Source organism: Ailuropoda melanoleuca, chromosome X (genome assembly GCF_002007445.2).
Source record: "Ailuropoda melanoleuca isolate Jingjing chromosome X, ASM200744v2, whole genome shotgun sequence".
NCBI lineage: Eukaryota > Metazoa > Chordata > Mammalia > Carnivora > Ursidae > Ailuropoda > Ailuropoda melanoleuca.
Window position 1 is genome coordinate 56184420 of NC_048238.1, and position 72089 is coordinate 56256508.

Genomic DNA, 72089 nt, shown 5'->3' on the forward strand with positions numbered 1-72089 from the left:
CCAACCACAGTTTGACAACTAGGGAGTCCCCCATTAGTAATGAGCCTTAATATAATAGTAATTTTAAAAAAACAGCAAACTAGGTCTGTGCCATTTACGTTCACCTTCACTGCATTTCTACCAACCCCATTCTCTTGCGAGGAAACCAAGGTTATAACACAACTGCCATATCTGAAGAATTGGAAAAAAAATATCTGGGGTCAGAAATTACCAGTTGGCCATAAATTAGAAACAAGCTGGAGTTACAAGTTGCAGCCTGTGGTGAAAGCCTCAAAATCAGGGCAAAACGAAAGCAGTTGTCTATATCCAATGGTCGTTTTCCAGAACTGATCCTGACTGAAAATCTTCCAGAACAGATTTTGAGCAATTTCTTTGAGGAGTCAGTCTTCCAAAGATTTCCCAAAAGGCTATCGCTAAGTGTAAGACAGTGAACTCAGTTCTCTCTCTGTCCAGCTGTAATTCCTTGACTGGATATCATCTTGATATCAGGAAAAAAATGAACTTGACTCTTACAGCCTGTTCTTTTGATTCTTTATGGTTCTGAGTTCATGCAACATAAAATCTTGCCTAGTTATGTTTTTAAAACAAAAAGGAATAATATCACAGCTTTGGGCATCTATTATGGGATCTTATCTAATGAGTGAGGGAATTTTTCCAACTACTATGTATATACTGTGTTAGGAAGAAAAGAATGAGCCAAGAAAGAATGAAGTATTTTTATCAATGATTTCATACATTAACTTGACCAAGGAGTGAGAAGGTAGCTGAGATGAAAAGGAGACAAGAGCACACCTAAGATCTGAGCTGCTATCATGGGGTTCATTGTCAGTGGAAATGCTAGACACTAAATAACAATAACAACAACAACAACAAAAATGAAAGCAATATTTTTACTGAGCTTTTACTATGTATCTGCACTGTTTCAATGGATTCATGAAAATATATATAAAAGACAGTTACGTGTCCTCAAGGAGCTCTTAAAATCTAACAGGGTAGACTCTCTCCAGACACTCCAGTTTGTGCTTCCCTATCACTGTGTCCATAGAATAATTAAAATTCTTTTGTCATCTTTATGTTCATAATGAATGTCTCCCCTGCTGGGCTGTGAGGTCCTTGAGTTCTTTTCAGTTTTATATCCAGCAAAGATAGTGGACAGCCATTGAAAAACATTTGAATGAATCAAGAAATTAACAAATAAGACAGGTATGAACCACACAATACGAAACTAGGTACAGGTCAAGGTTGAAAGCTTCTAACCTCATCTTTCTCCAATATAATCTCTATACTTCTATCAGTGTGAAGTTTCCCATAAATTTGGTCAGATTACCTCCATAGCTGAATGGGTCTGCATTGCCTTGGGGATAAAACCTGAACCCTCTAAGTGCCATGTACAAGTCCATCAAAGATGTGCCCTCTGCCTGTCACCTCTCACCATAGCGTGGGTCACACTATTGTATCCATGGCTGACTCTCCAACTAGACTGTACGTTCCTTGAGGATAAGAATCTTGTCTCATTTATCTGTATAGTACCACTGCCTAAAGCAGTGTGTCTTAATACCTACTAAACATTCACTATGTACCAGATCCTTCCAGTGGCACTGGGATGTACCACATATTCATTTATCTTCACTTTCTCTTTCATTTAATTGTGCCTCATAGCCCCTTATAAAATTTGCTAAATCAACAATAATTCCATATGCCTCTTTATGAATCAGCTAACTCAGCTTCTACTCCCGGCTGCCTGCTATTTAGTTCTGCCTGTTTCCTCACTCTAATAAGAAATATAATACCACCTGTACTTTTTACCTTACTTGATATTCTAAGCTGACGTACTTTCTGGAATATGACAGAATATAAATTAATACCCACATACACAAATGTAATAAGCAAATATGTAATTATACTGATATAAACTAGTAGAGTTATAACAATTTATATGGACTGACTGAGTCTGGAGTCAGATTGCCTGGATTCAAACCTTGACTCAGCCACCTGTGATCAAGGGTTCTCTGTTTATCACTTTCTTTATCTGTAAAGTAGAGATAATTGTACCTACTCTTAGGTTGTGTTAAAGATTAAATGAGTAGGGGCGCCTGGGTGGCACAGCGGTTAAGCGTCTGCCTTTGGCTCAGGGCGTGATCCCGGCGTTACGGGATCGAGCCCCACATCAGGCTCCTCTGCTATGAGCCTGCTTCTTCCTCTCCCACTCCCCCTGCTTGTGTTCCCTCTCTCGCTGGCTGTCTCTATCTCTGTCGAATAAATAAAAAGATTAAATGAGTGAATTTATGTAAAATGCTTAGAACATTACCTACCATGGAGTAGATACTCAACAAGTCTCAGCCATTTTTTCCAGTTATCTATGACTTGACTGTGGCAATGACTGTCAAGTTATCCGTCCAGTAAAGACATCAACTGTACACATCTGATGGCTGCCCAAGCCCTAAAAGATAAACTTCAGCATGCTCAGAGATAGACTCACCTCTAAATTCTACCCAAAGTGTAATACATATGGTTAGCTCTTTAGAACTTTCCAAACACTTAAGGTATACCATCTTGTCCTCAAAATTGAGCATATTTTGGTTTACTCAGAAACTTTGAGAATTTGCCCCAATAACCAGAGACATTATATTTCCAATGTAAGAACATTGGAAATACATTATATTTCCAATGTAAGAACCAACTCCCTGAAAGTAGGTGTGATATGAGGGGTTCTCCCAACCTGTTTTCCAATAACCTACAAACTTCTCTGTCCCACCTCCCTCAGCCCTGATAAGAAAGTCAATTGTCAGAACCCCCTTGAGTCCACAAGAACTCCAAAGAATGAAAGATTGGAGAAAGCTTTTTATGTTTATCACCTCTAAGAGTTGCAAATAGAGTAACTGAACTCCCTTGAGCCAGTTTAGCTAGGATTATATCTTATGACAGTTTCCCAAATCTGTTCAAAGGATAGCATAGAGAATTTGATTTGGAAGGGAAATCAGGAAGAAGGATTGCACATAGAAAGTAAATGTGCTTGATTTTAGATATTTGAATTCTCAGTGTAGGTAGAACAAGCAGTCCTTATTGATCTTAAAGCCACAGACTCCAAGGGATGGAAGATTTTTTTTACTGTCTCTCAAAACAAAACAGAATTTGAAAAATGCAATTTGACAATGGAGGATAGAAACTAGGGGTAATTTTGAAAAGACAAAGAGATTTGAGTCCTATAGTGCAATATTAGTTTCAGGTGTAGAATGGACCTGGAAAGGAAGAGGAAAAGAGTTCATCAAATGTCTTCCTCTAGAAAAACTGATCTAAAGATGAAATACAAAGGTAGGAAGTCATTATGTTGGCCTAACTCTGATTGCCTCATCTCTATCCTAGCCACTCATCTACCAGAAGATAGGGTAGTATTACTTTTGTTTCCACAATTCTGTTAAAGTTGAATTTATGATGCTTGCAATGAATTGTGTATTTTTAATATGTGTGTTTTTCTCTACCCTCTTCCAGTGTACTTATTTCTGATGTTACTTTTGAAATGACCTATTTCAGTTGCTTCTGCAGATCACACACAATTCCCAATAACTCATTTTAACTTTCATCTGATTCCAAGAATAAGCCAATGCCTAGCAGAGAGCTGGTGTTGTTCTTGGAAAACTGCACTCTCCCAAAAGACAAGTGCAGCACGAGCCTCCAATTCATTAGCTCAATGACCGTCTCCGGGTAGTTAATAGGCCTAAATCCTAAATAGAAGACACATGATGTCTAGCCCAAAAATTCTCAATCAGAGTCTCAGAGTTATTCCTTTTGAACTCCGACACTCCAAGGAGACAAAAATGTCCAACTCTGTAACTCATTTCTAACTTTGCTTATAATCAACATGGTGCTATCAAATTAATCATTTTGTCTTAAGAGATTATTAGTTAGTTGTCTCTAACAAGGAAAGAGTTGATTCAGTCATAAGAATAGTCAAATCCATTTTTCAAGTCAATCTTTAAAAAAAATTGTTAATTTGGTCAAGAAAACATTCTGCCAGTCAATTCAATTAAGCGATTACTTCAGCCAAATAGATAACTCAGTCTAACAATAAGTCAGTTCTGCCTCACAACTAATTAATTCAGCATAAACATTTATCAGCTCTGTCAATTTATTCAGCATATCAAACAACCAGATTTAACTGATTCTATTCACCCCACTTGATAAGCTGAAGAGAATAGACAGAAATGCTAGGCGTAAGGTGTTGGAGAGAGGGGACACAGAGTTCCTGAAAGATTCCCACATCCAAAGTAAGAGGATGCTCTTTCCTGCTATGTATTGAATGTGCTTAGCCGCAGCAAACGTAGAAAACCTGAACTGAGGGATAATTTGTGGGAAAATAAAATTATAAGTAATAGCTTATTATTAATATTATGTATTCAAAATAGAGTGGAAGAAATATTTTTAGATGTATTATTTACACCTTAAAATATTGGTTCAGAGTTTTCAGTCACTGTGAGAAATAACATTATCAGTTTTATCCTTAATAGACCATTCCATAATTGTGAAAACATTTTAGATGGATTATTCACACCTTGACATATTGATTCAGAGTTTTCAGCTTCACCGTGAGAAAGCCCTCAAAAGAAGTAGCACTTCAGCTGAGCCTCAATTCAGATTTTTATTCAGCCATTTTGACACCAGGAACTTTTTGACCCAGCTAATTTAACCCAGCCATTTTGGTGTGGCCTAAAACAACACACCATTACACTTCCATCTGTTTCATAAATTACCAGGTAGTGTGTAAAACAAATTACCTTACCCCATTCTGACACTCACCCTAATGCCAGCCTCTACCCCTGGAAAGAGTGAGGTTCAAAATGGAGTGGGAATTTGGTGTATTTATGTTTTTCATATACCAAGAATGGCGTGTTGACCACCTGTGGTCATCTCATAAAGGGCCAAAATTATACTCAATAATCTTCGTACTTTTCAAGAATTTAATTATATCTTGATAAGACACTTCATATAACCTGATTTTTCCCTAAAAGTCAAAGACATTGGAGAGAGAATTTATTTTAGCCACATTATGATCTCTCATTCTGAGATCCAGGCTATACAGAAAATCTTTAGTTGAATCTTTAACAGTAATCTCAGACATCTCAGTAATATACATGTATTTAATATCATAATGTTCCTTTAATTAAGGATTTCAAAAAAACACGATTGACACCTCCTTAGAAATTAACCTGGCTAGCTCTAACAGTTATATATACCTTTAATTCCTTTTTTAAAACTATAAAGGTAATATACTCATCAAAATTTTTAAAATAAAAAAATTAATAAAGGAGAAAGTGAGAGATCCAGATAACTAGGATTGGAGTTAGGTAGAGATGTGTGCTCTAAATATCAACTGATAAGTTTAAAACAGTAATAACCATTCATAGTTGAAACAGTTTCATCAAAATGACCAGATCAAAATGTTCTGCTTTGGATTTTTGACAGTAGAGATGGTAGCTGATTTGGAAAAGATGAGGAACAAGAATAAAAGTGACTACTTAGTTAATGATAACTAAGAACATTCACCAGAGTAAGGAAAACTGTCACCAAATGAGACCCTACTAATTCAAACATCATACAGAGATGCATAGTGACTATAAAATGAAGAAGTAGGGGTGTTTCAATACTCCATGGAAGTAAGAAATAGTTAAAGCAATGAAGGTAGGATGAAATTAAATAATGACACAAAAATAGATAAGAAAGTTTTTAATTTGTATATGTGTGTTTGTATTTCTGAAAACCTTATTCTACATTATGAATTATGGCATATCTAAGGAAAAATAAAGATTAATATTTATGCTTTTGTTCTGTCCAAAGAATAATATGCTAAGTGATTTCCACATCCAACTATTCTGAACTAGAGCATGTGTAGCTAGTGGGTCTGCGTGGTGAACACATAAGATTCCACCATTCCCCTGCCACCCAATATCTAAATAACAGGAAAAGTAACTACAGGCCAGGTCTATGAATCTGAATCTATGTAGCAGTAGCTATTAACTTCTGGAGGATTTCAGATCCTGAGAGAATCTGTCCAAAAGTAAAGACTCCAGAAAAATGCACATATACATATAAACATGAATTTTTTTGCATACGATTTCTGTAGTTTCATAGACTTGAGGTTAAAGCCATCTCTCTTGTTTTCTTTTGGCCCTCAGCACAGTGCTTCCTTTCCTGGCAAAAGATATATCATTTTTACCTGGATGCTAGTGAGGTCACTTTCCAGTGACATGCTCCTTTCTTCCTCTGTGCCTCAGGTACTATGATGAAGTGTGAAGAGTGACACAGCTCAGTTTCACTTGGGGTCCTCAGGAAATGCATGTTGCCAATACTGGTAACCCCGTCTATAAGCTAAAGCGCCAGTTCATGTATAACAATAACATAGTAAAAATAAAAGAACAGGAACTCCTCAAAACATTTTTTTAGCCAGTACATTGACAGACATGCAAAACCTGACTGGAGGTATATATTTTTTTTGCCTTCTTTCTACATTAATTTTCTTTCTAATTTCAATTAGCCAAACTTGAATGGAGACTTTACAGACAGTTCAACCCCACCTCAGAACTCCGCAGACAGCTCTTGCTGCCAAGCTGTCTATCACCAAGACAACTAGGCCAATGTGCTTTGCTCTGAGTAAATACTTCATCAGGGCCAGTTGCAGAAGGAGTCTTTTTGCAATGACTTCCCATCAGATCAAAATCCTTACTCCTAGCAATTGGAAATATTTTTTTTAATTACATAGGGTATAAATAATCATTAACATTTAAAAATAATTCTTTATGCTGATTAACAGGAAGCTATTTCCAGAAATAGTCTCACATGAAGGCAAGTTCGTTCAAGAGATCTAAAAAAGCCCTCTCCTCCCCAGTAAGTATGAAGTTCTTCTATTTGTAAGACATTATTTTTTTCCTTTGCATTAATTATAGCTTTCTTCTAACACCTTCTTCTAAGCCACAAATTCCCCCGAAGTGGTCATCAGTAATTTATTAATCTTCAGTCTTAGTCTGTTCTCTTTAAAACACTTCGAATAAGAAGAGATGATAAAAGGTGAGATGGTTGGCATTCTTACCTCAAATGAAAAATAAAGGAGATAGGTTAACTCTTTGGACCCAGTGTCATTTGACAAATTGATGTTTTTAATAAGTTTAGTACATACAAATGAGTTAAAAACAGAAAAACTCTACTTCCAGCAGATTCAAAGAAAGGTTTTTTTTTAATCTCAGGGAAAAAAGCTGGGTTTGGGGTCTTCAGGGACCCAGAAGAGGTGCCAAATCATTGTGCTCCTCACACCCAGGCTCCACTACTGCTGATCCACCCTCAGGGGTTTCCTGAGCAGCCCTTCACAGCTTTATTGTTTGCTGGTCTCCCAGGAGGCAGGTGTCTTTTAATCAAAGGCTTAAGAAGGTGTGGGGTTTAGGAGTCAGCTCTGACTGGAAGGAAAACTTTCCATTTAGCCTTGGGCAACAATATTGGAGCTTTTTTGAATGTTGTAATCAACTCTGTGCCAAGTGGGGCCCAATCTCCCCCTACACAGCCCCAGGAATCCAAAGAAAGAAGTGTTTTCAATTCTCTTCAGAATGTCTGATCTCCCACACTGCAGACCAAATAAAAACAGTCTGGGCCAATTGTGCCTCCTCCTACCCCCATTTACTGTGGAATCCGCCTGGGAGAAACAGGAAAGTTGGCCTCCGGCCAGCACTGGCCTTCTGTAGAGGCAGAAAACTTGCCTTCCCTTCCTTCCACAGACTGTCAGAAACCAAAAGAGAACCTACACCTCAGATATTTCATGGAGAGGGGTCGCTGTGGAGGTCAGGGCAGGACCTAAGATGATAGCTGGGACATCAAGGCCTAAAAAGTTCTAACACTTGATTTGGTATTTTCTGTGTACTTACTATTTTGTTACTATTATTTTCTCTTATTAAGTAAACTGGGAGGAAAACTGGAAAGAGTTGCTTGGGAGTTGAAATGGCTACGGACTGAATCTCAACATCAATACCTTACTAACTGTAACATTAGACGACTTATTTTACAGACCAAGGCTCTCATCTCACTTCTCCCACTGACTAGCTCTATGATGTTGGCCAAATCTCTACACCAACCCTGGTCACCTCATACTACAAATGAGGAGGCTGCCCTAAAAGATCTCTAAGGGCCTCTTCAATCCTAATAGTTAGTTACTTCTGGGATCCCGAATTTGGAAAACATCCAAGTAGGATTAGACACTTGGAAGTTATTGTCTACCCCATCCACAACCTCCACTAACTTCAATGGGTTTTGGCCATAGTTCTTCAAGCCATTTTTCTTGGGGGGCCTACTGGGCCTAAGAATGGGGAGCAAGAGTTGGCAAACTCCACAGCAGAAGTCCAGCTGGCCATGCTCAAAGTAAGAGTAGCTCAAAACTGCAGGTTTCCAGGCCAGAAATACCAGTTTATGAGCTGATAATAAGGTAATAGCAACTTTTCCCTAAGAATTTTACCAAGCAAAGCTTGTCAGGTGACTGAGGGGTACCTTGGAGAATATGGCTCAAAAGTGCCATAGCCAAGGCTCACATGGAGGCTGCAGCTAATACATCCCAATAATGTTAAAGGAAGAGCAAGTGGTCCAGTGAGGGGGAATCAGAGAACATGAGGCTGGGAAAGTTTTGGAAGGCAGAACTATAGAAGGGAATACCTCTAAGAGTCCAACAGAAGGACACAAAGACAGAAAGCCCTTTCATGCTGCAGCGGTTATCAACTATGTGCCAGAGGAGATAATGCCAAAGGCCTGGATAAGCCACAGACAAATACTGAAATGAGGACTCTTGGAAAATAAAACTTCTTTAAGGACCTAAATGAACAAAAATTTAAAGCTAATAATCAAATCTCAGATATTGTCATAGTTTGTTAGGGAAAACATTTCGGAGTGTGGAATGGGATAGTGATGTTGTAAAGAATCCCATAGAACCCCTTTTTTGTTTTTAAGATAGAACTGTCACAACTGAAAGCTGTTGGGGGTAGGAATGTGAGGGAGAATATAGTGGAATTCTAAACAATATGAAGCTTATAGTAGAAAAACAGGCTATTCCATACTCAAAATATTTAAGTCCGAATTTATTAAAATAAAACTAAATAAACAAATCTAAAATAAAACTAAGTTAAAAAAAGAACAAGGCTAAATTCAAACTTATGTTTCTGTGTTCATGACACTAAATAAACAGATTTTAGTGAATTCTCCCTTTTTAACTAGTTGGTTGGTATTGTGTAGATGCAGCCAGCATTTAATATGCTTTCAATTGTATCCTCAGCCCTCAAGACCCTGGGGGTCTGAAATCTCAGCCAACTTTGCAATTTAATCCAAAACCCAAAGCAGTTCAGATTCCAAGTAACCTGTTACCCTCTGTTAGCAAAACATCACTTGTGGTTTGAAAAATACCATTTTTAATAACCCCTTTTCAGTTTCCTGGCAGGCCCCCAGCTTCACTTCAAAGTTGATTTTCCCCAGTGAGAGTACAGCTGGAAGAATCCAGAAGTGCACAGTGCCACAATCCCACTACCCCAGGCTGTGAAGCCCCAGCTCTAGGGCAAAGAAGGCTGGGGTGGGAATGCAGGTGGGGGGGTGGGGCGGGAGTGATGCAGGTTGTGGATCACAGAGAAATGGCCTTCCTCTCAGGCCTTGCCAGAAACAAAACAATGCATCACTCTCAGTAGTGAGCAACTAAAGAAATTGAATCCAAATTGAATTTTGGATTATATTATTTGGGCTTATTTTTAAATAAATTTGATAAAAAGAAACCACTGTGATTTGGGCTGCCTCTTAAATGCCATGTTTTTTTTTTCTTTTTTCAGTGACTCCCCCTTCAGATGTTACACAAATAAATGCCAAGAAAACATACTATGAAGAGAGGCACTGGAGGCAGGAGGGGGGGGCAAAAAAACAGAATTTCATCTTTGGAGACCTAGGATCTTTTAAGACAAGTGCAGACTGAACTCTCCTTAAACTCCAAGACAGTAGTAGCCTTGAAGTCCTGAGTTTGCGCTTGTATTTCTTGCCCAGGACTAGTGAAGTTGAGGTTGCCAATAAAATGACCACTTTGCTCAAAATGTTGCATTTAAAATCCAAGTATTCTTAAAACAGCAGAGTAGGATTTGGGCCAGAAAGTGCTTTCTAGTACAAACACTAGTACAATTTTACAAGGCAGGTAGAGCTCAAAATTATGTTGCTAATTAATTTTATAGTTCCTCTAGCTACCTAGAACCAACTGTAGCCCAACATTCTTCAATTGGGATTTGGCCAAGAATTCAGATAATGCCATTTATGGACCAAGCCAACAGCTGAGGCCACACTTTCTGTCTTAAGAGGAAAAAAGAAAGAAAAAAATAAATATGGAAGGATTCATGGAAAGTACATATTAGGGGATAGGAGCAGAAGGTAGAAAAAAGAGATAAGAGGCAAAAACTCTTTATATATCAACCAACGCCAAACAGAAATGTGTGCCAGAGGAGGGCCCAAAGGCTTAGAGTTTCTATTATTTTTAGGAAAAGGTGGAGCAAAACAGGATAATGCAGTGATTATAGGAAATGTTAGAGAAGCAACAGTTTGATAACAAAGAAAGAAACTTTACCACCCCCCCAAATAAAAAAAAATAAGAAAAGAAAAAGGCCTGATGTCTTGCATCATAGCTGGTACAGATGTTTTGTTACGTGCATGCCAGGAATGTGAATTGCTTATTACTTGGTTTGGGGTTCTGTAATTACAAGTCTTCTTTTTATTTTCAGCACAAACTCAAATTCCAAGGACTAGAAAGAACCTCTACAAATTACAGTATACTGAACATTAGAGCTAGAAAGGAACTTGGATCTCATCTACTCTATCTCCATTCTAGGAATGAAGAAACTGAGGAAAATGGAGAAAAAACTTGGCCAAACATCACACAATAAATTAGTCAAAACTAGAGCCAAGTTCTAGTGGGTTAGTTCCTAAATATCAGTTGATAATAAACATCACTGGTCCAAGGGAAATATGAGAAATACAAGAATTATGTAGTGGTTGTTTTATAAAGTTAAAATTTTTAAACTATTTTTGATTTTGAGATTATATCTGTTGTTTTTTGATGTTAAAATATCCCATCTTTTATGAAATGATGATAAACACAGAGAATACTTGTTATTTTATAACGTCTTTAATTGGCAAAAATAATAAATCGTCAGCCTCATGTGAAGCCTCAACATTTTTTGGAAAACATTTGGTGTGTGAAAACTCTAAGTCTTTTACCACTAGCCTAGTCAAATCCCCTGGTGTCAGGCAAGATATCATCACTTAATTCAAGATCTCTTCTGACCACAAAAGGTTTTGTACCCACTGAATATGCCACTGAAGTGTCATATACTGAACAAGTGTCAGAAAGAGACTGGTTTGACTGGGATGTGGGGTGGAAGACAAACGAGAAAAAAAAATGTACATGGCAGAACATGGAGAAACAAACTGGTTTGCAATCAATGCATCATCCTGCATTTGTTATGGTAACTTCAAGTTACCATACTACCCTGATTTAATAGGTAATAGCTTTTCCACTATATATTTATAATTTTCATTTGTGATTCAATTCAAATTTTCATCATGAGAAAAAAAGACACAGATGCTCAATTTGTATGAGGTAGGCATATTGTATAGAAGAAGCTAAGAAAGGTTAAGTGACTTGCCCAAGACAACTTGGTTCACATGGGATTGAGCCAAGACTAAAGCCTAGAACTTCATTCTACATCTCATAATCCTTCCTCTTATCCACGTTTCTATCCATTGTACATCTTAACTCAGTTTCTAGGTATGACCCTTTAGCTGGCCAATGACACTGTGGTATGTATGATCTGTCCCCAAAGTGCCCAACATCACCACTCTAGGTGGCAGGCCCAAGTAACACCAGACTCCAGGACCCAGAAAGATTACAGTTATTGGGAATATAAAGGCCTATGGTTCCTGGTTACTCACTGGTATGATTTGTGAGAGATAGGTGGCCCAACAGTCCTATCATTGTAGCCACCTGTTGCTACCACTTCTAGCCAGATAAAGGCCAGAGGAGAGAACTGGGGTATAAAAATGCACACACAAGCATCATCATCATTATCATTATCATTATTATCAAATTTTCAATGATTCTCATTGAAATAACTTGACTTATGAATTATCTAAATTCAATGTTTCATCCTAGCTATTACCTGATACCACTCAATCAAGACCCAATCTGATAATCCAAACAGATTTTAACACCACCTTAAGCCACACAGAATTTTAAAGGTAGAGCAGGTAATACTAACCAAAACTACCACGTTATACACTCCAAAGCCAAACCCAAGGTCACTTTTGGGATTGTGGCTATTTAGGATTCCAGCTCTTTAGGACAATCCCTATCTATGTACCCATTTACATGGGCTGGAATCACACGTTTGTTTGTCTTTTTTTTAAACAAGTCTGCCTTCTGGCTCCTGGTTAGGTTAGTAGTTAGCAACTTTCAGGGCCCTGACTCAGCAGAGTATCAGGAGGAACTACATAGTACTCACTTAGCTGTGGCCCAGCCAGCAACTGCCTTCAGTCATAATAAATAACTCTTGAAAGAGAGGCCAATATTTCTATCTGGACAGGCACACTCCCAATACAGATCTCACACCTGGCCCATCAATAAATGTTTATCTCTCAGAACCTGGTAAAATAAAACAGGGCTTAGGAGCTTTGGGTAAAATAGTCAGGTTCCCAGACTCACTTGGGAAAAAAGTTAATATGGTGGTAATGAGCCACTTAAATGCCTGTCTGCGTGTGTTACAATAACATGCCCTTTTCATTCCTTCCAATGGCTCCCCAAGGGTGCTGCGGACAGCTACATTTTGTGGGTACTTCTTCCACTCTGCACACCTACCCACAGAAAGCAAATCACTTCTATCTCTCCCAAACTTGATTTTATAGTTATTGGGGCTTCCCCTTTCCTTTAAGTTTTTTCTTTTTGTTTTCTTTTTCTTTCTTTCATGCTTTTGTCCTTTGGGATTTTTAATCTTTATCCTTTTTAGTGCTTGGGTATTTTATTTCCCTTCGTTGCTTTTGTTGCTGCTGTTGCTGACGATGCTCTCTGTCCTTTCCTTTTCTTTTTCATTTTTTTTTTTCATTGTGATTTGGGGAATATCTTTCTTTGCTTGGGGGATTTATTTTACTTTTATGTGTTTTCAGATTTTTGTTTTTTGGGGTTTTTGTTTCATTTTGTTTGTTTTGTTGTTTTACAGGGTTTCTTTTCCTCTGGTTTATTTGCTTCTTTTTTGTTTGGAGTTTTTTTAATGGAAATTTATACATTTGCTATACTTATTTCTTTTTCTTTTTTTTAATAATTTTTATTTTGTTAATATTAGTCACCATACAGTACATCCCCCGTTTTCGATGCAATATTCCATGTTTCATTATTTGCATATAACACTCAGTGCACCATGCAATACGTGCCCTCCATAATACCCATCACCGGCCAATCCCAATCCCCCACCCTCCTCACCTCTGAAGCCCTCAGTTTGTTTCACAGAGTCCACAGTCTCTCATGGTTCATTCCCCCTTCTGTTTAACCCCCCTTCATTCTTCCCTTCCTTGGAGTTTTAACTTTTTTCCCTGGGTGTTTTGCATTTTTTGTTGTTGTTTGCTTGGGATTTTTTTCTTTTCTGTATTTTACTTTTCTATGCTTTGTCCCCTTTCTTTGGGTTTTGGGTTTTGTTATGTTTTTCTTCATATTTTGGGGCTTATAAAATTTCTTTTTAGAATTTAGGATTTCTCTTTTTCTATTAAAGTTTTCCCTTTTTTTCTGTCTCTTTAACTTAAAAAATTTTATCTCCTTTCTTATTTAAGTGTGTGTTTTTTTGTTTTGTTTTTTTTGGATTTGGGGTTTTTTTTACTTTTTGTCTCGATTTTTTTAAACTTTTAGTAATATTTTTAGTTTGGAATCATTTTATATTTACAGAAAACCTGCAAAGATAATACAAAGAGTTCCTATATATGCACCCAGTTTTCCCTATATTAACATCTTTCCTTAGTATAGTACATTTGCTACAATTAATGAACCAATTCTAAAATGTTATTGTTAACTCAAGTCCATACTTTATTCAGATTTCCTTAGTTTTTACCTAATGTCCTTTTCCTATTTCACCATTCCATCCAGGGTACCATATTACACTTAGTTGTCATATCTTCTTAGGCTCCTCTTGATTAGACAGTTTCTTAGATATTCCTTGTTTTAGATGATCTTGATGGTTCTGAGGTACTGGTCAGGTATTTCATAGACTGCTCCTCAACTGGGATTTCCCCAATGATTCTTTCATAATTAGACTTGGGTAATGTGTTGGAGAGGAAGACCACAGAGGTGAAGTGCTTTTCTCATTCATCAAACAAGGGTACACACTATCAACATGATTTATCACTGTTTTTTGTCAGTAATAGCTTTGATTTTTTTCATATTTTTATTTTTACTTTTTAAATTTTTTTAATTTCACATTTTTATTTAAATTTCAATTAGTTAACATACAGTGTAATATTAGTTTCAAGTGTAGAATTTAGTGATTCATTGCAACTTACAACACCTAGTGCTCATAACAAGTGCCCTCCTTAATACCTATCACCTATTTAACCCATCCCCTCCCCACCTTCCCTCCAACAACCCTCAGTTTGTTCTCTATAGTTAAGAGTCTGTTTTATGGCTTGCCTGTGTCTTTTTTTCTGCATTTTGTTCATTTGTTTTGTTTCTTAAATTCCACATATGAGTGAAATCATGTGGTATTTGTCTTTTTCTGACTGAGTTATTTTGCTTAGCATAATACTTTCTAGCACCATCCATGTGATTGCAAATGACAAGATTTCATTCTTTTTGATGGCTGCATAATATTCCATTATATATGTGATATATATTATAATATATATGTGATATATATATATATAATATATATATTATATATATATAATATATATATTATATATATATATATTATAATATATACACATACACCATTTCTTTATTCATCAGTCAATGGACATTTGGGCTCTTTCCATAACTTGGCTATTATTGACAATGCTGCTATAAATATTGGGGTCCATGTGTGTCTTTAAATCAGTATTTCCATATCCTTTGGGTAAATACCTACCAGTGCAATTGCTGGATCATAGGATAGTTCTATTTTTCACTTTTTGAGGACCCTCCATACTGTTTTCCAGAGTGGTTGCACCAGTTTGCATTCCCACCAAGAGTGTAAATGGGCACCCCTTTCTCAGCATCCTTGCCAACATCTACTGTTTCTTGTTTTGTTAACTTTAACCATTCTAACAGGTGTGAAGTGTTATCTCATTGTAGTTATGACTTGTATTACTCTGATGGTGAGTGATATTGAGTATCTTTTCACATGTCTGTTAGCCATCTGGATGTCTTCTTTGGGAAAATGTCTACTCATGTCTTCTGCCCATTTCTTAACTGGATTCTTTGGGGGGTGAGTTTTATGAGTTCTTTATATATTTGGATACTAACCCTTTATCAGATATGCTATTTGCAAATATCTTCTCCAATTCCATAGTTTGCTTATTAGTTTTATTAACTGTTCCCTTCATGTGCAGAAGGTTTTTATCTTGATAAAGTCCCAGTAGTTCATTTTTACTTTTGTTTCCTTTTCCTCAGGAAATATCTAGTAAGAAGTTGCTACAGCTGATATCAAAGAGGTTACTATCTATGTTCTCCTCTAGGATTTTGATGGTTTCCTGATCACATTTAAGTCCTCTATTCATTTTGAATTTATTTTTGTATATGGTGGAAGAAAGTGGTCTAGTTTCATTCTTCTTCATGTGGCTGTCCAGTTTTCCCAAGACCATTTGTTGAAGAGACTGTCTTTTTTTCCCATTGGATGTTCTTTCATGGCTTGTAGAAGATCAATGGACCATATAGTTGTGGGTCCATTTCTCGGTTTTCTATTCTCATCCATTGATCTATGTGTCAGTTTTAATGCCAGTACCATACTGTCTTGATGACTACAGCTTTGTCATATAGCTTGAAGCCTGGAATTGTGATGCTTCCAGGTTTGCTTTTCTTTTTCAATATTGCTTTGGCTATTTGGGGTCTTTTGTGGTTCCATATAAATTTTAGGTTTGTTTTTTCTAGCTCTATGAAAAATGCTGGTGGTATTTTCATAGGGATTGCATTAAATGTGTAGATTGCATTGGGTAATATAGACATTTTAAAAATATTTTTTCTTCCAATCCTTGAGCGTGGAATGTTTTTCCATTTCTTTGTGTCATCTTCAATTTCTTTCTTCAGTGTTTTAAAGTTTTCAGAGTATGGGTTTTTTCTTTGGTTAGGTTTATTCCTAGGTATCTTATGGGTTTTGGTGCAATTATAAATGGGATCAATTCCTTGATTTCTCTTTCTGCTGCTTCATTTTTGGTGTATAGAAATGCCACAGATTTGTGTATCTTGATTTTGTATCCTGTGACTTTCCAGAATTCGTGTATCAGTTCTAGAATTTTTTTTGGTGGAGTCTTTCAGATTTTCTACATAGAGTATCATATCATCTGTGAATAGTGAAAACTTGACTTCTTCCTTGCCAATTTAGATGCCTTTTATTTTTGTTGTTGTTGTTGTCTGATTGCTGATGTCAGGACTTAATGTACTATGTTAAATAACAGTGGTGAGACTGGACATCCCTGTCTTATTCCTGACCATAGAGGAAAAGCTCTCATTTTTTTCCCCATTGAGGCTAAATTAGTTGTTGGGTGTTTTTTTTTTTTATATATATATGGCCTTTATGATGTTGAGGTATGTTCCCTCTATCCCTACTTTGTTGAATGTTTTTTTATCAAGAACGGATGCTGCACTTTGTCAAATGTTATTTCTGAATCTATTAAGAGGATCATATGGTTATTATCCTTTCTTTTATTAATGTGCTGTATCATGTTGATTGTTTTGGGACTATTAAACCACCCTTGCAACCCAAGAATAAAGCTCACATGATCATGGTGAATGATTCTTTTAATGTACTATTGGATTTGATTTGCTGGCATTTTGTTGAGAATTTTTGCACCTGTGTCCATCAGAGATTTGGCCTATAGTTCTCTGTTTTAGTAGGGTCTTTGTCTGGTTTTGGAATCAAGGTAATGTTAGCTTCATAGAATGAGTTTGGGAGCTTTCCTTCCGTTTCTATTTTTTGGACAGTTTGAGAATAATAGGTATTAACTCCACTTTAAATGTGTGGTAGAATTCCCTTGCAAGCCATCTGGCTCTGGACTTTTGCTTGTTAGGAGATTTTTGATTACTGATTCAATTTCTTTGCTGGATATGGGTCTGTTAAAATTTTCTATTTCTCCCTATTTCAGTTTTGGTAGTTTGTATGTTTCTAGGAATTTAACCATTTCTTGTAGTTTGTCCAACTTATGGGCATATAATTTTTCATCATATTCTCTTATGTTTGTTTTATTTTTTGGTTTTTGTTGTAATCTATCCTCTTTTATATGTGATTTTATTTATTTGGGTCCTTTCTGTTTTCTTTTTGATAAGTCTGGCTTGATGTTTATCAATTTCATTAATTCTTTCAATGAACTAGCCCCTGGTTTCCTTGGTCAGCCTTACTGGGGTTTTTGTTTGTTGGTTTGTTTCTATATCACTTATTTCTGCTCTCCTCTTCATTATTTCCCTTCTTCTGCTGGCTTTAGGCTTCATTTGCTCTTCTTTTTCTGACAGCTTTAGGTGTAAGGTTAGTTTGTATCTTTGAGATTTTTCTTGCAGAAGGTTTATTTGAGAAAATTAGAGCTGAAAACTTCCCTAATCTGGAGAAAGAAACACACATCCAAATCTAGGAGGCAGAGAGAACTCTGATCAAAATCAACAAAAGCAGGCCAACATGATGTCATATCATAGTTAACTTTGCAAAATATAAGGGCGCCTGGGTGGCTTAGTCAGTTAAATGGCTGTCTTTGGCTCAGGTCATGATCCCAGGATCCTGGGATCGAGCCCCACATCTGGCTCTCTGCTCAGCAAAATATAGAGCTAAAGAAAAAAATCCTAAAAGCAGCAAGACAAAAGAAGCCTTTAAATTACAAGGGAAGACAAATAAGGTTAGCAGCAGATCCCTTCACAGAAACTTGATACACAAGAAGAAAGTGGCATGATATATTCAATCTCCTGCTTGGAAAAAATATGCACCCAAGGATACTCTATCCAGCAAGTCTATCATTCAAAATAGAAAGAGAGAGAGTTTCCCACACAAACAGAAAGTATGACCACTAAACTAGTCCTGCAAGAAATATTAAAGGGAACTCTTTGAGTGGGAAAGAAAGACCAAGAGTGACAAAGACTAGAAAGGAACACCAAAAATATCCAGAAACAACAACAAAACAATTAATAAAATGGCACTAAATTCATATCTATCAATAACTACTCTGATCGTAAATGGACTAAATGTTCCAATCAAAAGACATAGGGTGTCAGGATGGATTAAAACAACAACAACAACAACAAAGACCCAACTACATCTATATGCTGCTTACAAGAGACTCATTTGGGACATAAGACACCTGCAGGTTGGGTCGCCTGGGTGGCTAAGTCATTAAGCACCTGCCTTCGGCTAAGGGCATGATCCCAGAGTCCTGGGATCAAGCCCCACATCAGGCTCCTCTGCTGGGAGCCTGCTTCTTCCTCTCCCACTCCCCCTGCCTGTGTTCCCTCTCTCACTGGCTGTCTCTCTCTCTGTCAAATAAATAGATAAAGTCTTAAAAAAAATTAAAACACCTTCAGGTTGAAAGTGAGGGAATGGAGCAATATTTACCATATAAATGGATATCAAAAGAAAGCTGGAGTACGCAAATAATGAATCATCAAACTTTACATCAAAAACCAGGGATGTACTGTATAGTGACTAACATAATATAACAAAAAATATTATTATAAAAAAACAAAAAAACAAAACAAAACAAAAAGTTGGAGGAGCCATACTTATATCACACAAACAAGGTTCTAAACCAAATACTGTAACAAGAGATGAAGAAGGATCCTATATCATAATAAAAGGGTCTATCCAACAAGAAGATCTAACAATTGTAAATGTTTATGCTCCCAACTTGGGAGCACCCAAATTTAAAAACCAATTAATAACAAACATAAAGGAAGTCATTGATAATAATACAATAATAGTAGAGGATTTTAACACCCCATCATTTAAGCAGAAAATCAACAAGGAAACAATGTCTTTGAATGACACACTGGAGCAGATGGACTTAACAGATATATTCAGAGCATTTCATATTAAAGCAGCAAAATACTCCTCCTCCTCCTCCTCCTCCTCCTCCTCCTTCTTCTTCTTCTACTTCTTCTTCAATTATGTTCAATCAGTCAACATATACTTTTTGAGTGAACATGTGACATTCTCTGGAGCATATCACATACTTGGTCAGAAATCAGGCCTCAACAAGTTCAAAAAGATTGAGATCATACCAGGCACAGTTTCCAATCACAATGCTATGAGACTTGAAGTCAATCACAAGAAAAAAAGACAAAATTCAGAAAGACCACGAATACATAGAAGCTAAAGTACGTCCTACTAAAGAATGAATGGATCAACCAGGAAATTAAAGAAGAAATAAAAAATACATGGAAACAAATAATGAAAAAAGGACAGTTCAAAACTTTTGGGATGCAGCAAATGCTGTCATGAGAGGGAAGTATATAGCAGTACAGGACTTATCACTATTGATGCTAATCTTGATTACCTGGCCAAAGTATGTTTGCCAAGTTTCTGCTCTATAAAATTAGGTTCCCCCCCCTTCCATACTGTACTTTTTGAAATCAAGTCAAAATATACTCTCATTTCCACCCTCTCAGCCTCACTGCTAATATCCTTGGTCATCTACTAGAGATTACAACACCCCTGTAAAGCTCTCTGCTCCCTCACAGGAATGACCAGAAGACCCTGTGTGGTAATTCCAGGTTTGCTAGTTTCCTTGAAAATTTTATTCCTCCAAAAGTCATTTTCAGGGGCGCCTGGGTGGCTCAGTTGTTAAGCGACTGCCTTTGGCTCAGGGCGTGATCCCAGGGTCCTGGGATTGAGCCCCAAATTGGGCTTCCTGCTCTGCTGGGAGCCTGCTTCTTCTTCTCCCACTTCCCCTCCCTGTGTTCCCTCTCTCACTGTTTGTCTCTCTTTCTGTCAAATAAATAAATAAAATCTTTTTTTAAAAAGTCATTTTCATTAAACTGAAGATTAGTTGAAATACTAAAGCAGTGATAAGACATTTAATGTCTTTCTTATATAGAAACATCGACATTGAAATTACTTTGGCTGGCTATGACTAGAGAAGTGTTCTATAAAGTCCTTATCTAGGACCTTCTAGTTCCTAGCATCAGGAGAGTGTGTATATGTACATGTATGTATTCCCATGCTCTCTGCCCCCAAACTCAGGGAGTTATTGGGAACCAGGGATAAGAAGTGAGTGGAAGCCTAGGGAGCTTAGGGAGAAAGGCCTTTTAGAGAGGAGATATTTATGTAGATAGAAGGTACCAGGAAGACACTGAAAGCTACACAACTCAGGACCAAGAACAGAAGTGGCCTACTTAAAGGCCCCATTCTGTCTTCATGCTCTCATCTTAACTGTTTCCTCTCTGTTTAGATTCTAAGCCTAAACCCATGTGCAGCCAAATTGGCAGGTAAAGCTGGGTCCCCAAATTCCTTTGCTTTTTTGCACTCCAGTTTCTCTGGGTTGAAAGGGAAATAACAATCCACCTTTCCTGACAAAGTCCTGACAAGCAGTTAAGAGCTTATTTCAGGTATAATCCTGTATGGGAGCTAAGGGTGAGGGAGAGAAGAATGAGGTGAATTAGGTGACCTTTAGAACCTCCTTCTAATGATGTAACTCAGTCATCTGAGGGCCTTTGTAGTTGCCATCAATTGAGGTTGACACTAGAGGTCAAGCAACCTCTGAGAACTAGGCTAAAGCTGGATCACTTTGGGGCTAGGGAGAGGAGAGAACGTCATTATAGATCTTACCAGAGCCTTCTACTGTTCCATATGCCATCTATTCAGAAGAGAAGCCAGAAACAATTTCATTAAAAATCATGTCACATTCTTTCGAGCAAGGGATTCCTTCCAACCCAGCCTGATTTGGAATGGTGTTCCCGGTCTAGGGCCCTAACCTGGAGCAGTTTGCTGACTAGTATACATCCATTCTACAGTGCCGGAGAGCTGGTCTTCTTGTCTTCTACATTCACTATATACAGCCAAAGTCTGATATTGGCTTTTGGACTTGAGACTATGTGACTTTATCTTCTTTAAATATGGTACTAATTTTCCCCAGGGTGGGGAAAAAAGAAAATGGCTAATAAAAATCAGGCACTTAAGGTAAAAAAGACAGTTTTGCCTTAGGGCAAAGCATAAGGGTTTGATTTTCCCAGAATTCTCAACCTGATTCTGAGTCAGCAGCAACTAGTTTGGGGGCAATACAAGTACATGAGGTGAAGCCTTTAAGCTGGAACCTGGAGCCAGAAGGATCCACTAGTTCAAGAACACAGGGGCTTTAAGTGATATGCATGTTGGAGGCCTTTTCAACAATGTGGCTGTAATCTATATAGTGACCAGATTGAGCAAACCAGCTCTGGCTGGTAACCTCAAGAAGGCAAAAGTAATGTTGGTGTTTGGGGTTGTTCAAGGGTATCAAGGGAAGCTCCTGAAGAATGATGGACTTTCTGTTTTGTTGGTCCTTTCCTTGCCTACAGCTGATACAGAATCACTGTTTACAAGGGCAAAGGGGAACAATAGAAAGGCTTCCACTCAAACATCAGCCTCTTTAGGACCGGATATTTCACTATTAATGTTAACAATTTATTCCTTTTGTTTAAACAATGTGAGTTCCCTGAGATGCCTCTGGAAAATAAAAAAGTACATTCAATCTCTGATACCATAAATCCTAAGAAAGGTGGAAAAGGGGGGGCCAAGAGGGAAGATTGTCCTTTGGAATACTTGCTTTAAGTGAACCAAAGACTTAGAGTGGATGTGACCTTAAAGATCATTTAATTCACCTTGAAACTTAACTATAATAAATAGTTCCTTCAGGCTAACAATTAAAGTGAGGTTGAGGGTCTGGACTGGAAATAGAGAGAGGCTCTATGTCGTATGGGAGATTAAACCAGAAAAATATTTTCATTTTTAGGGGTTTTGGAATACAAACTTGAAGGGAAGAGACAAGATAGCACCAAGAAAAATGAAGAGGTACAGGCCAAACTAGGCCAGTGTATATGGGGCAACAGTGTGTTGACGTCTAATATTTAAAAAGAATTTTTAATGAATTTCAAGGGTGCAGAGAACTCTTTTGAATGGCCAGACAGCTACATGAAGGTTTTCTTTAGTTTAGGTCTCTCAGGCTAATTGAAATCGAATGTTTCTATTAAAGGAAACACCCAGTAGACCTCAGACCTAGCTATACCCCCATTCAAATAAAGGTATAGGTGGAAATGGTAGCAAATATCTACATTTTTCTCTAGTTGGAATATAAAATATAGAATGTATACATTTGAGGTTTGTTATGGAACTATTTTGACTGTTATAAGATACGATAAGCCCTCTCAGGAAAAAATGGCAAAAATTGCAGCAGCAAGCTCTACTCCTGTTAAATTACTTCTCCTACCCTAAGTCTTATTATGCAGTTTTAGAACATTATTTAGGAGAAAATGGAAAGGGGGAAATGGAATTTTCCAGAGGAGTATTTGAGAAGTTATTCCCTTTTACAATCTGCACTTTTTTGTTTTAGTTTTAGTTTTAAAAGGATAATCTATGCACATGGTAAACATGTACACCGCAATACATGCACACAGTTAACCTCACTAGAGGGAAACACTGTTAAAAGTTCCTGTGTTGCTTTCCAGAAATAGTCCATATATTTTTAAGCATATATATGCATATTATTATAATTATAACTTCAGATGTTATGAAAACTTCTGTGAAGGCTTCTATCTGTCAGGTTTGCTTCAGAGCAACACCTAATTTCCACAGCATGGTCTAAACTATAAAGCCAAAACTGTTTCCAAAGATTCAGCCAAGCAACAGTCTCTACTCTAATGTACATACCCAGGACCCACAGTAAAGCAGTAGAGTGAGAATAAATCCTGGGAAAACATGTGTACTTCTTTTAGGAAAATGGGGATATTAATACCTCACAGGATTGTTATAATTCTTAAAAAAAAATTTACACAAAGTGCTTAAAGTATTGCCTGGTATAGAGTAAGTGCTATGTGTTAGCTGTTGTCATCATTTGTATTACTGTTTGCCATTGTTACCTGGAGAGGATAGCTTGGGGCTTCTTGAAGCTATTCCCTATTTTCTCTGAGTTTTCCTCTCAGGTACCTCCAAAGTTTGGGTCCTCTATATTGTTACTATTCTTCCTCTGGGAAACCTCTCCCACCAGGATCTAAACTCTGGAGCCAATTCTTAAACAAAACTATACCTCAAACGCTGTCCTGGACACAAGGAAAACTTAGTCTCACTACCTGATGTTCCCTTCATGGCATCAAGGAGATAAACTTTTATGTGTTCAGTTCACTACTGTTCTTATAAAGACCATGGACAGACGGCAGCTCACCACACTTTCTGAGGAATTACTCAGCCTAGAACATATTGTTTCTGTCTCCTTTATGTGATTCAGTTCCTCCTCATCCCTATACTGCTTCTGAGGAGTTGCATGCTACTGGCTAGCCACAAACACTACAATGGTTTACCCTGCAGACTAGACCTTTTCGAAGCTGGTGCTGCTTGGACTCCACAGTCACAGGACAAACATCTGAGTCTACCATCTCATTCCCTTAGAAGCCCTTTGAGGAGGGGAAACCAAGCTCATAATTCTTAGCACATCTTCTCTCACATATCTCCTTATCTGGAAGTGTAGGTAAATGACAAGTGAAGCACTAGCTTTCTCCTACTAGTTAGCCTCCTCACTGGCATCTGCTTACATTCTGGTTTCTTCCAAACATAAATTGAATGTTTGGCTCCTGATGCAAGTCTTTGTATCATTATGGAGGAAATTTAACATCCATGAAGATAAACCATAGAGTACCACTTTCTCAGCTCAATTCTAGTGACCTTTCCTTGCATTTCAGTTATCCACAACCATGGCCACATCCAGGATCTTTTTACCATTCAGAACTGCCCCACCTTTAAAACCTTAAATTTATATATTCTTCTCTGTAGGTACATTTTTCCCATTAAGGACTTTTTACTTCCTTATTCCTACTACTTCTATTCTTTGGTCTCCTCTTTCCTCTCAATTTACCGGTCCCCTGCCACCTATTTTTCTTCCTTAACTAGCATGGGCCCCAAAGCCATTATATTATCCACTATATTTTCCACACTCTTAACTTACCATATTTTGACCTAATACCACCCAAAAATTCTCCTCCTTCAGAAAAATTCTCAGTGCCACACAATGATTTTTCCAAAAATATCTGGTCAGCTTTCTCTCCCATAACTTCTATACCCTAAGTAACCTCTTTTTATCAATGACTTCCCTTATTTTGTAATCATTGGAAAAGTGTTTGTTCATATCTTCTGCCCATTTTTTAAATTTCATTATTTGTTTCACGTGTATTGAGTTTGAGAAGTTCTTTGTAGATTATGGATACCAGTCTTTTATCTGTAGTGTCATTTGCAAATATCTTCTCCCATTCTGTGGGCTCTCTCTTTGTTTTTTTGATGGTTTCCTTGGCTACGCAGAAGTTTTTACCTTGATGAAGTCCCACAAGTTCATTTTTTCTTTTGTTTCTCTTGCCTTTGGAGATGTGCCATGAAAAAAGTTGCTGTGGCTGATGTCAAAGAGGTTGCAGCCTATATTCTCCTCTAGGATTTTGATGGATTCCTGTTTCACATCAAGGTATTTCATCCATTTGGAGTTTATCTTTGTGTATGGTGTGAGAGAGTGGTCAAGTTTCTTTCTTTTGCATGTAACTGTTCAATTTTCCCAGCACCATGTATTGAAGAGACTGTCTTTTTTCCACTGGATGTGTTTTCCTGCTATGTCAAAGAATAGCTGCCCAAAGAGCCAAGGGTCCATTTCTGGGTTCTCTATTCTGTTCCATTGGTCTATGTGTCTGTTTTTGTGCCAGTACCAAGCTGGCTTTGTGATCACAGCTTTGTAGTATAGCTTGAAATCCAGCAATGTGATGCCTCCAGCTTTGTTTTTCCTTTTCAACAATTCCTTGGTGATTCGGGGCCTTTTCTGGTTCCATACGAATTTAAAGGCTGTTTGTGCCAGTTCTTTGAAAACTGTCATTGGTATTTTGATTGGAGTGGCATTGAAAGTGTAGATTGCTCTGGGTAGCATAGACATTTGAACTGTTAATTCTTCCGATCCATGAGCATGGAATATTTTTCCATCTTTTTGTCTTCCTCACTGTCTTTCAAGAGTGATTGTTAGTCTCTAGAATATAGATCCTTTATGTTTCTGGTTAGGGTAATAAAGCTGGGGTAACAATTCTCATATCAGACAGATTATATCTTAAACTAAAGACTGTAGTTAGAAATACAGAAGGACACTATATTATTCTTAAAGGATGTATCCAACAAGTGGATATGACAATTATAAATATCTATGCCCCCAACAGGGGAGCAGCTAAATACACAAGGTAACTCTTAACCAGAATAAAGAGACATATAGATAAAAATACGTTATTAGTAGGGGACCTCATCACTCCACTCTCAGCAATAGACAGATCACCTAAGCAGAAAATCAGCAAAGAAACAAGAGCTTTGAATGACATACTAGACCAGATGGACCTCATAGATATATACAGAGAACTACACCCCAGAACAACAGAATACTCGTTCTTTTCAAATGTACATGGAACTTTCTCCAGAATAGACCATATACTGGGTCACAAAACAGGTCTCAATCAACACCAAAAGACTGAAATTATTCCCTGCATTTTCTCAGACCACAGTGCTTTGAAATTGGAACTCAATCACAAGGAAAAATTTGGAAAGAACTCAAACACTTGTAAACTAAGTACCATCCTGCTCAAGAATGATTTGGTAAACCAGGAAATTAAAAATCAATTCAAACAATTTATGGAGACCAACAAAAATGAAAACACAATGTTTCAAACCCTATGGGACACTGCAAAGTCTGTCCGAAGGGGAAAATACATAGCCATCCAAGCCTCACTCAAAAGAATAGAAAAATCTAAAATGGAGTTTTTATATTCTCACCTCAAGAAGCTGGAGTTGGAACAGAAAAACAAGCCTAACCCATGCACGAGAAAGCAGGTGATCAAGATTAGAGCAGAGATCAATGAATTAGAAACCAGGAGCACAGTAGAGCAAACCAACAGAACTAGAAGCTGGTTCTTTGAAAGAATAAATAAGATCGATAAGCCACTGGCAAGACTTATTCAAAAGAATAGAGAAAGGACCCAATTAATAAAATTATGAATGAAAAGGGAGAGTTCACAACCAACACCAATGAAATAGGAAGGATCATTAGAAACTTTTATCAACAGCTTTATGCCAATCAATTAAACAACCTGGAGGAAATGGAAGCCTTCCTGGAAACCTATAAACTACCAAGACTGAAACAGGAAGAAATTGATTTTTTAAACAGACCAATTAATCATGAAGAGACTGAAATAGTGATCAAAAACCTCCCAAAAAGCAAGAGTCCAGGGCCTGACGGATTCCCCAGGGAATCCTGCCAAACATTCAAAGAAGAAATAACCTATTTTCCTGAAGCTGTTTCAAAACATAGAAACAGAAGGAAAACTACCAAACTCATTCTATGAGGCCAGTATTACCTTGATCCCTAAGCCAGGCAAAGACCCCATCAAAAAGGAAATTTACAGACCAATTTCCCTGATGAATATGGACGCCAAAATTCTCAACAAGACCCTAGCTAATAGGATCCAACAGTACATTAAAAGGATTATCCATCATGACCAAGCGGGATTCATCCCTGGGATGCAAGGGTGCTTCAGCATTCACAAATCAATCAGTATGATATATCATATCAACAAGAAAAGAGTCAAGAACCATATGATCCTCTCAATTGATGCAGAAAAAGCATGTGACAAAATACAACATCCTTTCCTGATTAAAACCCTTCAGAGTGTAGGGATAGAGGGTACATTCCTCAATTTCATAAAAACTGTCTATGAAAAGCCTACAGTGAATATCATTCTCAATGGGGAAAAGCTGAAAGCCTTTCCCTTAAGGTCAGGAACACGACAAAGATGCCCACTCTCGCCGTTATTATTCAACATAGTACTAGAAGTCCTTGCAACAGCAATCAGAAAACAAAAAGGGATAAAAGGTATCCAAATTGGTAAAGAAGAAGTCAAACTGTCTCTCTTCACAGATGACATGATACTCTATATGGAAAACCCAAAGGAATCCACTCCCAAACTATTAGAAGTTATAGAGCAATTCAGTAATGTGGCGGGATACAAAATCACTGCTCAGAAATCAGTTGCATTTCTATACATGAATAATGAGACTGAAGAAAGAGAAATTAGGGAATCCATTCCATTTACAATAGCACCAAAAATCATACATTATCTCCTTTTCTTCTTAACCAAGTTTCTCAAAAGAACAGTCTACATTCAGTGTCTTCACTTCTTCTGTCCATATTCGCTCTTCAACACACTGTAATCTGGATGTTTCTGTAGTAGGTCACCTCCTACCCTTGTTTGTACCTCTGTCATAAAACTCATCACTTTATTGCAACCACCACTAAACCTAAGCACCTGAAAAAGCAAGGCCTAGTCTAACTTATCTATGTGGTCCCAGAGCCTAGCACAGTGCTTGATTGATAGGAGGTGCTCAATAAACGAATTATGTCACAAACACTTACTGAACACCTACTAGGAACCAAGCACTGTAGCGGTTCTGTTAGAATCCACAGCATTTGGACTCTCATAATCCAGCATCAGAATTATATTCAAGCATCCTTATTCTTACAGAAACTTTCTTCCCTTAGTGAATATCAAGTCAGTACATTTAATTAAGCCACACAACCCTTGCTGAATGCTGTGCCTTACTCATAGTAATCATTTAACATTTGTTGAAGGAATTCCTGATAGATCTCAGCAGACCCAAGAGCTGCTATTGTAAATGGCCACAGAGGGGCCTGTCTGGGATCTGGTTCCTTACAGAGAGCTTTTTGTTTTTTTAAGAGCCATTTCTAAACAGTTCCCTAGAAACACATTCATTTGCAACTCTACTTCAATATTGCTGATATTTTGAGTAAGCTAATAGCCTGTTTACAAACCCTTCCTTTCCTTTATCTTCAACTTTTCTCCCTTCTCTCCAAGCTTCTTCCACTCCACCTATAAACAGGTACAAAAGTCACTCCTAGCCACAAATAAATATCTAAACTAGAAACCTTCTCTTAACCCCAAAGTCCCACTTTACCTAATACCTTTCTTTTCTCCACTAATCTTTTACAAAAGTAGTCAATACTTGCTAACTCAAATTTCCTTTTTCCCACTGGCTTCCACATCAAGTGGGCAGAAAGGATACGATATAGGTTTGTCAGAGAAAAGCTTCATGGACAGGTAAGACCATAGGACACAGGGGAAACTCTGAGGTTAATGTACAGGAGATGTAAATGTATTGGGGCAGTATGACATTTTTTCTGTTTTATCTTTAATCTGTTTTATAATTTTCCTTTTTAAAGCAGATAACACATGCATATGGTATACAGTTCAAAAGGTACAAAGGATACAGAGTGAAAAGTGTTTTTCCCACTCCTGCCCAGGTCCCCTCTTTGCAGGCAATCACTGTCAAAAGTTTCTTGTGTACCATTCCAGAGATAATCTATGCATTTACAGATATTTACATAGATGGAGTCTCTATACACTGATAAAAAAACAATAGGAATTGCCATGAGACAGGTGAATTGGCAAGTACAGGAGATGTTGAAGAATTAGGGAATATCATCTTCCCTCCAAAATACTCGTCCTCTTCAGTCCCCACCTCCATTAATAGCCTTTGCATCCTGCCAAGTTGCCAAAGCTCAAAGCTGAGCATCTCCCATGGTACAACGGTCTGCAGTAAACAGAGCATTGTCACAACCCTTATTTCATCCAACTTTTTGGCACAACCCTGTGAACTAAGCAGAGCCCTGATAGTTATCTGCACATTACAGTTAAGCTGATTAATAAGTCTTTTACCCTTGCGACTGCTACATTCAATTTTATTTCCAAAATGTAAATCGCATACATCCATTTCTCACCACCTCCACTATCTTACCCTCCTTTAGGCCTTCATTCTTGTCATTTGTAAAATTGGAATAATTGCCTACTTCATGGGCTTGTTAAGTACACTCATGAACATTAAACAAAAATGGTAATACTACAACAAATCATTGTTCTCAACAAGTATCTGTTCTTTACTCCTTTTCTCCCCAATATCTCCCCATACTTAATCCATTCTCCATACTACATACCTGATTCATCAAAATGATGTAGAATTCTTGATTTTTTTCTCTGTCCATCCTCTATTGATCCCAACATCAGGGCATCAGAATATGACAACTCACCTGAAATCTGAGGAAAAGCACTAGAAAATTCTGGGTGCAGTCATACCAAAGGAAAATCATTCTCAGTGATTCTCAAAGGCATTGCTTTTACAGTCTATGGTAGCATCATTGACATTTAGAAGCTAAGAAGGTCAAGATCTGCTCTGCATTTTCTACCTAGAAAAATCCTGCAAATCCTTTATTACTCAGTTCAAATGTCACCTTCTTGAAGCCTTCCAAGATCATGTTCACATTACCTCTTTACCCAAATCTGAATTAATCTTTCTTTTCTCTGCATTACCTAAAGTGGAGGGAGGGAAAGAAGGTGTGAAAGAGTGAAAGAGGGAGAAAGAAAGAGAAGAGGGAGAGGGGGAAGGGAAGGAGAAGAGAGGGAGATAGGGGAAGAGGGAGAGAGGGTGCCCAACTTCTGTCCTTCCCTGGTCTGGTCCAGCCCAGTGGTTCCCAGTTCCCTTTTTAACAAAAAAACATTGTCCCACCTCCTAAAATGTGCCCAACTAAATAAGGTTCAAATGCTAATTACCAGGCAGCAGGTAAGGTGATTCCCTCCACCCCTAGTTTGTAGTTAAAAATTAAAGACACATACAATAAAATCTGTTTTACTCTTAAATAAACTTAATTATTTCCAGGTTGATTTGGCTTTTGTATATATAATTTCAGCATAATTTGATTTTATCATATATTTCATAATATGCTTATATCAATTAAGCCATGAACATTTTCCCATTTCATTAACTTTTCTTTAAAAATATTTTTAATAGTTTTGTAAGTTTTCTATCCTGTTTCCATCCACAATATAACCATTCCCCTATTCTTGGACATTTCGATTCTCATTCCCATTCTCATTTTCACAAATGTTATAGTGAAGGTACATAAATCTTTATCTGAATTTCTATTGCCTCAGGAAAACTCTTCAAAGTTTAATTTCTGAGTTGTAAGATATTAAGAATTTTAGATCTGTTGAAATGTATCATCAAACTACTTCCACAAATGACATACCAATTTAATCCCTGGCAATATACAAGAATGACTATATCACTGCATTCTCACCAGCATAGAGTATTATCTTTCCTATTTTTTCTAGTTTGATAGGCAACAAAAAAAATGACATGCCATCATTGCTTCAATTTGATTTCCTTGGTTACTACCAGTAAAATGAAGAATTTTTTCAATAATGTTAATATACATGGTTTATTTTTCCTGCTCTGCAAATTACTTACATATTTTTCCTTTGCCTATTTTTTGGACTGATATCTTGCTCTTTTTTAATCAATTTACATTCATTTTGATATACTTAGCATGCTGTATAGTAATCATAATTATGTACAGTCATTTCTCATTATTCACAGTAGTTATGTTTTATAAAAGTCACTACAAACACTAAATTAGTAAATCATGAACCATTGTTCCTGGGGAAATACAGAATTAGGTTCCTGTGAGACTCGGTCACAACATTTTTGTCAATAAATCAATACATACATTGTTGATATGTGTTTCTGTTTAGAGACACTTTATTTAACACACATTGTTGATTCACTAGCATTGAACTCACAGCCAATAGCACTGTAACTCATGCCTGAACTAAGTTAATCTAACATATGTATTTTCTCTATAAGGCACATCACAGCCTTCTTGTGCTCAAGAACACTATAAAGCACTTCAGCATCACACTTGGGGGACATTTTAAACAGCAAAATCACCAAGAAAAGGGGAGCCTGGGTGGTTCAGTCGGTTAAGCATTTGCCTTCAGCTCAGGTCATGATTCCGGGGTCCTGGGATGGAGCCCCATGTCTGGCTTCCTGCTTGGCGAGGAGTCTGCTTCTCCCTCCCCCCACCCCCACGCTCTCTCTTGCTCTCTCTCTCTCTCTTAAATAAATAAATAAATAAATAAATAAATAAATAAATAAATAAATTCTTTGAAAAAGAATCACCAAGAAAAAGCACAAAAATGTGAAAAACATGGCACCAAATAGAATGAAAATTACACTTATTTACAGTATGAGAGCTAAAACAAAAAAACAGAGAAACACCTTGTTGGACCTCAGCTGGGAATGTGCACATCAGGCAATTCAAATGTTGCCACTGGGCATATTCACAAATGACCACAAAACCACTGCAGGTATTGACTTCAGGGTTACAAATAAATTTTAGTGAGTAGATCAATTGAATCCACAAATGAGTATCAACTGCAATTTTCATATTTGTTGCAGTTTTCCAGTTTATCATTTGTATTTCAAGGTTTTCATGTTTTAGATTTACATGTTTAATTTATTCACCTACATTTTATTCTATTTTTTAAGTCTTTAGTATTTTGCATAAAACTGTTTAATATACCTGAAATTCAGTTTGGTCGATTGTGTATTAAATTTGGAGGGGGGAGGTAAGAAGCCACTAATCACCAACCAATGAACCTTACCTTTTGAGTCCTCTGTCATTGTGGCTCCCATTGAAGTGCACTTCTAAATACAAGTAAGCAAGTTCCAGAGTGCCTAAGAAGCTTCAAAAAAAAATAAAAAAGCAAGGGAAAAAAGTTTTACCTTTTCCACTAAAACCAAGTGTTGGATATCAAGAAATGAGAGGAGGCTAGTGATATCCCACAATCACTTCATGCCTGCATTCTGCAGTGAAGCAAGACCAGGCAGGGAGCTAGAAGCAAGTCAATGCCAAGGACTAAAATGGTCAAATGCACTACTCTCTATGCCATACAACAGTATTTCTCAGGGTACTGTCAAGGACAACCTGCATCAGAGTCACCAAAAATGTATAGCATATAAAATGAAGAAGTTAAGGGTCTTGTTCTTACTCCACACCATACCAGGAGTAATATGTTTAGTTTTAGAATACTACACCTCAAGACTGATAAAACCAAAATATGATTTGGCTGATGAAGAGGCTGGAATTCAAAACATTCAGAAATATCTTTGATCTAGGGATGTCATGCCTAGAAAATTGAATAATTGGGATTACATGATCATCAACTTCAAATAGCTAAAGAGCCATCATGTGGAAGAAATCCCTCTGCTAGGCAATGCCATCCATGCATGTGGCTTTATGTAGCTTCCCTTTGGCTGTTGATTCTCGGATCTGTATCATTAGATCCAGTCATTCTCCTGAGCTTCAGCCTTTCCTTAATTTCTCCACATGGATTTTTCACAAGCACCTCAGACTCCACATGGTTAAACATCGAACTATTATTGTTCCCATTTTCATAGATAATGAATCTAAGTCTCAAACTAAAGAATTTCCCATGGGTTCCAAAAAAGGAATTAAATCTAACCTGATTCTAAAGCTTGTGCTCTTTTAACTTCTATGATGTTGATTTCTATAATCCGGGGGGGGGGGTTGTAGAAACCAGAACATTACATATCTACATTGTAGCTCTAAAACAGAGTAGCACATTTCACAGGGGAGTTGGTCCTTTCTGAAAAACAAATCTGCTTTAAGAAGCACTAATCCTAATTTTGCTAAACTACATTTTTTAATAATAATTTTTATTATGTTATGTTAGTCACCATACAGTACATCCCAAGTTTTTGGGTTTTTTTCATAATAATATTTTTATTATATTGTTATTCACCATACAGTACATCCCAAGTTTTTTATGTAAAGTTCGATGATTCATTGCTTGCGTATAACACCCAGTGCACCATGCAATACGTGCCCTCCTTAATACCCATCACCAGCCTATCCTATTCCCCCACCCCCCTCCCCTCTGAAGCCCTCAGTTTGTTTCTCAGAGTCCATAGTCTTTCATGGTTCATTCCCCCTTTTGTTCACCCCCCCAAAACTACATTTTTAAAAATAAGTTCCTTGGCAATATCAGGAGAAAAATCATTAAGTGGAACAGGTTTGAAAAGTCCTTCCCCTCTCAGGACCACAGTTCTCTGTTCTTCAAAATAGATAGGCTTGTCTGGACTTTGAAGATCTTTATGTCCTTTGACAGCTGTGCCATTCTGTTCCATATAAGGTACAGACATTATGAATAAACAGTCATGCCATTTAGCCTGTGTAATAGCTCAATTGCATTCCAACACCATCCTCCAGGAACTGCTGGACTAGAGGCTGATCATATATCTTTATGATATTCTCATCTACTCCAGGCATCCAGCCCAGCATGACGCACTTGTCCTCACAGTTCTGACTTGCCTCTGGCAATACCAAGTTTTTATTCAACTGGAGAAGTGATCAGGTAACAAGTAGAAATTCTGTCACATCTTTCCCTGCACAGGAATGCTCTGATATGCTCCCCCAAAGTCACTTACTAGCTGCATGAACTTGGGCAAGTCACTTAACCTTTCTGAGCCTCCTTTCTCTCCTCTGTAAAAGAAATGCTAATTATATGTAATTCATCCGATTGTTATGAAAATTAAGAAATAATGTGTGTAAAAGCACCAGGCATGTATAGGGTGCTTAGTAAGTGCTTTTATTCCTTCAGTATCATCCCTGACTGAGTCACACCAGGTAACCCCAGGTTTCCTTGGATTAAATGGTTATTATCAGGGTTACCCTATAGCTCCGTTTCTGATCACCACCACCTCCAACAACCAGACAACATTCAAGAAATGCTCATGGCAATTCTCTCAATCCACTGTACTGCAACAATTAAGGTTGCATTTGAGGTTTTGCAGCAAAACTTAAATCCCTAACAAGTAGTCAGCTAGTCTCTGCTTAAACATTCCCTATGATAGGGAACTCATTCCCTTCCAACACAGCCCATTTCATCTTTAGTCAGCTCTGCCATAACTTCCACCTAACAATCCTAATTCTGTCCGTTGGAGTCACATTGTACAGATAAAATCCTCTTTCTTATTACAGCCTTGCACATACTAGAAGACAGCAATCATGTCCCGCTTTACCCTTCAAGCTTCTTTTCTTAACCTTTATTTTGTCTTTGTCCCTCTTTAAAAGATAGCCTCCATTACTAAGCACAGTAGTTGAGGTGTAGTTCATACAAACCTAGAAAAGAGTGGAATAATTACCTCCTTCATTGTAGACTCCCTACTACTATTAATGTAGACTGAGTTCACATTAACTTTTCTGGCAGCCATATTAAACATATATGCATCTTATAGAATTATTATTTTTTAAATTTTATTTAACTTATGCAAGATGTTACATTTAATCTTATCAAATTAATTTTATTGCTTTTGGACCATATTTACAGTCTAGTAAATTTTTCTTGGACTCCTGGTTCTGGTACCCAGTATATACACTTCCCCTCCCACTCTAGTTCTCTCTTAAAATTTGATGAACACACTTTTCTACATCTCCATCCAATCATTAATTAAAATGCCGAAACCAAGACAGACCCAGGTACAAAGCCCTACAGCTTACCACTAAGGATCTCTTTTTAGAATATTGAAGCTCAACCTTTTTCCTGCCTTCAACACATCTTAAGGCCCTTCCTATCGCCCATTCACATTAATCACAGTAACTCACAAAACATCTGAAATATCCAAGGAGGGGCAGGCCTTCTAAGGGAAGTACTATAATGGGGAAAAGACCTATGCGGTTTGGAAAAACTTTCATCCAGGTGATTCTACTAAACCCCTCAAAAAATGTGCCCTCATCCTCCCTTTCACTCCACACACACTTCTCAAGAATTTCTGCTCCAGAGAAACACAGAATTAATTGTTAGTGCCCTTTGTAAATGGTTTTCCCATCTGTATGGATGGAGCTAATTACACATAGATCAGAAGGCTGTTGTCAGGATTAAATGATTAATGCATAAAGTACTTAGCAAAATGCTTGGTATATAGTAAGCGCTCAGTAAATAATATACTTAAAAAAACCTTTCAGATTCCAACTAAAGGAACAATGTTACAGCTCATGTTTTCTCCACCTTGTTAACCAGGATGTCATAAAAATAAATTCTTTATCATGCACCTTGCAGTAATACAGGTACACCGATATAACTATCACATACTTGCATCTATTAGTCAAAGGACCTTAACAAAAAGGCCACATTTACAAGCCCACAAATCTGAATACAGGACACAGCTCCCTAATGGAGCCATTATAGCCAAAAATATACTGAAATTTAATGTTTTTCCAGCTCAAGCTCTAATGCCTGACCTGGCTCCCATCCCCATCACCTATGAATGGCAGAATCAGGATTTCCACATTCGTGAAGTTCCACATTATTGCCCTTCCTGTTGCTGCTTTACCTGATCCTGCTGTTTTCAGGGAGGGTGAAAGAATCCAGGTGAAGTAATCCAGGTTTGCCTTGCAATAAATAATTTCAGGATGTTTGTGGCTGAAAGATAGTTTGTTACACCCCACCCTGTTTACACCAGGCCACACCTATCACCTATATCTCTTACATGATTCCTCCATCTCTTATACTCCGCCTTGTGTCACCACAGTTTATGATGGCGTATACCACATCTCAGGGTTTCTAGTGGCCACAGGTCCAGGATGAAGTAGGAACTGAATCTGGGTCCAGAGAAATCTATGAGTCTGAAACACTGGAAGCCATTTTATGCTGTGGATTTTCTGAGTGTCACTTTAATGATCATCAACATATTATTATAAAACTAACAATTTCTGACATTTATATTGTACTTTGCAGTTTAGCTTCATTTGGGTTTAACATTGTTGAAAGATTTTTTAAAAACTGCCTTTATCAAGCTAAATTATGTATTATTTCCCCATGCATACACAAAAATAACCCCTGTCACACAATTTAGTTTAATCATACAAAAATGTTGAATGGCAGCTACTTTGCTCCAAAAGGCATTAAACTCAAAGGTTCTTTTTCTTTTAGGGTAGATGATATTAACTTTACCTCACAAATGAGGAAAGTAAGTCTTTTGGAGGTTAAATAATTTGCTTAAGGCCCATATAGCAAATAGCAGAAATAGAATTCAAAGCCTGGGTTATCTGACTCCAAATCTTTTGATTTTTTTTTCTACCTTGACATTTGAAAGTGCCATTCAACTGCCTTGACTAAAATGGCCACCTTTCTTCTATGTCAAAAAATAGGCAGTGGGTAATTGAATCCATCTTCCTGAAAGACATCTTTCAAATTACAGGATCCTAAACCAAATTCTTTCACAAAAGGATCAATTTCCTTCCCAGTCAGCTAAGCTACTATGCCATTCTAAGAATCCTTTCTTTTCTTACCGCACAGGTAAGCAGCCTTAAAGCCTCATCCATCTGCAAAAAAGATGTTGATATATCCTGCACCAAACCAGAGCCTCAGCCCCACCCTCAATCCTGCAGCATTCTATCACTCATCCTCAAAGCATCTGACCTCTGCCCACTGTCCCACTGCAGAAATTTTCACAAATTAGAGATGCTACAATCTATAAAAATTCCATTTTCCAGCCTCCATTTCTTTCAATACCTACTACAATCCTCGCAAAAACAACCACCTGGGAGAAATCCAGAAAATGAAGGCCAATTTTTACTTTATTCAATAATAAGGAGATAGAAAACCAGTCCCACAGGCGACAGATTAGATACTGTTCTCAACCTACCACCTTCTCTTAAACATCTCTCTGAAAAATTGCAAGGTATAGTCCTCAACTCAATTCTAATTAACTGAGTTATTCACTTAATGATTTACCAACTGTAATTAGCTTTTTTCTTCAAGGTTTACCAATCCCTTCTTCTAACCTAAATAGCATCCCTGAACAGCTAAAAAGCATCATGACCATCCACAGTTAAAAGGGTGGGAATGTTGTCATTTGTGGTTTGGGACTCTAATAATTGCAACATGAGAAGAGGCCAAACACAAAGAATAGCAGAACCAGGTATCACTGGGGTCACATATAACCCAGTCTCAGCTCCAGCGGGATGGGGCTGCTAGATGGTATCAGCTTCCATACTGCTTCCCAGACATACAAAGGCAGAACCCAAAATCCTGCATTATCTCCTCAAAATGGCCTCTACCTATCAAAAAAATAGGTTTGGGTGCAACTAATCTCTTTTGAGCCTTCCTCAACCAACCCTGGCTCCTATATTTTCCTCTCTCATTTGATTTATTTTCTTTCCTAGTTCTCAGCCCAGTTTCAACTTCTGTAAGTACCTGATTCCTTGCTTTGGCTCGAACCAGCATCGTCTTCAGCCATCTTCCTGAGTTTACCGACCTCAGGCTCCAGCTCTGCAGAATTAGTTTAAACTGGTCAAAATAGATTTGAACTGGTCAGAACTGATTTTTCCTTGCAAGAAAAGATTTGAACTGGTCATAAGCAAGTTCTAACCACTGTAAACCCATTTGGGCCAGTTTTAAGTTGCTAATGCAAGAACGAGCCACTGAAGGGATCAATTTGAATCAGGAATGAGATGAAGCAGCTTCAATCTGCTTCCAAGGCCAGTGTGGGATACAAAAAGGACCTGATGCTAAGGACCATACCATTTGTGGTGGCGATGCTAGAGGGGGAATCAGAGAGGACCTAATAGTCTGTGAGGTAGGATCAAACCACTGTAGACCCCGGGGGAGGAGCTAAAAGAAACTGATGCTCAATGACGTATGATCGAATTATTGGTGTAAGACAGAAGGGGAAAAGATGCTGATGCTCTCCAGACAGGACCAAACCACTGAGATCTATAGGGAGCAAAACAGGGATGCTTTTCTATAAGGTGTGATCAAACCACTGCGGGATAGGGATAGAAAGAAAAGGGAAAGTAAGAACATAAAGGGCCTAGTAGTCTGTGAGACAGGATCAGACTACTGTGAAGTGGCTGAAAGGGGATGCTATTCTAAGAAGCAGGATCAAACCACTGTGGAAGGGAGGGGAGCAAAAAAGAAGCTGAAATTTCTTGAAGCAAATTTAGATTCCTTTTAGTAGAGTAAAAAAAGGATATGATACTCTGTAAAACAGAGTCAGACTCTGTTTTTATAATAAGTAAAGGGCATTTACATGTATTATCTCTTTTGCTCTTTACTTTGCCTTGATGGTTGGGTCAGACCGTCTTCCCCAAAAGGCCCCTGCAGTAATTTGCAGCTGCCCTTGATGGTTTCTAGGCAACAGTATAGCTGTTGCCTAATGAACTCTGCCCTTTTAACATTAACTCCTGGGTTTCTGGAAGGGAAAAAATATGCACACATATGAAAAAGATAGAGAACAAATTAAAACAGTATCATCAAATGCTAGATGGGGAAAAGTGGGAGACAACCACACAGACTTTCAAAAATTAAAGGAAGACAGTAGGTAGTTGGGAAATGATGGTTATGTGGAGGAAGAAAAACTCACAGAAGCACAGTCCTGTAGACTTAGAAAACATCAATTCCAAGCCCCCACAAAATCTTTGAATCCTTCTATGACATCCCTAACCAGTGGTGCTTTAATATCATCAGTGAAAATGAGTAAGTTTAACTTTCTAGGGAGTTTATTACATTTTCCTATAATTCTGATCCTTTTTTAAAATTTTGAACCAAACTCACTCCCTCCCCCATAATATCCACCCAGTACTCTAAGTTCTGGCGTCTAGAGCGGAGGTTAGCAAACTAGGGCTTGCAGGCCATATCCAACCATCACCTATTTTGTGAAGAGTGTGAACTAAGAATGGTTTTTACATTTTTTTAAAGATTTTATTTATTTATTTGACACAGAGACAGCCAGTGAGAGAGACAGCCAGTGAGAGAGAGACAAGCAGGGGAAGTGGGAGAGGAAGAAGCAGGCTCCTAGCAGAGGAGCCTGATGTGGGGCTCGATCCCAGAACACTGGGATCACGCCCTGAGCTGAAGGCAGATGCTTAACGACTGAGCCACCCAGGTGCCCCTGGTTTTTACATTTTCAAATGATTGAAAAAATCAAAAGAAAACTATTTTGTGACATGTGAAAAAGTATATGAGATTCAAATTTCTTTTTTTTTTGAAATTCAAATTTCATACCATAAAGTTTTGTTGGAACACAGCCATGTTCATTTATTTACATATTATCCATGGCTGCTTTCCTGCTACCATGGCAGAGTTGAGTAGCTGCATCCAAGACACTATGGTTCTCAGAGCCTAAAATATTTACTATCTGGCCTTTTACAGAATAAGTGTGCTGACTCCTGATCTACAGCAACAAAGAATCAGCTCTTAATAGGACTCCGCTTAAGTAAAAATGTAATGATAATATTAAATATGAAAGAGAATGAAGAGACCTCACAAAGAGTCCCAAATTCTCAAAGAGATAAAGGGGACTGGTACCAAAGTCTTCTGAGCCCACAAATAACTTTAAGCTATTTCTCACGGGTTCAGGAGATAAGAAGGAGATTTAGCCTATGTGAAATTGCTGAGAACCTCCAAAAAGAATGAGAGAACAGGTGGAAGGGAAAGTTGGGATCAGAGTGTGAAAGGCCTTGAATGCCAAATACAGTTGCGTGGCCATCCTGAAAGCAATGGAAGAGCTTTCAGGTTGGGATACAGTTGAACAGCTGGGTAAAGGAAGAACTTGAGAAATATGATTCATGCCTCCAGACATTACTCTAATTCTCTTCCAGCTCTAGACAAGTTGTAGTGTCTGAGAAGTTCACATCATTTTGGTCACTCAGGTTCAGAACCATCTCAATACAGGTATCCTAGTCCGAATATATTCTGGCTGGAGTCCAGGATTCTACAGTAAATCAAAGATATATTTTGAGTCAGTTTCAAAGGATTTCTGCCTTAAGAGCATAAGAAAACTCTCATCACATCTTTATCTCATTCTTACTCACTTTTCAGGACCCAACTAAACCCACGTCTCTCCTAGCACTCTTGTCCTCCTCTGAACTCCTTTAGCACTTCTTTGTGCTACTCACATAAGCCTCACTCTACCATGCCTTGTACTAAAAGTACCTCTTCATGAAAATGGTTTGTTTCCCCAGAAAGACCTTGAGATCTCAGGGAAAAAAAAGGGAACTAACGAATATGTCTCTGTGTTCCTGTGGTATATGATTGGTTGGTGAGGATATTGACACAGTGGTGTAGTGGTCCCTCAGTGTGTGGAGGCCCCTATTTAGGGGAGCTAAGGCACTTTGGGAGCTATGTCAGCTCTAGCCACACATCCACCTTCCTAGACTAGATGACCTGGGAAGAGATGAGCTTAGTGATATATTACAGCCAATCCTGGGCTTCAGTGATCATGCAAAAAGCAGTTAGCTCTTTCTGGCCCTGATACCACAAGGACCCCCAGTCCCCATCATTCCTACCTTCATAGGCTCAGGGCAGAATGCCCTGGTCAGGAAGACAAAGCCCACAGTTCTGACTGCCAGGCATCCCATCCCATTTTCCATGGCCTCTGTTGATCCTGGACCTAGACTTCAGGCTGCACTCAACAGATTCAAGACGAAAATAGGCCCTTGGCTGGGAAGGCTGGCTTTCCACAAAATGCTCTTTCCCCCAACGGCCAAAGCAAACGCCGCCGGCTGGCCGGGGCTAAAAGCCAGCCAGCCGCTCCCGACCTCTGCTGGCCGGCACCAAGGAGGCCCAGAGTCAACAGTGCATGGACAGGTCTGCTATTCTATTCCTTCTTATACCTCCGACATTAGATTCCCTTCAGTGAATCTAAACAACCAAATAGAACTGAAGTCAGCTCTAGCCTCTAGGAAAATGTCAAAAATCCCTCATGGGCCTCAATTGCTGAGAGCTGGAAATTCAGCACAGCTCTTACCTTTATTTACTCCCCCTCAGCTTTTCAAGGGTATCCGAGCCCACAGGCCACCTTCTGGAATCTCTCTGTTTAATTTGTTTTCCTATGCTCCCTTGGTGGAAAGGAAAGAGGTATACAAGAATGAACTATCAGTACCCACTATTCTTAGTGGCTCACAGGACAAGCTGAGATTCAAAACAGAGAACAACCAATCATTTTTTCCTGAATTAAGTTTCCAGCCTCCCCTCATCATGATGGGGATGGGGCCAAGTCTCAGGCACTGGCTGAAAGGAATATGAAGAGAGGTAAAGGAAGAAGGAGAAGAAAAAGGAGAGTAGGAGAGGCCAGGAAGAAAAAGAAAAAAGTATTTTTTTTAATCTAACATACAGAAGTCCCTTCTGAAAGAGTGATTTTTGACTAGGTATCACTAGAAGCTAGAAAATGGCACTTCCTTTGAGAATGAAGTTTTCTTCTCTATGCACATAGAAATTACTCTCCCCTCTCAAGCTAGGGTGAGTTGGTGCTGACTTAGAAAAAACCTGAGACTAGAAGAGATTAGTACCAAAAAGGGAAGCATCCTTCCTCAGGGATATTCAACACCTGAGTCAAACTACTAGGTCAGCATCCTCTTTAGTACCCAGGTCCTTCCTAATAATAATCACAGACATTTTAAAATAATAATAATAAATACCATGTACTTAGCACCAATTGTGTGCCTGGCAATGTTCTATTCCCAGACTGCACCAAAGCACACCAGGGTACCATATCCAACTCACAGGGGTACTATATTTTACCTTTTTGAGGGAAACACAGTGACATCTGTTGGGCAGAGCATGAACTACTACTATTAAGGTTTTTGTACTTAATTACTTAATAAAGAGACGTGTTAAATATTTCTTTTGGCTTGAGGATGCTGTGAAAACAATTACTGACACAAGAAAGCCACCGTGAACCAAGAAACTTGGGGAACTTCTGCTATATACATTACATGGATTATCTCAAGCAATTCTCAAACCTTATGAGGTAGGTCTTAATATTGTTTCCATTTTATAGATAAAGATATTAAGGCTCCAAGAGATGAATTAATTTGTCCAAGACACCCAGCTCAGTGATGGCAAAGCAGAGTTGAGAACCTATATGTGGCAGCCATCAGAGATTGTTCGTAAACCATTTGCAACACTTCCTTCCCATAATTAACTTTGTCCACTACTCTCATTGCATATGCAAGCTATGAAGAGTACCTTGATAGGACAAGTGACCTTTGTGTTACAGAAATAATATTACTATTCTGAAGTCCAGAATGTAGTCTGTAAATCAAGACATGTAAGAGGCATAGGAAAAGGGACATCATTTATTTATTTATTGAAGATTTTTCTTTTTTAGAGGGGAGGGGGGTGGGGGATGGGTTAGCCAGGTGATGGGTATTAAGGAGGGCACATATTGCATGGAGCACTGGGTGTTATATGCAAACAATGAATCATGGAACACAACATCAAAAACTAATGATGTACTGTACGGTGACTAACATAATTTTTAAAAATTTTTAAAAGATTTTTCTTTTTTGAGAGAGAAGAAGAGAGAGCATGCATGGGCATGTGTGTGCACATAAGCAGGGGTGCAGGGAGAGCAAGAATCTTAAGCAAGTTCCACATCCAGAGCAGAGCCCAATGCAGGGCTCAGTCTCATGACCCTGAGATCATGACCTGAGCCGAAATCGAGTCAGATGCACAACCAACTGAGCCACCTAGGCACCCCAAGGGACATCATTTAAAAAGCAAGAATTAAACAAATAAGAAACACAACCTGAAAATGGGGCTGCCCTTAAGCTATTTGAACTTTTCAACTGCTTTTAACTAATTTTTGGGAGATCTTCCATGCTTACTATAATCTTACCCTAAATTTTACCTGTCCTGAACTACTAAGGTCCACTTTTTTGTTATAGTGTGAGAAACAATGCTCACTACTTCACTGGATATAAAAGAAGCATCAGCCCTCATTGCCACTGGTTTCCCTTTTGTAACCATAAGGGAAACCAGCTTGAGGACAAAGCCAACATACAGAAGAGGACAGAGTCAAGAGAATCATAAAGAAAAAAGCAAAGTCACAACTAAACCATGCTTAAAGCCTGTCCTACTTCTATCCTTTCTCATTACATGAGCCAATAAGTCCCTGGTTTGTTTCAGCCAGTTTAAGTTGGGTTTTCTGTACTTTGTAACCAAAATCATCCTGAGTAATAATTACTCTCCTAAAGCACCGAGTACAGTGCTTAGTATATTCATCCATAAGAGCTCAGTCCAATGTCAATTCCTCAATGAAACTCGTTCTGAACCTCCAAACAAAATTTATTGTTCTTTCCTGTGTGCACTCATAGCTCACTATACAGAATTTTACTGTATAACATATCACCTTGGATTATTTATTTACAGTTACTTCTTTACCTATTGTCTTTTCTATTGCGAGATGACTCTGTGGTGCCTTATAAAATGCCAAGCACGTAGGGATAACTCCATAGGCATGTTTTGATCTGAACTGAAATGAAATATTAAGCATTCAATCAATGTTAATTCAATTATCTTTCCTCTGGTAGGCAGAATGATGCCTGACAGGCCCTATTCTTATTGTAAACTCTGAGGACTCATGGACCTGACCACTCCAGTCCCGGACACAGGCAGAACAACTACAAATGGCAAAACTCCGTCTGATGTCCCAGCACCCAACACCTTGCACCAAACCTGGCAGAAGTCAATCAAGAGGTTGCTGGGACAAGACATGGGCCCACTGAACCCAGCCCAGACATTAGCAGCAACAATAATGGCCACCACAAAAGCAACCAACTTTTCAAACAGGGAAGCACAAAGACATTTTCAGGAAGGCCTCAAAAATACACTCATTTAATTCTCTCCTCTCTGTCCCATCTCCAAACCTGCAATTCTACATAGGAAGTTAATTGTGTTGATTGGGGGCTTTGGCTTTTTCCAACTGCTAATTCCTCTCTGTATGGTAGTTCACCATTTTCTGAACTCCCAGAGTGCTTTCCACATTCTCCCAGCATCACTTCACTTATCAGCTACTGATTATCTATATATGTGTCTGTCTTTCCCACTAGACTGTGAGCTCCTTGAGGGTAAGAACTGTGTTTTCTCAGTCTGCATCCCGTGGACCTTGCACAGTGTCTAAAACAGAGTAGGTTCTCAGAAAGTATTGACTGAAATGAGTTATTATTATTATTATTATCTCAAAAGAATGGGTCAGATTAATGGGTTAGATTTGATGCCATTTTTTTTGTTTTTTTAAAATAATTTTTATTATGTTATGTTAGTCACCATACAGTATATCCTTAGTTTTTGATCTAGTGTTCCATGATTCATTATTTGAGTATAACACCTAGTGCACCATGCAATATGTGCCCTCCTTAATACCCACCACCGGCCTATCCCAATCCCCCCCACTCCCCTCTGAAGCCCTCGGTTTGTTTCCCAGAGTCCATAGTCTCTCATGCTTCATTCCTCCTTCTGATTACCCCTCTTTCTTTATCCCTTTCTTCTCCTACCGATCTTCCTAGTTCTTATGTTCCATAGATGAGAGAAACCATAAGATAATTGCCTTTCTCTGCTTGACTTATTTCACTTAGCGTTATCTCCTCTAGTGCCGTCCATGTTGCAGCAAATGTCGAGAAATTGTTCTTTTTGATAGCTGAGTAATATTCCATTGTATATACGGACCACATCTTCTTAATCCAGTCATTTGTTGAAGGGCATCTCGGCTCCTGCCATGATTTAGCTATTGTGGACAATGCTGCTATGAAGATTGGGGTGCATATGGCCCTTCTCTTCACTACGTCTGTCTCTTTGGGGTAAATACCCAATAGTGCAATGGCTGGATCATAGGGTAGCTCAATTTTTAACTTTTTAAGGGACCTCCACGCTGTTTTCCAAAGTGGCTGTACCAACTTGCATTCCCACCAATAATGTAGGAGGGATCCCCTTTCTCCACATCCTTTCCAACAACTGTTATTTCTTGCCTTGTCAATTTTTGCCATTCTAACTGGCATAAGATGGTATCTCAGTGTGGTTTTGATTTGAATATCCCTTATGTCTAATGGTTTTGAACATTTTTTCATGTGTCTGTTAGCCGTTTGTAATATTAACACTAATTTATGTTTCCTGAGCACCTGCAAGCTGGATGGTGAGAGAAGCCATCTAAGAACAGGGATGGTGATGAGGATAATGTCTGCTCTGAATGCCAAACTGAAGCCTACCAAATTGAACTACATACTGCTCCTCATACATGCCTTGTGATTTTTCTACCTTTGCACCTTCGCTCCTGTGGTACAGAGGTTTGAAATGGCCTACTTCCACCCCTTTCTCAATGTCAAGTGCTAACTATCCTTCAAGGCCTGGCTCAAATCCTATCTTTATGAATCTTTCCCCATATGCCACCTCCTCCTTTCACCTGCAAATTGCTTCTCCCTCTTGGATATTTCCCCAAAGCACCTGGCTTCTGGCACTTATTACTTTTCTATTGTCTGTCTCACTTAGTACCTAATTTATCCTCTCCTCCTAAACACTGCATTCATCATCTCTTGCCTGAAATATTACAGTAGCATGGTAAGCAGTCTCCTTGACACTGGTTTTTTCTTCAGTTTATACGCTACTACCAAAGGCAGCTTACTGAAATACAGACCACTTCTATGATTTAAAATTTATTTTTCTGATTTAAAATTTCTGATGGCAGGAGAAAAATCCAAATTTACTAACATATTATAACATAACAGCTACGAAATACAGATCCATGAACTCATTATATCAGAATCATGGCAGAGCGGAGGGGAGGGGGAGTAAACTGTTAAAAGTTTAGATTCCCAACGAGATTGTGTTTCCTGAAAATCTGTAACTTTAAAGGCATTGAAGTCAGCCAAGGATGGCAAATATGTTTCATCTCATAAATCTATTCAAATTGACGGCAAGTGGCCATTTGGAATACTGTGCTCAGAAGGATTCTAAGCCTTATCCAGGTTTTCTGGGAAAGAACATTATGTCTGATTAAAACTTTCTGCCATGGCCATGGGAGGAGCTGGTAGTGATGATCATGCCAGACACTGGCCATGCTTGCTGTAGACACACAGAGCCACAAGCCAGGCAATGCCCACCTTTGTGCAATATTCCATTTGTCTAGAAAGTGTCCCCCTACCCACACCTCCCATTCCTTATTCCCTAGAAAACTAATCATTGTCTGAGTTCAATTCAAATATCACCTAGTTTGGGAAGCTTTGGCTGATTCACTTATATATCATTTCTTCTCTCATCTGGGCTTTCATTACAATTTGTTCATAAGCAGAACTTACCATGTTTGCCACCTCAAAGCCCTTTTTTTAAATGAAGTAGAATATAAATAAACTATTTTTTTCAATATTGAATTATTTTGTAAACCTCTGCACATATCTATCTGACCTATTAGACTTCTGGCCTACTACAAGTAAATGACCATAGATTATCTTTTTATTTCAAGCTCCTGGCTCAGTACTTGGTACCACAGGGTACTCAGTAAACATGGATTGAACTAAAGCAGATTCTATTTGGGAGAAGTGAGAAGAGGAGGAAGCAAGAGACCTGGTAACTACATCAAAAGCATCATCTTCCCTGAAGAGCATAGGGTCGGGTCCATGGGTGCAAGTAAACACTTCTAAATGAAGTGAAATAAGTCAAGCAGAGAAAGACAATTATCATATGGTTTCACTCATTTATGGAACATAAGAACTAGGAAGATCGGTACGGGAAGAAAGGGATAAAGAAAGGGGGGGTAATCAGAAGGGGGAATGAAGCATGAGAGACTATACTCTGAGAAACAAACTGAGGGCTTCAGAGGGGAGGGGGGTGGGGGAATGGGATAGGCTGGTGATGGGTATTTAAGGAGGGCATGTATTGCAGGGTGCACTGGGTGTTATACGCAAGTAATGAATCATGGAACTTTACATCAAAAACGTGGGATGTACTGTATGATGACTAACATAACATAATAAAAAATTATTAAAAAAATAAATAAATGAAGGAAGATAAAGCACTGACAGGAATGCTATGGATATTAAGGAGGGTACGTATTGCATGGTGCACTAGGTGTTATACGCGAAAAATGAATCACGGAACACTACATCAAAAACTAATGAAGTACTGTATGGTGACTAACATAACATAATTTAAAAAAAATAAAAACAAAACAAAAGGAATGCAACATGAAATAGGTTCAAAGATGTCTCCTTTCCTCCATAATGCCTTCTTGGACTAATTTAGCCCTCAGCGGTCTCCTGCTATTCTCTACAGTGCTTATTGTCATATCTTACAATTTGGTATCTGCTTTTCTCAGACAGGTAAGTCTTGCCTTTACCTCTAGACTACACCTAGAAAGCAAGAATCAGGGTTGAATGTTTTCGTATCTCTAGCACAAGTCTAGGCACATGTTACACATTCAAAAAAGGCTTGCTACTTGATTTATTGAATGACTGTTATTTGTGGTTTAGTTGGTCAGGTATTTGTGTAATACTTGGCCCAGTTGTTATTGCCCTCCAAAACCAGAGAGGAAAATGTTCAGGGATACTCCTACTCATGTAAAAGCCAAATTCTTCTACCTCTCCATTAACCTGCCCAAAGCTTGCTTCTCCATACTGACAATGCCTTACCTTTGCCCTGTAGTTGGAGAATAAGACTAATTTGAGTGCCTAGCATGGTATATAGTAGGAAAAGTTGTGGATATAGGCTTAGATGTCTTGAACTCTTCTTCAGACTTTGTCAACAGTTGCTGTGTGGTCCTGGGCAAGATTTTTCCCCTCAGTCCTACCATCTATTAAATGAGGGAGATAGACAAGCAGGTCTCCAATGCCTTTTCTGCTTTAACTTCCATTGTTCTATTAAGACAAGTGTGATTACAATGAGGAACATGAATGAGGGAATTGAAAAGTATCTGCCCTAAGGCTTTTTAGGTTTTATTTATTCCTTAGTCCAACAGAGTTTGGGGGGTGCCAGGGTGGCTCAGTCAGTTAAGCGTCTGCCTTCAGCTCCAGTCATGATCCAAGAGTCCCAGGATGGAGCCCTCCATGTCTGCCTCCTTGCTCAGCAGGCAGTCTGTTTCTCCTTCTTCCTCTGCCTCCCCCCCACTCCTTCTCTTACTCTCCCTCTCAAATAAATAAATAACACCTTTTTAAAAATCCAACAGAATTTTTAAGAATATCTACTATGTGCCACACACCATTCTAGAGACTGGAAATATAGCATTGGACAGAACAAAAATCCTTGTTCTCATGCAACTAATATCCTAGGGAGGAAAGGTAGATCATTATCAAGTAAGCAAAATCACAATATGTCAATGAATGCAATAAAAAATAAAGCAGAGCAAGAAGGAGAGTGCAAGAGTGTATCAATAGTTCACACAGGATACTAAAGTCCTCCTTTATAAAGTAATGTTTGTTTAGAGACATGAAGGAAGTGACGAAGCCAACCATGTATCTGGGGGAAGATAATTCCAGGCATAGGGAACAGAAAATAAAAAGCAGTAAAATACACTTTTCTCTGAGAAAAAAAAATGTACTGGATGCATGCAAGGAACTCCAAGGAAGCTCATGTGGGCTGAAGCAGAGCAAGCAAAGGGAGAATAATAAGAGAGGAAGTCAGAGAGGCGAGAGGCAGTATGAAGGGCATGGAAGGACATTGTGGGCCATTGTTCAGACTTTGGGTTTTACTCTGAGCGAGATTGGGAACCACTGCCAAGCTTTGATCACAGGGAGTGTTATGATCTGACTTGTATGTTAAAAGGAACATTCTAGCTTATATATTGAGAGTAGATTATAAGGAAGGTAGTAAATTTGAAGCAGGGACAAGTCAGAAGGCTTTGTTATAAGTGATAATGGCTTGTCGAAGGAACATAAACATCTACACGTGAAACAATCAAAGACTTAAACAAAAATAATAAAATGAGTACAGAGAAGTGAATATAGATATTAAGTACTATGGTGGATGGGCAGTGGAGGGACAGTGTGAGAATGGAATTACTATAGAGAGGTAAAGTTCAAGCTAGGTCTTAAAAGATGAAAAGGTGGAATCTATCAAATGAGAATAAGAATCTAAGCACTATCAACCCCACAGAATTCATATGAAACTCAACTGAGAGTCTTGACTGAAGAGAAGTATGTAAAATAAGATGTAGCCTACAAAGGTAAGGAATTAGTGCCCCTGCACCTTGACCTGACTATCCCCTGCTTCTCATGAATAACCAAAGAAAGGAGACTGGTAACTGTGTAATTCCTGCAGCCAGGAATACACAAATTCAACTAAGAAATTGACCATCAAGTCAAAAGATGTCCATATATGGCAGTCTTCATGAGCTGCCCTATTCCCATTGGTAGAGAAGCCCTGTCTTGTTAACTAAAGCCCAGCAATTCTACAGCATTTGAATCTGAGAGCCATGGCTGCACTAATGGAAAATATTATCCATAGTCAAGGTCGGCCCAGTTGGAAAAGTCAAGTGTTTGATAACCAGCACCACAGAAGCTGCTCCAACCCCCAATCCTGAGGATTCCTCTTTCCTGTTCTGTGTAATCACTGAGAGAAAACTGTCAATGCCATATACTACATACAGCTCTTTCCCTTTGCTCCTCCCTCATCCCTGTAATACCCACATTACTCAGGAAACTTCCACAAATTCTTGAATAAGCTGGGGTGAGCGTAGGTTTCCAGTGATGTTGCCAGGCAAGCAGAGTCAGAGTATTTGACCTAGCAGATGCCTCAGATACCATCTAGTCTAGCGATTGAGTCTGCTGAAGCAGAAAGATGACCAATAGCCCTGACTGTTTTTATCCACTCCATCTCCACTTCAATGAGCCCTGACAGGGCTCTCCACACCCATGGTGTACCATAGTGCAGAGTTTAAAAGCCACTCATCTACCCAACCACGTATCTTCATCATAGATGGTACTAGGGTCCAGAGAGAGGAAAAATGTCCAGTCACAAATCAAGTTCACAGCAGCAGTAACCTAAACCCAGGTTTCCTAACTCTTTGCCCCAGGCCCTTTCTGCTATAATGAAGCTGCCTTGTTTCATCTAGGTTTGCTCATTCATTTTTCTTAGATGATCATCGTTTGCACCTATGAGTCCTAGATGTGCCCACAATTCAAAGACAACAATTGGACTCTCCCATCATATTTCAACTTAGGTGTTTTTTAAGGAATGTTTCCATGCTGAGAATACTCATCTGAGACAGCAAGTTACTCTCTCTTTCTATATGAATCACTATATTGCCAGGCTCAAAACCCTGGAGTTTTTTCTGCCTCTCCCTTATCCACTCAATTTTTCCTGTTTTTATCATGTCACTTTGATTCTCAAACCCTATCTAAAATTACAAGCCTCACACACATAACCTATTCCCCATCCCTGTTTTACTTTTCTCCTTGGCATCTAATAACATCTAATACACTATATGTTTTACTAACTTATCATATTTGTCTATCCCTCGTTCCAACTGATAAATGAATGGATGCATGCACTGAATATAGATCACTTAGCAATGTGTTCAGTACACAGCATATGCCAAGCCCCTTCCTCCAATATTAAGGCCTGATGACTAGTAAACATGTCTTAAATATTCACTGAAAATAGTGGTCTGAAGGTTAAATGACCATCTTTGTTTAAAATATGTTGCTTTCAAGTAGAAAGAACACTGTGTTGCAGGGTGAATTACCTGGGATCCATCATTCATTTATTCTTACCTTCATGCATTCAATTAATCAAGAAATATCTGTAAGCATCCATTATGTGTCATGCCATCTGCTACATGCTAGGGACATAGTGGAGAGTTAAAATTGGCATAGTTCTTGATCTTGTGGCACTCAAAATCTACCAAAAGAGAAAGACAAGTAAACAGACAATTACAATATAGCATAATAACAGCTATATTAACAAGCAACTCCAGGGTCCCATGGGAGTTCAGAGAAGAAGCACTTAACCCATCCTGAGTATGGAGAGAGGTGAGGGGAGGGTTCCTAGAGAAGGCAATATCAAACTTAGGGCTTGAAAAATAAGCAAGAGTTTACCAAGTGAAGAGGAGTGGGGTAATTGAGTATGGCAGGCAGAGGAAATAGCATGTGCACAGACTGGAGACAGAATCTTCAAAGACCTGAAAAATTTCAAAGTTATTAAAGAATAGAATGCAAGGAAGGAATGGCAAGAGAGAGAGAGAGATAATGGACAGCTAAGTGATAGAGACCATATGGCATTATGTAGGCCAGATTCAAGAGCTTGTTCTTTATCCTAAGAGCAATTAGAAAGGGTTTTATTCAAGAGAGTGTCATTATCAGCTTGACACATTAGAAAGACCACTCTGACTGCTATATGGAAAATGGACTGGAGGGCTTGGGCTACAGTGGTGACAATGACAATGGAGAGAAAATGGACTGATCGAACACCAGGTAAAGAAAATTGTACAAAATTGGCAGTTGACTGGAAATAGAAAAGAGTCAAGGATGCTACCCAAGTTTTTTCCATTCTCAGCCTGGCCCTATCACTTAATAACTAGAGGCCCTTGGCTATCACTTCAGTCTGCTGAGCCTCAGAGTCTTTGTGTATCAGATGAATATAATAACTCCTGGTGTATCTGCCTTCACCTTATTAAGGAGATTCAAATGAAATAATGGCTGTGAATACCCTTTCCAGGATACAAAGAGCTATGAAACAGGAAGCCTAAGGATAACTTATGGGTTTAGACTCACTGAAAATGCAAGTATATGATCAACAGGTAACAAAATTCCAAGTACAGTTACTTTCCCAGATTTTCTTTCTTTTTTTTTGTTTTATTTAAAATGCCTCATACAAAAGCCCTTGTTAAAAAAAAAGAAAGAAAGAAGGAAAGAAGAAAGAAAGAAAGAAAGAAAGAAAGAAAGAAAGAAGAAAGAAAGAAAGAAAGAAAGAAAGAAAGAAAAGAAAGGAAAAGAAAAGAAAAAAGAAAAAGAAAAAAAAAGCATCTTACTCTGTTCTCAGGAGGATATGAACCCTGAGGTCTCACAGCATTGCTGGGCTGCTGCCAGAGCAACCGTACAGGTATCCAGGCCTTCTCGTGAGCAATGCAATGCTATTCATCTGGCTAGTGGCTACCATACTGGACAGCCCATGTCTAGATCTCAAGAGGACGGTGAGTTAGAGATAAGAGTGCCAGAGCACAGGTAAGACCAAAGTGACCTCTGATGCCAGGGCAGAGGCTATTTCTTCTCTGTATTCTGTGATACCCCCTTCCAGGTATGCAGCCCAAGTACAACCCTGGTCCAAAGGGAAAAAGAGGCTTGGAGATACCAAAGCTAGGCCAAGGCTCTGACAATCCAGGCAGCCAATGAAGGCAGTTTCTGGATAGGATTACACCAGTCCAAGACAATGGTAAAAGGTGATAGAATTTGTCTTTGGCACTCTCCTCCTTCCTGGCACCTTATGTGTCACCCTGATCCCAACATCTTATTTCCCATTATCACAGGACTTTGCTTCCAGTTGGCTGTCAACATCTCCTTGAGAAGATGTTAGGGTATACCCACTAGTATATTAGGTTATGCTACTGCTTATACAACCATTCTTCCTTTTGCCCCATGACCATCTAAATCCTTGGAGACTTTCCCATACCCTGCCATTTTACCAACATCATAGGACAAGGGGAAAAGGAAATAAGAGCAATTTGTTTAGTTTCCTCAGTCTGAGGGAGGTAAGAATAAAGTCTTACCATCCCTTCATTTCCCCTAGAATATGCAACAATGTCCCCTACACCTTGTTCTTACTCCATATATGTGAGCAGCAGGTATTAGTAGCTCCACTTTAAATGGAAGAAGTTGAGACAGAGATATGATGACTAACTTGCTTAAAGCCACAATGCAAGCTGATGACAGAGTTAAGACATAAACCCAGGTCTCCTGCCTCCCAGCCAATTAGATTCTCTATCCAGGGAAATATGCTTCTTCATCAGGAGATGAATTCTTCCTGTTGGAAGCCAGTCAAAGAAATGCAACCCGCTGCAAGCAGGGATCCACCCAGCAGGGACCTGTTCCATGAACCCTTCTACCTCGCCCCTAGCCCCAACCCCAGAGACCCAATTTCAGCCCTGAAAAATGCAAGCACTGGCCAGGCTTGGGGGGTGTGTACATAATCCTGGTCCCCTCCTTCTCTTCCCCTCCAGATCCCTGGAGCTTGAGCCTTGGAAAAGCCACGCATTACAGGGAGGGGGCCGCCCCATGACAGCTGCAAGCAGGTTATTCCAGAGAACATTGAGATGGCAGGAATATTTTCCAGTTGAAATCAACCCAATTCCCTTTGCGTTTGAGTCTCGGGAACATTCATGATGAAAATCTAGACAGCATGACATTGTATGAACTCTGAAAGCTGGGCTAATGCTACTCTGGTTGGTGTTGCCTTTGGCTCACACTGAAGACCCAGTCAGAGTCCTGGAAAGGTCTGTCCAAAGCAGCTTCAGCTAAAGACCCTGTGCCCTCTCTATTTTAAAGGCTGTCTATGTGTAGTGGTGACCTGGTCTCTCAATGATTGGCTTTTTGTACTGTCCAAGAAAGATCTCAAGTTGTGAGCCTCACCACTTGGGATAGCCCAGGAAAGGAGAGTCCCTAGGTTGCATCTTTATTCCAGCTGCCGGGGTGAAGAAAGAGAATGGCAAAAAGGAAACGTGGCAGGCTTCAGGCAAAGGTGACACATTGTCATGCAGAGTATCACTGGCATCAGACAGGCAGAGGGTACAGGGCTATGAGCAGGCAGAGCTAAGGATTTTCCTACTGAGGTCTGTTGGTACATTCAGGGGAGCAGAATGGTATTGAGGGGGGGCTCTGGTCTAGAAATGAAGAGAATTTGGTTTCCTGGCTTTCTGTTTCCTTCTCTGCCCCAGCCTGGGCCTTGTCTGAGATCTGAGAGGGCTTTTAGTACACTCATAAAAATAACCACCAGAACCCCAACAATGCAAGTGAAAGCATGGAATATTGCCTAGAAGTCAGAATAAGTAAGCTGTACCACACGCTAGCTGAATGACAAGACCCAATCTGGTCTTTAGCTTCATCCCATTAAATTATAATAAGCCTGCCCACCTCACAAGGCTCTAATGAGAACAAAATGAGATAATGGGTATGAATGAGCTTTAGAAGCTACAAACTATGAAGCTTGTAGCCAGGGTCTCTAGAAGGGATTGGGTGATGCAACTGGCATAGTAACATGTATAAGTAACAGTCCTGAGCCTGGAGCTTTGTGAAAGGAATGAAAGGAACAGTGAAATGCCCCCTAAACTCTGGGCCCCTGGCTCATAATACATAGAAATCTGAGTGTAAAATGAAACCGGAGAGCAGAGAGCAGCACTGAGCTTTAGCAAGGGCTGGTCAGAGTGCAATCCAGGCAGATCTCCACAGTATTATGTTCCAGGGCCAGGAAGCCTCCCTATCACTAGTGGTTGAAATCCCAGGAGTAGAACCTATGGTTTTGCATTTATATTGTTTCTTCTGTTAAAAATACAAATGTACTCATGGCATGGAAGATTGGGCAGGTCTATGGCATTTCCAGCCTACATTCGGGGCTACTTATTTGTTTTGCTCCCTCCCAGCTCTCTCCCACTCCAATCTACCAGGTAGTGCTGCCCTAAACCATTTGAGTAACATTCCTAAATTGCAAATGATGCCATACCGCAGTTGTAGAACCTCTAGCAGTTTCACATTACCTACAGGAGAAAATTCAAAAGCTTCAGCCTGGCATTCCAAGTTGTCTATAGTTGTGTCCTAGCCTCCTTCCAGCTGTACCTCAAAAACATACCTTTTAAACTTTATTTTGGTCAAACTTCCCCATTCCAGAAGCCTCTGAGAAAACACAGATTACAAAGGAAACACACCAGACTAGAAGTCAGGAGCACCAGGTTCCAGTCCCTTCAACTTTCTGGATGACCTTGGAAAAGTCATTTATTCAACCAGAATGTATGGAATATTGAGATCACTTGAAAGTGTGTTAAAGTAAATTTGTTACTGAAGTGTAAATGTTTGTGAATGACTTTATTTTTATATTCTAGAACAGAGCCCAGGTCTTCCATATACTGTGATCCATATTCACTTTTTTTTTCCAGTATGTTTTCCAGAATGGGAAAGAAATGACCGGTGTTACAGCCAACACCCAGGAAATCACCCAGAACCCTGGATAAATATAAGAATCTTCCTAGTCTTAATGCTATAACAAGCTGAAGTCATATGCTTTTATTTTTAATTTGTGCCTCTTGTTCACATTCATACCTTATAATGTCCTCCCACCTTCCTGGAAAGTGTTTAAATCCTCTCCATCCTTCAAGATCATACTACCACTAATACTAGGATACTAGGAGTTCTTTCCAATGCCACAACCCACCAGCCCACAGTGATCTATCCCCCCCACACACATACACACACACACGCACACACACACACACCCCAATCTTTAATATTGGCTATGCCTATTCTCTGGATCTTCAAAATAGTTGTCCTGTGATTTCTTCTCTGTCAACCATCTGGACCAGATTACCTTACCTAACTTACCTATCCTCATAGTATATAAGCTTCTGAGGGCATATCTCTGTCTTACAGGCTTTGGGAGAAACTCCATAGGGGTGGGGTAGCAAGTTCCTGGCTTAGGGAATGAACCTGGCTGCTGAAGTATGGCTTAAAGTCAACAGGAGCATCATCATTATCATCATCATTATCATTGTCACCATCATCATCCCTGAAATGTGTAAGGCACAGTTTAAAAGGTATTTTTACATCCATTATCTCATATAATCAGAGAATCAAAGTTGGAAAGGCCTTAGATTATTCTAGTCCATGCCTGGAAGTCTTGTTAAAACATGCATTTCTGGACCCCAATTCCAGAGTGTCTGATTCACTAGGTCTAGGATGAAGCTTTAAAAATGGAATTTCTAAAAAATTCCCAGGTGATATTCCTGCGCTGGTCTGGGGATAACCACTGATCTGATCCAATGCTACCTCTTTACAAATGAGAGCAGAAGAGTCTTGTCCAAGGTTACCTCACAAGTCAGTGACCAAGCTGTGGCTCCTGACTCCTAAGTCATAACTCTTTCTTTCCCACCACAGCTACACTTCCTCCCCTACTTTTCTCCTTCCCAAGGGTGCAGTGAAGATGAATTAAATGCTGTCTGGAAAAGCCCTTTGGATTCTGCAAAGCTAAGATGCTCATAACCAGGTGGCAGTGTTATTGCTCTGCAGAGACATCTGATCCCAATTAGGCTTCTCCTCCTCTCTGCCTGGACTCATGTTTGAATGATCCCCTTTGCCCCCACCCCCTCCCAGCTGTATCTGCAACAAATAGCCCCACTTTTTGGTCCAGAGCCACCTTGGGCCACTATTACTAGCTGTGCCTTCTCTGAAGTTGTGTGCACATGGAATGGCTCAGCTCAGCCAAGGGGACTGTGGGGGAGTGGAGCTGGTTTGCTTCAAGCAGGGTTCCAAATGAGCCTAAGGCTTACATTCCATCTATGACTTGTACCTTCTCTCACTCTCCCTAGGCCCAGCCAAGAACATTCTGGAAATTGCAGGCTGTACACAGGTCCTAGGAGGAGGAAGAGGAGGAGGAGGGGAGAAGAGGAGAAGGAGAAAGGAAGAGGAAGGAGGGGCAAGGAGGGGGAGGGAGGAAGAAGAGGAGAAGACAGAGACCATAGTGACACAGAAAGCCTAAAATACTATCTAACCCTTTACAGAAAAATTTTGCTGACCTCTGAACTTTATATGATACCAAGGGAACCTTCAAGCTACAGAATGTCAGAACTGAAAGGGCCTTGTGAGCTCAGTTAGTTGAGGATCAGACTGCATTCCTGGGTGTCCTGGGGTTCTAGAAGTAGCTCAAGGTACGCCTCTGAGGTGACCAGAGCCTCTAGGCCCTATTTAACCTGCTTTTTCAACCAGAGAAGCTACACTGCTATCATTTTTCATTTTTTGAAAGGAAAAAAGTGGGGAGGCGGTGGCAGAGGAAGAGAGAATCTCAGGCAGACTCCATGCTGGGCACAGAGCCCAAGTCAAGGCTCAATCCCATGACCCAGAGATCATAACCTGAGCCAAAATCAAGAGCTGGATGCTTAACCAACTGAGCCACCCATGTTCCCCTACACTGATTTCATTTTTAAAATGAGATTCTCTGCTTTTAAAAATACTGAAAATTGCTGGCATAAAACAACACCCCTCATCTTACTGAAGTGAAAACAGAACCAGAGAAGGAAAGGGTCGTATTCAAAGGGACATATTCACATAACAACTCAGAGCCAGAGCCAGAAGAGAAACCTAGGTGTGCTTGACTCCCCAGGTCAATAATCTTTACATACCTACACCCCACGAATAAAGCAGAACATAACCATAATCATGGCAATTATCATTTTACATAGGATTTGTCACCTCAACAGATAACACATTAGCAGGACTTTGTTGATTCCACTAGTAGAAGTGATAAACCATTCTAGAGCGTCACGTCATCTCATCCAACCCTCTCATTACACAGGTGAGAAAACCAAGATCCAGAACATGTGGATGACTTACCCAAGGAACACAATAAACCAGTGGCATCACTTTTTCTAATGCCCCACAATTAGAAATCCAATAATACCAATCTGGGAAAAGGAACAAAGCTGTCTCCTCCCAGGAGATGAGTTTCCACAGCTTCAAAACTCATTAATAAACTGTGCCCTGAGAACTTTCACAGAACCTATTTTCTCTTTGCATTTAGTCCCTAATTTTCTCATCAGTTCTGATGCCTTAAAATGATATCTGTTTGTTGACAACTCCAAAATTACATCTCCAGCCAAAAGTGTTTCTCAGATTCCAGACTTAGATATCCAATTGCCTATTCAACATCTCCATTTGGATGTAGAATAAACCTCTCAAATTCAACATGTCCAGAACTAAACTCATCTCTCCCATCTTCCAAAACAAAGCACTTGCCCCACCCACAGGGAAGAAGTACCAATGGCTTAGAGACCACTTGAACAAATCCAAAGAATAAAAAGTGTTAGAAAGTATAGTAATGAGTGAGACACTGCCTATATGGTATAAGCCAAGTTCTTTTCCAAAGAGGAAGAAGCTGGACTTTGACTATCTCTTTTTTTTCCACCAGAGCATTCTGGGAGAACACAAAAACAATCTCAAACAGCATGAAATTAAAAGCAAATGAAAATGCAAAAGTGTTTTGTGAGATGTTTTGTGCCTTTGAAAGTTACTATGAGGGGTAGTGAGAAAATGGAGGTAATGTAACCAGAGGTTGATCATCTCTGTTTATGACTTGAAGAGGGTGGGTTAGTCATATGGAGGTAAGAGGAAAGACAGTATGAACAAGAAGCAATTAGAAGGGAGGAAAGTGGAGATAACCAAATCCTTAACTGCCATACATCTTGAGGCTCAGGCTCAGCCCCAAGGAAATCTCCAAAATTTCCAAATGGGGTCTGAGGAGGCAACTGTACCCTCCCCTGCTCTCAGAGCTCTGAACTCCCTCCCTTCATAATGGCCAGCTGCAAATAATCTGGCCCACAATGCAACTGAACTCTATTTATAACGGACTCCTGAACTCTTAGTCTTTTTAGCACTGCCCTGTACAGGACATAACCAGCACAATGAGACAGTATGGGTATTTAGAAAGTACTTGACTTCAAATCAGAAGACCAGGGTTTGAAAAATGAGACTGAAGAAAGAGAAATTAGGGAATCCATCCCATTTACAATAGCACCAAAAACCACACGTTACTTTGGAATTAATTTAACCAGAGACGTAAAGGACCTATATTCTAGAAACTATAAATCACTCTTTTTTTTTTTTTTTATTTATTCGACAGAGATAGAGACAGCCAGCGAGAGAGGGAACACAAGCAGGGGGAGTGAGAGAGGAAGGCAGGCTCATAGCAGAGGAGCCTGATGTGGGGCTCGATCCCATAACGCTGGGATCACGCCCTGAGCCGAAGGCAGACGCCCAACCGCTGTGCCACCCAGGCGCCCCTATAAATCACTCTTGAAAGACATTGAAGAAGACACAAAAAGATGGAAAAATATTCCATGCTTATGGATTGGAAGAACTAACATAGTTAAAATGTCCATGCTACCCAGAGCAATCTACACTTTCAATGCTATCCCGATCAAAATACCGATGACATTTTTCAAAGAACTGGAACAAATAGTCCTTAAATTTGTATGGAACCAGAAAAGGCCCCGAATCTCCAAGGAACTGTTGAAAAGGAAAAACAAAGCTGGGGGCATCACAATGCCGGATTTCGAGCTGTACTACAAAGCTGTGATCACAAAGACAGCATGGTACTGGCACAAAAACAGACACATCGACCAATGGAACAGAATAGAGAACCCNTGGAATAGAGAACCCAGAAATAGACCCTCGGCTCTTTGGGCAACTAATCTTTGATAAAGCAGGAAAAAAATCCAGTGGAAAAAAAGACAGTCTCTTCAATAAATGGTGCTGGGAAAATTGGACAGCTACATGCAAAAGAATGAAACTTGACCACTCTCTCACACCATACACAAAAATAAACTCCAAATGGATGAAAGACCTCAATGTGAGACAGGAATCCATCAAAATTCTAGAGGAGAACATAGGCAACAACTTCTATGACATCGGCCAGAGCAACCTTTTTCACGACACATCTCCAAAGGCAAGAGAAATAAAAGATAAAATGAACTTATGGGACTTTATCAGGATAAAGAGCTTCTGCACAGCCAAGGAAACAGTCAAAAAAACTAAGAGACAGCCCACGGAATGGGAGAATATATTTGCAAAGGACACCACAGATAAAGGACTGGTATCCAAGATCTACAAAGAACTTCTCAAACTCAATACACGAGAAACAAATAAACAAATCATAAAATGGGCAGAAGATATGAACAGACACTTTTCCAATGAAGACATACAAATGGCTAACAGACACATGAAAAAATGTTCAAAATCATTAGCCATCAGGGAAATTCAAATCAAAACCACACTGAGATACCACCTTACGCCAGTTAGAATGGCAAAGATAGACAAGGCAAGAAACAACAATTGTTGGAGAGGATGTGGAGAAAGGGGATCCCTCCTACATTGTTGGTGGGAATGCAAGTTGGTACAGCCACTCTGGAAAACAGTGTGGAGGTCCCTTAAAAAGTTAAAAATTGAACTACCCTATGACCCAGCCATTGCACTACTGGGTGTTTACCCCAAAGATACAGACGTAGTAAAGAGAAGGGCCATATGCACCCCAATGTTCATAGCTGCATTGTCCACAATAGCCAAATCATGGAAGGAGCCGAGATGCCCTTCAACAGATGACTGGATTAAGAAGCTGTGGTCCATATATACAATGGAATATTACTNGTGAAGAGAAGGGACATAGGCACCCCAATGTTCATAGCAGCATTGTCCACAATAGCTAAATCGTGGAAGGAGCCGAGATGCCCTTCAACAGATGACTGGATTAAGAAGCTGTGGTCCATATATACAATGGAATATTACTCAGCTATCAGAAAGAACGAATTCTCAACATTTGCTGCAACATGGACGGCACTGGAGGAGATAATGCTAAGTGAAATAAGTCAAGCAGAGAAAGACAATTATCATATGATTTCTCTCATCTATGGAACATAAGAACTAGGAAGATCGGTAGGGGAAGAAAGGGATAAAGAAAGGGGGAGTAATCAGAAGGGGGAATGATGTATGAGAAACTATGGACTCTGAGAAATAAACTGAGGGCTTCAGAGGGGAGGGGGTTGGGGGAATGGGATAGGCTGGTGATGGGTAGTAAGGAGGGCACGTATTGCATGGTCCACTGGGTGTTATACGCAACTAATGAATCATCGATCTTTACATCAGAAACCAGGGATGTACTGTATGGTGACTAACATAATATAATAAAAAAAACTTAAAAAAAAAGAAGACCAGAGTTTGAGGCCCAGACCCTCACTAACCATCTACGAGAACTTACCTAACCCCAAACCTGGGTCTCAGTTATATCAATAAAAATAAAAGGACTACACTTGAAGTAATATATTTTCTTCCAATCCTGTAAGAAGCCTTCAAGGTCTCAGTCCCCACTACATTTTTTTACTGCTTTCTGTCAACCCATTCATATCTCTTACTACACTCCAGCAAACATACAAAAGAGTAAAACTCGTGTACAAACTACTAGCTGTGTACCCCTGTCACTAAGGTTTAGATATAGAAACTTATTAGTTAACCCTCACCCATTTTTAGATGGAAAACAAGAAACTAAGGCCCAGAGGAGAAATGTGATTTTTCTAAAGTCATATAGGGAGCTAGTGGCAACCAACATTGCTGCCTAGACATGAAAGGGACATCTGTAAGTGAAGGGTGGTTGATGGGAGCTCTTAGAGGAAAAAATCAAAGGGGCAACTGGGACACGGTAAGGCCACAAAGCAACCCAGAATTAGCCCAGGAAAAATGAATGCAGGAATCCTTCTACCTCTACTTCTACCTCTGCCACTAACTAGCTGTGTGGCCTTGGGTAGGTCCCTTCACCTTTTAGGATTTCAGATTCCTTATCAGTAAGATAAATGAATTGAGGTAGTCAATATCTAAGAATCTATTCCCTACTGTTGATACTCTGTTAGATATGATTCTGAGCTGACCTCCTTTCTCTGAGCTTGAGCTCCTGATATGGTTGTTCCCAAGGAAATTTATAGCAGGATATGAAGATGATAAGGCCTTATAGACACCTGGAGGTGTCTTTAGGTATCATCTTTTCCTTCTCACATATTTTCCTGGTGGACTCATTTTGAACCTTAGAGACACAGCTTTAAATATCATTTTATCTGCAAGGCCTTCTGAGAGTCCCCAAAGTAGAATTAGTCACAGCTTCTTTGGGGCTATTACTATGCTTTGTATAAATGCCTCCATTAGAGCATTAATCTTTCTGACTTAGCCTTTCATTTATGAAATTAATGAAATGACTATAAATATGGTAAAGAATGAAAGTTGGGGAATAGGAGATCAAAGCTGGAGTTAAGAGTTAGAGGACTTAAAGGCTAGCAGAGGCCAAATGAGGGTAAAGTGGTGAGCCAGTGATGAGACTAGTTTTGTGCAAGGCATGTGGTGAAATAGGTATTCATTAAGGTGAGAATAAATGTGTGGAGGTGGGAATGATCCTGAAGTTCAAGTGTCTGCCTGTGTGCTGAGGGAGTGGGGGAAATAGTCAGAACCCAGACCTGACTTTTTGTGGCCCACACCAAACTACTGGCCAATTTCATGATGCAAAGATCTCTTTCTTTTATGCTAGATGGACCCAAGTAAAGTCTTCTTTTTTTACATTAAATATATCCATTTATTTTTTATATAAAAATTTTTTATCATGTTATGTTAATCACCATACAGTACACCCCAAGTTTTTGATGTAAAGTTCCATGATTCATTACTTGCATATAAGAGCCAGTGCACCATGCAATATGTGCCCTCCTTTATACCCACCACCAGCCTATCCTGATCCTCCACCCCCTCCCCTCTAAAGCCCTCAGTTTGTTTTTCAGAGTCCATAGTCTCTCATGGTCCATTCCCCCTTCTTTTTACCCCCGCTTCCTTCTTCCCTTTCTTTTCCTACCAATCTTCCTACTTCTTATGTTCCATAAATGAGTGAAACCAAGTAAAGTCTTCTAAACCATGACAAGTGATTTTTAAAGGGTCTCAAAGCAGCTTCATATAAGAGCATGAAGATCAGGCTGGGCAAGAGAATCAGGAGTAGGGATAGGAGTACAATCAGATGGCAGTAGGGTCTATATCCCATTTTGCTTTGGGACCATTTAGGAGGTAAGAAGGAATGAGAAGAGTGGAGTCCAAGCCTCAACCCACATGTACTGTGGTCTACTTCAGGAGTCAGCTCAGGGATGGCCCTTACACACACACACCCCTGGCAACCCTTCGAGCTTCCACACAGCAGGGGAAAACCAACCTTCCCAGCAGCCTGTGCAAAGGTCAAGCAGCTGAGAAGTCCCTAAAGAGAAGAATAAGAAAGTATAAAAGGGTTCAGGGAATGGTTGGGCACAGTGACCAACAAAAATTTTGGACTCCTGTTTCAGGTGGGCTTGACCTGGTACTGCCAAACAAGGCAGGAAAAGGCCTCATTTGGTTTTGGCCTGACTTCAGAGGGGGCAATAAGTGCCCACAAACAGCCTGCTATGGAAAAAAACTTTTCCCTCTGGAAAATCATGGCCTTTAGCACATTCCCTAGAATGACATCAACCAGGGAACAGTGCCAAAAATGTGACTTTCACGTTTCTGCAGCAACAGACAATTTCCTCTCCCTACTTGCTTTTTTTCTTATATGTATAAATAAGGGAACCAGTCAATCGTTCAAAAAATATGAACATCTTAAGCACTTCCAGGCTTTGCAAGTAGTAATTATTATTAGAAGCAAGTGACCATGCCTCTTAGAAATGTTATTTCACGTATCCCTTTTCTGGTTCCTTACAGGAGATTTATATATGCAGCCATGCTGAACTGAAATAATAAAAGTTGACACAATGACCACACCAAAATGGATTTTTTCCCTACTTGATTTATTTCACCAACTTTGCACATGAATGTTCCATTTGGTCTGCCCAGAGACTCTTAAGCCTGAGGACAAAGGACTGGAGGTCATCCAGCCCATGGTGGCTGAGAACAAAATCAACCAAGGCAAAAGAAGGAGGACAGAAACATCAGGAAAGCTCAGCTTCCTGACTGGCCCATTTTTGTTCAGGCTCACCCAGAGGTTACCCTAAAGTCTAACAATGAGGGAAAAGCAATATTCATTGTTCAGTATTTGCCCACAACCTCTATCCCCTCATTCTCATCTCCTTACTTAATCTGCCTTTCTTCTTGAGCCATAGCATTCATCTAAACTCTGGAAATGATGAATGACTTACTCCTTCACTACCTGGACTGTTCTCTGTTTCCTCTCCACCAACCACTTGCCTCATAAGCCTTCCTAGTATGACAGAGCCTTGGAGATCCCACCCAGCTACATAGCTCAGGTCTAGTTGTATCATGGACAACAGCCTTTCAGTGTGAGCTTTATAGTTGGGGCTATAAAGAGAACTAAAGTCCAAAAATGTTTCTATCTACTCAGGTGAGGAGAGTTTTCTAATTTACCTAGAATAGAATGGGCTACTTACTCAACCACACCTTATGTGAATAGCCTTCTATGCTGCTAAAATGATTTTGCCCTCCAGCTACTGGTTATGTTCAACTAGTTACCTAGCTGAGAGAGAACTTCCTCATTCCAAGCCAAAATAGAAGTCTCTGTGGTATAAGACTGGAGTGAATTTTTACTTAAGAACACATGCACCTGCAATCAGGAGTCAGAGAGCCAAGAAATGCCAGCTAAGTGTCTACATCAGTGATTAACTCAAAGCCAAAAACAGGTGAAATTAAGCTGGGGCCAGTTCTTCAGAATCCTGGGATTCAAGAGACAACCTAAAAGACCATATATTTTTTACAGAACGTTGATGAAGATGTTATCCATGTTATAGAAGTATAAGGTGATCCTTCCAAAATTATATGAGAATCCAAACAAAATTTGGAAGTCCTTGGGCCTTGCTAGCATACCAGCTCTAACACGTATTGACTTTGTCTGGAGCACATCAAAATAATCCATGGGGAAATAGCAGGTACAAAAACATCAAATATGGCCTGATCCAATTTGCATTTTACAGATTTAGTTAAGTGTTGGAATTGTCATGAGTGTTCTGGGCTTAATCTCTTTGAATAAATCAAGCAACGTATATCAGGGATTAAGTGCATGAATTTCATATTCACAAACCTGGGCATAAACTTCTTCAATGTGTGACACAGTGTAAGGTGCTTAACCTTTCTATACCCCAGTTTCCTAATGTGTATTATGGAAATAATGGTAGTACCAACTTAATAAATTTGTTGTAAGGATTAATAAACACACACACACCCCACTTCATACAGCGCTTGGCACATGGTAAGCAACTAGTAAATGGTAACTATAATTATCATCTAGATGATTATCTCTTTATTAGGTCACAAGATACATAAAGTTTAAGTCACACACACACATGTAGAACATTATAGATACCAGATGTCATGAATCTATGTCCACAGTGCCTGTATCTGATTTAGCATGTTATCTTACAAGTCCACAAACAACACTGTTAGCCCCAAAAGAACCAGGTTTCTGAAACTAGAAGTAGTAAAAAGTGGGTCAAGCAAGTCAAAGATTACACTGCACATCTAGTAGTCGTTATAGAGCAGGACTTCCCTAGTCTTTATGACGAAAATTGCAGTTGCCTAAATAAGGGAAGTAGAAGAATAAAAGGAATCTTAGCAAAGGTTAAATGCAAGGAAGTGCCAACAGACTTGGCCATGGTTTCTCTTTTTTTCCACCCTATGTTGTGCCTTTTATTCCTGTGACTTACTCATTCCATAACTGAAAGCTGGTATCCCCCACTTACTTTCATTATTTTCCCTAGGCCCCCACCACCTTCCCCTCTGGCAACCATCAGTTTGTTCTCTATATTCATAGATCTGATTCTGCTTCTTGTTTATTCATTTGTGTTTTTTTAAAATTCTACTTAAGAGTAAAATCATATTGCGTTTGTATTTCTCGGTCTGACTTATTTCACTTAACATAATACTCTCTAGATCCATCCATGTGTGTCAAATAGCATGATCTCAACCTGTTTTATATATTAATATATAAAATCAAGTGCATATATTTATACCTATGTATATATGTGTGTGCATATGTGTATATATATATGTGTGTGTGTATATATGTGTGTGTGCCTGTGTGTGTGTATATATATATATAAAATCAACCTTAGTCATTCATCTATTATCCTGCTTAACCGACTGAGCCACCCAGGCTCCCCTCCATCCATCTATTGATGGACACTTAGTTGCTTTCTTATCTTGGTTATTGTAAATAATGCTGCAATAAACATAGTGGTGCATATATCTTTTTTTAATGAGTGCTTTTGTTTACTTTGGGTTTTACTTTGATAAAAACAACAGTGGAATTAGTAGATCATACAGAATTTCTATTTAAATTTTTTGAGGAACCTCCATATTGTTTTCCATAGTGATTGTACCAATTGACGTTTCCACCAACAGTACCATACTGCTTTGTATATGAGGGTTCCTTTTTCTCCACTTACTGAAAACACTTGTTATTTCTTCTCTTTTTTTATTTTAGCCATTCTTACAGGTGTAAGGTAATATCTCCTATGGTTTTGATTTGCATTTCCCTAATGATTAGTGATCTTAAACATCTTTTCATGTGTCTGCTGGCCATCTGTATATCTTCTTGGGGAAAATGTCTATTCAGGTACTTTGCCCATTTTTTAATCAAATTGTTTTGTTTTGTTGAGTTGTATAAATTCGTTTTATATTTTGGATATTAACTCCTTATTAGATATATCATTTGCAAATATCTTCATGCATTTGGTAGGTTTCCTTTTTGGTTTGTTGGTGGTTTCCTTTGCTGCACAGAAGCTTTTTCTGTTGATGTATTCCCAGTAGTTTATTTCTGTTTTTATTTCCCTTGCCAGAGAAGACATATCTAGAAAAATTTTGCTACTGCTGGTGTCAGAGAAATCACTGCTTGTATTCTCTTCTAGGACTTTTATGTTTTCAGGTCTCGCATTTAAGTCTTAAATCCATTTTGAGTTTATGTTTGTATATGGTGTTAGAAAGTGGTCCCCCCAAAAAAGAAAGTGGTCCAGTTTCATTGTTTTGCTGACTAGTTTTCCCAACACCATTTGTTGAAGAGACTGTCTTTTTCCCATTGCATAAGCTTGCCTCGTTTTTTGAAGATTAATTAGCCATATAATTGTGAGTTTATTTCTAGGCTTTCTGCTCTGTCCCACTGATTTATGTGTCAATTTTTGTGCCGGTACCATACTTTTTTGATTACTACAGATTTGTAGTGTATCTTAAAATATAGGATTGTGATACCTCCAGCTTTGTTTTTCTTTCTCAAGGTTGATTTGGCTATTTGAGGTCTTTTGTGGTTCCATCAAATTTTAATATTTGTTCTAGTTTTGTGAAAAATGCTGTTGGCATTTTGATTGGGATTCCTTTTTTTTCATCCAACAGGAAGACATAGATTTATTAATGACAGAAATAGTATAAATTTCAAACCAAGCTGCAGTTATTCTTTTGAAACACCAAAAGACAAGCCTCGTTTTCAGATAGTTACATTGTTAGTTCCATAATAGCATTTACAATATAATTACTGTGGTTCTTCAGGGGTTGGAATGCTTTTGCTCTTGACACATTTGTTTGTGACATGATCAATTCTATGTCCTTAATTTCTACACCTGTTTCATCAACCTCTTCCTCTTAACACTCCTCTTGTACAATATGTCTTTTCTTATTTTAATTTAAATCCAATTACCCAGAGTCCAGATTCTCTCATGGTTCATTCCCCCTTCTGTTTACCACCCCCCCCGGACTCTGGGAAACAAAGTGAGGGCTTCAGAAGAGAAGGGGTTGGGGGACTGGGATAGGCCGGTGATGGGTATTAAGGAGGGCACATATTGCATGGTGCACTGAGTGCTATACGCAAATAATGAATCATGGAACATTACATAAAAAATAAGGGTATACTGTATAGTGACTAACATAACATAATAAAAAATTATTTTGAAAAAATAAAGTAATAAAATAATAAAATAAAATCAATCATGGTACACACACACACACACACAAAAATAAATCCAATTACCCAACACATAGTACATCACTAGTTTTAGATGTAGTGTTCAATGATTCATCAGTTGCATATAACACCCAGCGCTCATCACAACATGTGCCCTCCTTAATGCCGATCACCCAGTTACCTCATCCCCCCACCCACTTCCCCTTCTGTGACCCTCAGTTTGCTTCCCAGAGTCAAGAGTCTCTAATGGTTTGTCTCTCTCTCTGATTTCTTCCCATTCAGTATTCCATCCCTTCCTCTATGACCCTCTGCACTATTTCTTATATTCCACATATGAATGAAACCATATGATAATTGTCTTTTTCTGATTGACTTATTTCCTTTAGCATAATACCCTACAGTTCCATCCATGTTGATGCACATGGTGGGTATTCATCCCTTCTGATGGCTGAGTTATATTCCATTGTATATATGAACCACATCTTCTTTATCCATTCATCCCTTGAAGGACATCTCAGCTCCTTCCACAGTTTGGCTATTGTGGACATTGCTGTTATGAACACTGGGAAGAAGATGCCCCTTCTTTTCACTACATCTGTATCTTTGGGGTAAATATCCAGTGGTGCAATTGATGGGTTGTAGGGTAGCTCTATTTTTAACTTCTTGAGGAACCTCCATACTGTTTTCATGAGTGGCTGTACCAGCTTCAATTCCCACCAACAGTGTAAGAGGGTTCCTCTTTCTCCACATCTTCACCAACATTTGTTGTTTCCTGCCTTGTCAATTTTTGCCATTCTGACTGGTGTAAGGTGGTTTCGATTTGAATTTCCCTGATGCCAAGTGATGTGGAGCATTTTTTCATGCGTCTGTTGTATGTCTTCTTTGGAGAATTGTCTGTTCACGTCTTCTGCCCATTTCTTGACAGGATTATTTGTTGTTTGGGTGTTGAGTTTGAGAAGTTCTTTATAGATCTTGGATACCAGCCCTTTCTCTGTAATGTCATTTGCAAATATCTTCTCCCATTCCATAGGTTGCCTTTTAGTTTTGTTGACTATTTCCTTTGTTGTGCAAAAACTTCTTATCTTGACGAAGTCCCAATAGTTCATTTTGGTTTTTGGTTCCCTTGCCTTTAGAGATGTGTCTTTGAAACAAGTTGCTGTGGTCAAAGAGATTACTTCCTGTGTTCTCCTCTAGGATTTTGATGGATTCCTGTCTCACATTTAGGTCTTTCATCCATTTTGAGTTTATCTTTATGTATGGTGTAAGAGAATGGTCCAGTTTCATTCTTCTGCATGTGGCTGTCCAATTTTCCCAGTACTGTTTGTTGAAGAGACTGTCTTTTTTCCATTGGATATTCTTTCCTACTTTGTCAAAGAGTAGTCGACCATAGAGTGGAGGGTCCATTCCTGGGGTCTCTATTCTGTTCCATTGATCTATGTGTCTGTTTTTGTGCCAATACCATGCCGTCTTGATGATCACAGTTTTGTAGTATAGAGTGAAGTCAGGCATTGTGATGTCCCCAGCTTTGGTGTTCTTTTTCAACATTCCCCTGGCAATTTGGGGTCTTTTCTTGTTCCATACAAATTGTAGCGTTGTTTGTTCCAGCTCTGTTAAAAAAGCTGATGGTATTTTGATAAGGATTGCATTGAATGTGTACATTGTTCTGGGTAACATAGACATTTTAACAATGTTTATTCTTGCAATCCATAAGCATAGAATATTGTTCCATCTTTTTTTGTCTTCCTCAATTTCTTTCATAAGTGTTCTATAATTTTCAGAGTACAGGTCCTTTACCTCTTGGGTTAGGTTTATTCCTGGTATCTTATGGCTTGGGGTGCAATTGTAAATGGGATCAATTCCTTGATTTCTCTTTCTTCAGTGACATTGTTAGTGTATAGAAAAGAAGTAGAAAGCATTCAAATTGGCAAAGAAGTCAAACTCACACTTTTTTCAGATGACATGATACCTTATGTGGAAAACCCAAAAGACTCCCCCCCAAAACTGCTAGAACTCATACAGCAATTCAGCAACATGGCAGGATACAAAATCAATGCATAGAAATCAGTTGCATTTCTATAGCTAATAATATGACTGAAGAGAGTCTGTGTGTTTTCTTGAATATTTGAGACAGCTTCACCTTTAACTTCAAATTTCTCAGCAGCTGCTAGTTGTGCCTGCTGAGATAAATCCTCCATCTTGGGTTCCCCCAAAACTATGTAGGTATCAGAAGCTTGGATCTTGTAGACATCTGGTTTTGTGATGACAAAGAGGATATTCTCTAATTTCTACATAGTGACTCTCATAACCTGTTGACGACCCAGTTTGGACATACCTTCCATGCCTTCTTTTCATTCCAGCTCTGTTATTGCTTTTCTGACTGGTTCTTCATCGATTTCAGCTGCTGCTGCCAGCTGGGCTTGTTGTGTGGTTGCCTGTGTGGAATCCTGTTCCTTGAGCTCTGGTATGATTCATCACTGTCATATTCTGGTCCAAACCCTGGCTCAGCCTGGAAATGTGGCAACTCCTACTCTGTAGCAGGGATGGTTTCTGTGGCTTCACCATGCATTTTGTGAAGGAAAGGCAGAACCAAGATGGCAGCAGAAAGAGAGTGAAACAATAAGGATTTCATTGAATGTGTAGATTGTTTTGGGTAGTGTGGACATTTTAATGATATTAATTCCTCTAATCCATAAACATGGAATATCTTTCCATTTATTTGTGTCATCTTTAATTTCTTTCATCAGTGTTTTATAGATTTCAGAGTACAGGACTTTCACATTTTTGGTTGTTTATTTCTAGGTATTTTATTCTTTGGGGGACAAGTGCAAATAAAGTTGTTTTCTTAATTTTTCTTTCCGCTACTTCATTATTAGTGTATAGAAACACTGGATTTCTGGGTATTCATTTTGTATCATGCAACTTTACTGAGTTCATTTATTACTTCTAGTAATTTTTTGGTGGATTCCAGGATTTTCTATGTATAATGTACTGTCATCTGCAAATAGTGACAGTTTAACTTCTTTAACAATATGGGTGACTCTTATTTCTTTTTCTTGTATGATTGCTGTGGCTAGGACTTTCAGTACTATGTTGAATAAAACCTGCTGTAATAGACATCTTTTTCTTGTTCCTGATATTAGAGGAAAAGCTCTCAGTTTTTCACCATTGAGTAGAATGTTAGCTGTGGGTTTTTCATATGCCCATGGTTTCTCTTAAGTCCTTAAGTTTTTTCTAGTTCAGGATTTTCTGAAATCTGGACTCACTCTCTTCTACATTACCAATTTATACTGTTCTAGTGATCATTCCTATCAGCATACAAATGAGGAAAAAAAACAACCCTCTTATGACCCCAACACTCCCTTTCTGTTACTGCCCAAATTCTCTGCTCTTTACTACAGAAAGACTTGTTTAAACTATCATCTAGAGTCATTGTCTCCACTACCTTATCTTTGTTTCTAAACTCAACCCACTCCAATTGGAATTAAAAATTAAAATTCCACTGAAATTATTCTTTCCAAGGTCACCAGATGGCATCTACATTACTAATGGAGAGAAACCTCTTTGTCCTCATCTTATTCAAGCACTAGGAAGCAATCACTCTCTCCTGTTCTTGAAATACTTTTTTCTTTTATCTTCTTGACACCATATTTACCTGGTTCTCCTCTTACTTCACTGGCCTCTCCTTTTCATTTTCCCTTACTGTTTTTTCGTCCTCTGTTCCATCTCTAAATGTTGGCATGTCTCAGTGCTTGAAACCTCGCTAATCCACACTTCTCCTGAGAAAAATTTATCCAGCTGCACAACTTTATACAAACCAATGATTTTTTTTAAAGATTTTATTTATTTATTTGACAGAGAGAGTGAGACAGCCAGCGAGAGAGGGAACACAAACAGGGGGTGTGGGAGAGGAAGAAGGAGGCTCCCAGTGGAGGATCCTGATGCAGGGCTCGATCCCAGGACTCTGGGATCACGCTCTGAGCCAAAGGCAGACGCTTAATGACTGAGTCACACAGGTGCCCCAAACCAATGATGTTTTATATGTCCCATCTTTTAGTTATATTCCTGAACTCCAGACTTGTATATTCAACTACTTAATTTAGCTCATCATTTGTATATTCAATCGACATCTCAAACTTACTGTACCTAAACCGAAATCTTGATCTCACAAACACACAAAACTTGATCTTCCTCCAGCTTTTACCATCTCAGGAAATGGTACCACTATCCATCCTGTCACTCAAACAAAAAAGAGAATAATCCTTGATTCTCTTCTTTTTCTATAGCCTTACACTGAATCTACTAGACTTTC

At 39.0% G+C, this 72089-nt stretch overlaps 1 long non-coding RNA gene and 1 pseudogene across 1 annotated transcript; both read right to left on the reverse strand.

Annotated features, from left to right (window-relative positions):
* Nucleotides 1–27930: 27930 nt before the first annotated feature.
* LOC117797502 lies at nucleotides 27931–37844 on the reverse strand. The gene is made up of 4 exons (XR_004622516.1): nucleotides 37574–37844; nucleotides 31958–32038; nucleotides 29452–29551; nucleotides 27931–29051 (listed from the first exon to the last, which is right to left on the reverse strand). It is a non-coding gene; the product is annotated as an uncharacterized LOC117797502 (long non-coding RNA).
* A 29470-nt stretch (nucleotides 37845–67314) lies between these two features.
* Nucleotides 67315–70346, reverse strand: LOC100474763 (annotated as a pseudogene).
* Nucleotides 70347–72089: the final 1743 nt, after the last annotated feature.